This window comes from Zalophus californianus, chromosome 4 (genome assembly GCF_009762305.2).
Source record: "Zalophus californianus isolate mZalCal1 chromosome 4, mZalCal1.pri.v2, whole genome shotgun sequence".
Lineage (NCBI taxonomy): Eukaryota > Metazoa > Chordata > Mammalia > Carnivora > Otariidae > Zalophus > Zalophus californianus.
This window is the reverse complement of record NC_045598.1, coordinates 170548988-170600550: the sequence shown is the minus strand read 5'-3', so window position 1 is coordinate 170600550 and position 51563 is coordinate 170548988. Positions and strand designations below refer to the sequence as shown.

Here is a 51563-nt window from a genome sequence, read left to right as displayed (position 1 = left end):
ATCAATCTTCCTTAAACATCCAGGTAATTAGAGGTGATTTGTTCCTCTAAGTAGCTTGAATGAGAATCTGTTTTCTCTGTGCTATAAAGTCTCCTCTGACATTACGTTTCCTTGCTTTTGCTCAAAGCAGAGATCAGAAAAATCACCAGCATGCCAAACAGTCTTGAGGAAAAGTACACAGTATGGTAACTGGAATGAGCACTGATTCTAGAGTCTAAAAGGTTTGGGTTTGAATTCTGGCTCAACTGCAGGCTATAGATGCCTATAATTGTAGAGGCACTGCTTGCACAGAGATGCGAAGTGCGCAGTGCATAGATACTTATACATAGAACATCGAATCTGCAGCTAAATGGGTATTTTTCACATTCACCACACATTTCTCTAAACCCTTCCTTTTAAAGGCACTATCCTAATTTCTTATTGCTGCTGAAACAAATTACCATGAACAGGGGTTTAAACAATATGAGTTCATTTTCTTATGGTTTTAAAGGTCAGAAGCCCAGAATGAGTTTCACCAGACTAAACACAAGATGTTGGCAAGGCTATGTTCATTGTGGATGCTCTGGGGTAGCACCCGTTTCCTTATCTTTTCCAGCTCGAGGCCACCTGCACTCCTTAAGTCTGTTCTCCATCTTCAAAGCCAGCTAAATCAGGCCAAGTCCTTTTCACGCTACCATCTCTCTGGTCCTCCATCCTCTGCCTGTTTCTTCCACAGTTAAGGACCCATGTGATTATACTGGGTCCACCTGAATATTCCAAGCTAACTCCCCATTTTAAGATCAGCTAATTAACAACCTTAACATATCCACACCCTTACTTCCCCTTTGTCATATAAGGTAATATATTTAGAGGTCCCTGAGATTAGGAAATGGGCATCTTTGGCAAGGGGAGGGCATTATTCTCTCTCATGCCAAGTTCAGGTGAAGTATTACCTAGGAAGTTTATCCTCATGTCTCTCATTTGTATTGCTCTCTTTCCTCTAACTCAGTAGTTTTCAATTTTGTCACCTGGGACACTTTAAAAAATATTGATGTCTGGGTCCCATTCTTGAGACTGGGGGATTTAATTGGTCCAAGGTGTGACCTGAGTGAAGGACATTTTTACAAAGCTCTCCTACTGATTCTAATATACAGCCAAGGTTGAGAACCACTGCTCCAGCAAATGCTTGTGTTTTCATCTTATCTGTCAATGTCGAGAGGAGATATCACATGATAATTAAAAGAAAGACTGCTAAATGTCTGTATTCATACCTCTTGGCTCTAATTCTAACTACTGGTCAAACCTTGAGCTCTTTAAGCAATCTTTGGTGCCTCTGTTTCTTCATTTGTAAACTGGGAGGGATAAAAAGACGCCCTAGCTTTGTTGAGAAGGTTGAATGACATAATGTATATAAAAGTGTTTAGTATAGCACATGCCTTATCTTTGAAACTCACCTAGAAGATCTGCCTGGGCATAACCAACCACTCTTTCTGTGGTTCTCAAAAAATACTTGTTATTTGATGGATAGAAAACAAGCAAGTGTGGCCAAACCACATGATTGCAACTCTTTGAGCCATAAATCTTATTTTAGTTTATTTTTAGAATAGTTTTGTCGTATCTTCACTCTCCAAATATCTTCAACCAGTGTAAGCTGAATGCACATTAGAATCTTTTTGGAAGCTTTTTAAAGTATCAGGCCCAGGATCCAGCTCCCCCACCTCTTCCCTGATATATTAACTCAACTGGAGCCCAGACATCATATCTTTTAGCCCTTCAGGTAATTATAATACAGAGAAAGGGATTCCAATCTCGGACCTGGACTAGATGTCTACAACTGTTGCACTCTGAGTACATCTAACAAAGGTAATGACTTATACCTGGGAATGCCATGGTGGGTCTACTGAGTGGGAAAGAGTGTAGTAAAAGGGAAGTAGGAAAGGGAAGGGATTTAAAAAGAGAAAGAGGAAGGGAGGGAGGGAGGGAGGGATGGAGAAAGAGATCAGAAACCAGAGAAAGTAAGGAAAGATGGTCAAGTACACCTAAAAGTTATCTCTTGATGATTTGTTGGTACTCATGCTATGTATTAACTGTGCTCTTCCACCCCAAATGGGCCTTAAGGAGAGATGGGTATCCATGAAAAGAATCTCATTAGAGTGGAGATTCTATGTCCTTCCCGCAGTATGCACTCAGAATCTGTTTCAGCAAACCCGAATCCAACAGCTGTACAGATTTGTTCTGTGGCCACTGAGGTAGGTAGTACTAGAAGTTGTGTAAAACAAGACTATGCTGAAAGTTTGGGGATATTCCTTAAACAACTCCAAAGAAGAAATTCCTTGCTCATCCTGGGTAGTACACAGGTCACTAGGGGGACTGCAAGTAATGTGAGTCAGAGGAGACAATTACTCAAGAAAGTTGCCCAATCTCCTAACATCCAGTGGTGCTGAGAGGCTCTAAGTAACTGCAAGGTGACTCCCAGGCAGGTGGCCAGAGCACAAAGAAGTTTCCTATCTGCTGCAAAAGGATCTATAGCAAACCATATCACAGCTCAAATTTACACATCTGTTATAATGTAGAAAATTCTTTCCCACTTATGATCTTACCTGGTTTTTCTTTCAGGGGGGAAAAAAAAACACCTTTGTAAGATACATGGGTTAAATATTATCCCCATACTGGCGGTGAAGCTCAAGTCTTGGGCAGTGAGTGACTGATAGAGATAACCCTATCTCCTCTCTGGATGCACTCTTCCTTAAGAAAAGCATAATTAATCATGGCATAGATGATTATAAATAAACTATAAGTATTTAAAAACAACCAATTGTCTAGGTGCTGAAAATCAGCACGTGTGGGGCACCAATGAGCCTCCGTCTAAGAAGGAAAGGTGAGCACGGGGAGGTGTTTTGATATGAAATAACAGTAAATTGCACTGGGAAATGGAAATTTAATATAAACAGTATATTTTACCAGCAAAAGAAGATTATATATAACATACCACTCTCTATATATTTCTGGAGTGAACATGAAACCTCATTTACCGAATGTGACTGTTACAGGTCAGACATTTTATTAATACTAGTTACTGATTACTAAATATCTAAATAGTAGAATAAGACAAGATTCTTGACATGCATGAACAATCCAATCCTAACAACTGCCCTATAATATAGGTCATTATTACAAGATTATTCTCCACTCATATACAGGGAGACAGAGGCCCACCAAGTCAGGGCCCCACAGCTGGCGGATGGCAGGGCCATGATTCAGACCCAGGTCGCTCTGACTCCCAGCTCATGCTTTTTCCGCTGCTCTATGCCATCTCCTCTAAGCCCATAATTAAGCAAAATAATATACTCTTCACAAATGAAAAGATCTCATACACGAAAGTGACGAGACGACTTTTGGTTGATGGGCTTCCAAATATGTGGCGGATCCTTTTTCTGGAAACCGCATTTGGCATAAGGGGGCCTAAAGTCCAGACAGTTTTCATGACGTAACTCAAGGTCTCCGTGAATGTTAGCCTTGAGTCTGAAATAGCTCTGAGCCCTCCCATCCTGGCATCTTCCCTGCAACGCCCCCTAGTCCCCCCAGCCAAACTCAGACCGCCCACAGGACTTGCAGGTGGGTGAGCTGACAATGCTGGTGGGGTTGGAAACAAGGTACACTGTGATCCCCTTCTTCATCCCAGTAAGTATTTCCAATGCTCTCACTCTCTCGGAGCTTATTCTCGGCTCTGTAGGGCTTCATGTTTGTTTGTTTTGCTTTCAGGTTTAAAAAGGACTCTTAGCAGCAGTTCAAGACTTTCATAAAATTAATCACTTAGAGCCATCCAGAGGGCTGCTGGAAAGGAACGACCCTCTGTGAGGTGGTGCCTGAGACCAGATTTTGACTGTGATCTGATTTTGCATAAAACTCGTTTCCATGGTGTTTCTCTTTATCTCCATTCCCATCTACCTAGTCTTCATCAAAGAGCATCTTCCCCCAAGTCCCAAAAGCCAACTGGACACGCCACAGTTCTCATCACACCCAATAGCCTTACCTGTGAGTCCCAGGGATTCTGCTGCTCTGGCTCCTCAGCAGGTCGCCATCTCCCTCAGTCTTCCTTGGTCACATGCCTTGTCTTCCTTGAGACCCTTTTCCTACCAGGGTTTAGTTTCTGTCAAAATGGAAGCAATCAGAAGTAGTGAAAAGGGGCATTGGAATGACAGTCCAAAGAACTCAGTCTGGGTTTACTTCCCCCTCTTCTCACTCAGCTGATGAGGTGACCAGGAACCAGTCACTTACCTGTTGGAAACTCCTTTTCTCATATATAAAGCAGAGATCACAGTAATATGTGTCCTACTTGTCTCACAGACCCCTAGTAAGGGTCAGAAGAGAGAGGAGACAAAATGTAAGGTAAGCCTTAGTTCATTCACTGCCACTCCTGTGACTAGAGACTCTCTCACGGAGCTCCTTTTGACAGAGGGGAGTTGGAGCTGGAAGTGAACTATCGTATACGTTGTCATGTGATGGAATAAGGTGTAGAGTGTCAAGGGGGCCTGGAGGAGAGATCCTGGCTGACATCTGGGATAGGGAATGCAGCTAGGTTTCAAGAAGAATCCACAGAGGAAGTCAGATTTGAGGCGGGCCATGATGGCAGAATAGGCATTCTCTGAGAAAACAAAAGAACAAAGAGCATCTCAGGACAAAAGACCAGCACATATAAAGAGCTGCTTATGCTAACATAGATTTTGTCACCTAAGTGCCAGGGAAGGCACAATGGCTTTAAGCAGAAAGTGGAATAATAAGATGCATGTTTAAGAAAGATCATTTTAGGGTGCCTGGGTGGCTCAGATGGTTAAGCGTCTGCCTTCGGCTCAGGTCATGATCCCAGGGTCCTGGGATCAAGTCCCACATCGGGCTCCCTGCTCCTTGGGAGCCTGCTTCTTCTGCTTCTCTCTCTCTCTCTCTTTGTCTCTCATGAATAAATAAAATCTTAAAAAAAAAAAAGATCATTTTAGAGGCAGTGGGGCAAGGAAAACAAGAGAAAAATTATTTTTGTTGCTATTATTATTGTTATTATATGAGATTATCTCTCATGGGAGCCTGAATAGAGATTAAGTATGAGTTGAGTCAAGAGTTCAATTTTCCTCTGCATTAAGGAAAGAGAGTGAACCCTGGGGCAAGACTGGGAGGGGGAAAGAGGCATTGGCCTTTGTTCCAAGGTAAGGTGACACCCCAGAGTAGGATAAAGGCTCTCTTTCTAGGGAGTGGAGGTTCCTTAATGTCAGTAACCTCAAGAAGGAGTTGATGCTGGAAAACTAAATGGAGCCCAGGATGACAAAACTCATCCCTGAGCCTAGACTCAAAGGAGTCTAGATAAGTTCAAAAACATTCTCTTGCAGGACAAATGTCTTCTGACACAGAAAGATAGCCCTGGAGGCATGCCAGGAGGCCCCTGAGAGGGACCCCAGGAGAATGCACTTGGGTCTCTCATGCCTAAGTGTCTCCACGTCAAATAACAGTTGTATTTCCCCCTGATTTAATAGCCTTTTCTCATCCCAGAGCCATTGGCCATGTCATGAAAACTTAACTGGTCTCAGCTATGCTGAAAGAAGAATGAAGCTTGCCCAGGCCAGAACCACAGTGATAGAGAAAAGCAGTGAGGATAACGGTCAATGTTTACTCAGCCAGGAATAGAGTTAGGAGCTTAGGTGGATTACCTTATTATCTCAACAATCTTGAGATTAGAGAACTGCAGTTAACCACATTTTACAGGTAAGAAATCTAAGGTTTAGGGTGGTTAGAGAACGTGCACAATCACACAGCTGATATGTGGCATTCTGTCTCCAAAGATAAGTCTGTTTGCTGCTACCCTGGACTATCTCCCAGCTTTGGTCCAAGCGAGCAATGGCCATAGCCATGCATAGAGTGGAAACAAAGGAGACTGGCAGTGTCATGGGGAGCTGTCTGAGATGGAGCAGCCATGGTGGGTCCATGGCTGAAAGATGCAAGCACAGGCAACAGTGCACACTAACATTGGGAAGGAGGGAGATGTGGCCTGGGGCTTCTCTGAGAGTCAGAAGAAAGGTCAAGGAAACTTCAAAATGAAGACTAAGACCCTGTTCATAGTGATGAGTGGCAGCAAGCTGCCAGACTTCAGCCTACCCAATGTGGCCATCTTTATGCCTACCAGCTAGTGAGGCCTGAGGGACTTCCAGCTTGCCATCACCTGGCCATGAGTATTGTTTTCACAGAGGAGAAAAGAGGAAAATATCAAGAAATTACAAAGTGGCCCGTAATCAAATTTCAAACTTGAAAATTCCTGAGAAAAACTCTATTCTACATAGACCTAAACAAATGACACGCTAATAGCACGCTGTTTTTAGAGCCCTCTGACTTAATCTGCTAATCTATTATCAACTCTACTGTTACTAATGGATTTTCTTTGTAATTCAATACTAGTAGTGCAAGGAAGAAACTGGCCGTGGCACCAGAAGCATCTTTAAAGGCAAATAACATCAATATCTACCCACAGGGCCTCAAAGACATGTTGTCCTCCAAACCAGTCCCCAGGAAGCTGTCTGGAGTCTTAGCCTCTCAAGATGAAGCCTCTCTACTTCCATAATCCCTGTAGAACATTCCACAGTTCACAGATGACCCCGCCACTGGAACTCTTCCAGATAAGGGGGCCGCATCTCAAGATCCCTATCACTCAAAGTGTAGAAATCTAAATCAGCAGCAGCAGCAGCATCTGGAAGCTTGTTAGAAATGCAAAATCTCAGGCCCCACCAAAGACATAAGAAATCAGAATCCTCTTTTGTTTTAATGTTTTTATTGTTATGTTAATCACCATATATTACATCATTAGTTTTTGATGTACTGTTCCGTGATTCATTGTTTGTGCATAACACCCAGTGCTCCACGCAGAACGTGCCCTCTTTAATACCCATCACCAGGCTAACCCATCCCCCTACGCTCCTCCCCTCTAGAACCCTCAGTTTGTTTTTCAGAGTCTATCGTCTCTCATGGTAAGAAATCAGAATCCTCTTTTAACAAGATCCTCAGGTGATTTGTGTGCATGTTACGTTAAGAAGCATAGCTTAAGATTGCCTGAGGTCTCTAAGTATCAGGTACCACATGGGATATAATATCTGTATTATAACATTAACTTGAGTATGGGTTTGTGCTGCTCAAATAATTAGTGACTCCATTAACTATTGACATCTCAACATGTGTCCCTTGCTCTTGCTCTGCTAAGCACTGTTGGTGATACCAAAAAAAAAAAAAAAAGTCAAGATATGATCCCTGTTGACAGCAAGCTTACAATTCTGTTGGAGAAAGAAAATATACATATGCTCAGAATGACCTTTCAGCAAAGGAAAGACGACCCTGTCACTGCTCTGCATAAAATAACCAGGATTTGCCAATGCCAACGAGTGAAGTCTATATTGCCCCAGAGCATCAGAAGCCTTTCAAAAGCCTGGATGGAGCACACCTTCCTCCCCGACCTTATCCCTGGCCACTGCCTTTCCCCCAGTGCTTCGCCCCAGCCACACTGACCCTGAAGGTCCTAGAATGTGCAGACCTTGCTCCCATCTCCATGCCTTTCCCTTGCTGCATGACCCCGCCCCTTCTTGCCCTTCCCCCTCCTTATGATCACTCCACTGAATTCCGTAGGCTTACCAAGGAAAGCCTTCCTTTGACTTCAAATTTGAGGGAATTGTTGCCCTTCTCGTACATTCCCATTGCAAGTTCTGTTTTTGACTGTATTCTAGGTACAAGGTCTAGTTGAAAGAAATAAAATGGTCTATGAAAAAGCTATAAATCAGTGATGCAATCCAGCACATTACCGTCTCCAGCTCAAACACACCTAAGAGTCCGGTCCCAGGATAGACGTTCCCTAATCCTTCTCCCTCAGACTTCCCTGCAGATCACCTGACCTACTGGCTAAGCCCTGTGGGAGCTAGAGGCTCCGTCCTGCACCTGGGATCTCCTTCCACACCTCCTTCATTTGGGAGACTCCTGCTCATCCTTTATATCTCATCTCAAATGCAACATTCCTTAGGAAGCTTTCCCTGCTTCCCGGAAGTATGTTGGTCCTTCTCAGCTCGGTTCTCCAACATCACTTTGTATCTGAGAACTTATCTGGTTGATTGTTTATCTTTGCTTGCCTGTCTCTCCCACCTGACTCAGTCTTTCTAGGATAGAGACTTATCTTCTAAGGCATGAATAGGACTGCTTGTGTATTCTCAGTGCTCTGCAAATGTCTGGCACAAGATAGACCAGTGCTTCCAACGCCTACTAATTAATCATCAGAATCAACCACATGTCACTTAAAAATCCATATATGCCCGTGCTTCATCTCAAAAGATCCTGCTTCTATAAGGCTAAGATAGGGTTTCGGCATCTCTATTTTTCAAATGCTCCCCAGATAATTCCGATGTGCAACCAAGATTTAGAAACACTGTAGGAGGCCCTTACTAAAGTTTGTTAGTGATGGAATTATCCATCCTCTAGCCCTGGGCATGACCCACTGCTTTTCTAGATAAACCTGAGGTACCTTGATTGGACTGCCTTGGTCCTTTCTGGCTAGATACACACCCTATACCTATCTACATGTTGATATCACTGCACTAATAGTAAGCAGTATATGTACTTATGGGCTCTGTTGTTGTGTGTGGCCATCTCCATGTATAATGGGAGGTAGAGAAGAATATGACGGGTGTGTAATTGCAGTAAGAATAATGACAGAGACTTTCAGGCACACCTCGTCTTCCCTGTCCAATGTTCCCAAGATATCATGCCCATACCTTTACAACAACATCCCTTAACTTTCCTGGTGTGAGCATATCTGTGCTTAAACCAGACTGCCCCTGCTAGACTCCCTGAAGGAAGGACTATTCTCTTTGGTGCCATAATCTCAACTCCTATCCCAGTGCCTGCCACATAATAAGTACTCAATAAAGGTTTGATGACTCCCTGACTCCATGCAGACTGAATGTCTGAATGAATAAATGAGTGAATGAGAGGATTTGGACAGGTGGAAAGGAGGAAGAAGAATATTCCTACAGGAGTCGGGATTCAGAATCAAGGCATTCACGTGTTTAGAGAAGAAAATGAGATTGGTGCATGCATGAGAAAACTAGATAAGAGTTTTTGAAGATAGCTCCTCCTCTTTGGAGAAAGTTGGAGGCCTTTGTGGTTCCTTCCAATGAGATTCTAACAGTGGACTGCTGTACTGTGCAGGAGGGAGCTGTCCTGGGAGTCAAGTAGAGTTATTCCTAACTCTGCCATAGAATTTCTATGTTGCTATCAATAAAGGGAAGAAAGAAAATGAAAGGGAATATTTACTTAGTATCTTTTTTGTGCCTGGCGCTTTGCATATGCTGTGTCCCTGGACAGCAGTGACAGCTTCTTGTGCTATTACTGTCACCTTTCTGCTGATGGAAATGAAAGTAAAAGAGTTTAAATGACTCTAACAACTTGTTTTTTTTCCTGTGTACTTTGCTGCTTCCATTCACTTAAGCTATCTGGGTGTCTGTTTGTGTGACTTGAAAATGAATGGATTGTATTAGATTACATCTTAGGTCTTTTTGGCTCTAAAATCAATGGGTTTACCTTTGCTGTGGGGTTTCTCAAGCTTGAGGTAACTTCCTTTGAAGCCTGTCTATTACTTAGTACCACACTACTCACCATTCAATAATTGCTTACTAAATGCAAGAACTGAGTTTAATCACCTGGGTAGCTCTGGGAGATAAAGACAGTATAACATTTTGCTCTAGTTAAAAAAGGTTTGCTCACCATACCTGAAGAAACCTTGAATATTCTTGTTCCTTCACTTTTGCCCGTAATTTGTTCTCCACTTATCAAAATTCTACTCTGTCTTCAAAGTCTAACTTGATTCTCCTCTTCCATGAAGGCTTCTCTGGCTGCCGATGAACCAGGCAACATGGGAAGGAGGATGGGATTATTGCAGTTGATTTACCGATGGAGTCAGTCACATCTAAACCTTGGGCTGCTCCATAATTAGGGAATGGATGATGGGAGGCAACCTCAGGGTCCTATACATTTCCTCAAGGGGATTTAACGAAAGAAGAGTCCAAAATTGCTCTTCCTAGAATCTCTGGGCTTTAAAAGACCTCATTATCACCTTAGAAACAAAATGACTGTATCTAATTTAAAAATCTCTATCACCTCTAGCTTTTACAATTCTTTACACACTTTTCACAACCAACCTCTGCCATCACATACCATTAAATCTACATGCACCCACTACCCTCCACCTGGGGGTAGTACTGGAAAATCACTGAAGAGGATTGACTTTATGCATTACATCTCTGCCTGAGGACATCCTGAAGAGGTCAGGTCACCATCCGTGCAAGCAGAATCACCTGCCTTATGGAAACATGTCTTCTTTTGAATATACCTTTGCTCATCCTTAGTAGAACAAGATGGAATTAGCATTACATAGCCACGACGAACGAAACTGAAGTGCTTACTCCCAAGTATACACACATATGATGTCCGACGTGCAACACAGATGACTAAGGAATATGTTAAATATTCCGGCTCATCATGGTATATGAATCACAGTGAATGACTGCTCCTGGGAGCTTTAAAATCAGACAACAATTTTTTTGTCCTTTGAAGGTTATCATTTAACATTTGCTCACTTTTGTGACCCTGACAGAACAAGTCATTTGGTAAATATTTGTTGACTAAATCCAACAATCAATGGATTCATCTCTCTTTTATTTTTCTCTCCCCTAATATGACTCTGAAAATGTGTCATCAATATAATAAACACATTAATTTAACACTGGAAAACCTGAGTCACATAATGGAAGAAACCTGTGTCCCCAGGGCTTTGCTAATGTTTCTGTAGTTATACTTGCAATTCATCTGTTTTTACATGCCTCTCTCCTCCACTGGTCATGTGTTTTTTAAGGGAGGTGACTGTCTTACTCATCTCTGTATCATCAACATTTATTACAGTGCTCAGCTCATAAGTTTAGTAGCTGTTTATTAAATGAGTGAGTAAATATATTTCTAAAATGATTGCTGTGCCTACATTGACTTCCTGGCCCCTCCTCATCCCTGTTCCAGTATTTTTTTTAGAATTCTCAGCTACTTCTCTGTTGTATTTAGACAAGCAGCTTGTTGGAAAATTAAAAGTAAATCCCTCTTACAAAAAGTAGAAACTCTTGATAGAAATGATTTTTAAATGTCTTTTAAATCGTAAAATCGTAATGCCTGAAGGAACATCACAAATCTTTCAAACATAAATAATATATTGAGAAACCTACCTAGCAATAAGGTGAAATTGGTGTATCTGTTTTATAAAGAATATGTATGCTATATTAAAATGAATATGTAGATAAAACATATGAACAATGAATAGACAGGAGAAATTAAAATGCAAGGGACAAGCATATGGGAAATCTTTCATACAGATATTGGGGGGTGTGGGGGGTCTAAGAGCTCTCATGCTCTGTTCATAGGAATACAGACTGGTGCTGCCACTCTGAAGAGCTAGCTGGCATTACTGACTTTATATGCATATAACCCAAGATCCTGAGTGAATACCCCAAAGAAATTCTCACATAACATCGGAGGAGCTAAGAGAATTTGGCAGGGAGTCAGAGGCAATCTGAGCATCCATCAATTGGAGCATGAATAGATAATATGATGCACACATCCCAGGAAATTTAGTATGGCAGTACAAGCTACAAATCAGATTTTCACATAGCAACAGTACTTACTGAGACACATGATACAAGACCATTTATGTAAATGAATAATACATGTACACAAAGCAAAAGATATTTTGCAATAACATATACAACCCAAAACAAAGCAATCCACTTTAAATACATGATGATGGTAATCTATAATGGGAAGGGGTTAGGAATATGGACTAATAATGATAATAGTGAAAACTGGGAATAAATAATTTTAAAATAAGAGGGAGCCCATATGGCCCATAGATGAAAATGTTCCATGAACTAAGCAATATGATCAACTCAAGCCCAGTACTGGAGGTCCAAAAGAAAAAATTAAACAAAAAGAAAAAAAAGGTTAAAACTTGCTAGTAATAGAATTAATGTAAATTAAAACCATAGGGTAACTTTCTCACTTACCAAAATCATAAAAGGTGTATTTTACTTGAACCAATAGCCCCATTTTGTCATTTAATGATAATGATCAGCACTGCTATTTAACTTTAATTCTGTAGGTATAATCCTATATAGTTAAGCAAAAGAAAAAAATTAAAGGTGTAAAAATTAAAAATAAGTAATATTTATTATTTTACTGTATATTTGAAAAACCAAAGAGAATCAACTGAAAAAGATTTTTAAATTTTTTGTACTTTTTTTTGGTAATTTTTTATATTACAAAGAATAAGGCAAATTTGCTAAGAAGACAGGGCACACATTTCAAATCCTCAAATTAGTAGCCCTTCAGGTAGAATCAAAACTAGTTTGTAGGTATAAAGAAAAAAGTCTCCAACCACAATGGGACAAAAACAAAAACAAACTTACCATTAGTGTTTAAGATCTAGAGAAAGAAAATAGAGAGGCCATGTTTAGGCGAAAGCCTTGAGCAATGGAATGCAGAAAGGGCCACCTGACTGAATACACACAGCCCCCCCCCCCCCCCCCGCCCCGGAAGATCCACCTCAAAATATCCATAGGCCCCAAATAACCAATGGGCTACTTACAAGTAAGCATAGTTCCCAAAAAAGGGAAGATTCCCTATGTCACCCTACCTCCTCATCTTCCCCCTTTTAAAAGCAGCCCCCACCCCCCACCTCATGGCAAACAGCCTCTCCACTACTGTCCGGCGCACAGCTCCCTTGGGGTGTATTCAGTACACTTCTATCCCCTTTGTTCTACCTTGGGTGAATTCTTTCACCGTCCATGACACGGCTTCTACCCAATTGTCACCCCACATTTTGGGGTCCCCATCCAATCTAGAGACACCCCATTTAGCCACCACAGAAAACTGTAAGATTCTTCTGAGAGACAAAATGAAGACTTGATCAAATGACAAGGCATATCATGATCCTGGATGGAAAGAATTGATGTCAGTACTTTCTAAATCACTCTATAAGTGTAGTGTCATTTTAGTAAATATACCAACAGGTTTATTTGGGAAACAAAGAGCAAATTCCAAAGCCAATACAAAAGAATAAATAAGGATATCCAGGGCAATTCTAAAAAAGAGGAGTACTGAGAAGGGCCAACCTTTAATAGATGTTAACATATTGTATAAAGCCAAATAATTTGCAAACTATATCACAGGTAGATGAATAGAAAGACCCAGGAAACAGAAAACAACTCAAAAAAATGGTCCCTGTGTAGACATTAAGTATATGATAAAGGTGGCATTTCAAATTAGTGAGGAATAGAAGGATTATTTAATAAATGATACAAAATAACTAGATGGCCACTGAAAGAAAAGTCTAGTTGAATGAAACCATATAAGTGCAAGAAAACATTATCGTGATTTTTTATACATAATCTCTAAGGGGCAAAGGTCTTCCTAAACATGACATAAAAACCAGAAGTAATGAAACAAAAAAATGTGAAAATTTGACAATAAAAAATTGGGACACATCAAAATCCACAGTAACCAAAGTCAGAATTCTCAAGGGCAAAATGAGAAAAAGATTTGCAATTTATATCTTAGAAAACAAGGACCAATTCCCCAAATATATAAAAAACTCCCATAAACATTAAGAAAAAGATCAACAATCCAATAGAAAAATTAAAGGGGTATTTAGAGAAAAAATAATAGCCCTTAAATATATATAATTGTGTTCAAATGTTTTAGAAGATAAATGCAAATAAAAATTACAGTGAGATACCATCCCCCCCCAACATATTAGGAAATACTTTAAACACTTGTTAATACATGGGTTGTCAAGAATGTAGGGAAACAGCCATTTTCCTACACTGCTGGTAAGAATGTAAATTGGTAGCACCTCTAGGGAGAACAATTCATCGGTAGCTATCAAAATTACAATTGCAAATATTTTTGACACAGAAATCGCACATCTACATATTCCTTCTACAAAAATACCTGGACAAGTATAGTCACCGCTACCCCATTTCTAAGAGCAAAGATTGCAAACTATTGTTTCCAATCCTCCGCTGAAAATGTGTTCTCTTCCTTTATTGCCTTGGGCATAGTAACAATGAGGAGTTTCAAGTTAGTCTCTGAATTCCTGGGAACCCTGTGGATCTGTGTTTATTTCCTTTTGTTTCTATTAATTTTTCTTCAGGTGGTCAGGATTCCTTAACGTGCCTGTTGTTTGGTTGGTTGGTTTTGGTGGCTGGGCTTTCTATTTGTAAAATTGTTTCTAAAAATAATGTGAAGCCGATTGTGGTTACATTCCAAGAGCTATTAGCAATCTTGAATCATCTCATTCCAATTTCAGGAATTAAGAGATGGTGATCAGTCCCTGTGAGGGCTTGCCACTTAGGATTCATTCATTTTTGGGGTTTATCCCTTTGGAGTCCCAGCCTAAAGTTGAGGGGTCACCTTGGAGTGTCCATAACTCCTTGTGGTCCCATGAGGTTGTCACAAAGTCCTCCGCATTCTTCTTGCCCAGGTCTAAAACACCCTCAGAGGTGGGGCTCACAGTCTTTGGGTCTCCCCTCCCCTCAACTCCTCACCAAGTAATTCCTTCTCTCTGTTTAACCCTCCACTACTTCAGGTAGATATAAATAGATATAGATATAGATAGATAGATATAACATTTAGCTAGCTTTTCTGGTTGTCCTCATGGGAATTATTCCATATTATCTTGTGTGATGACCAGGAACAAAATTCAAAAAAAACCCTACATGTTCATCAATCAATAAATGATGGTGCATTTATACAACAGAATAAATTATTGTGTATTTATGGTTAAATAACAAAAATGTTAAGTAAATGGTGGTACATTTATATAATAGAATGCTATTTGGTACAGAGAGTCTATTTTTTAGGTGCTGATATACACCAATCTTCAAAATATATTGTTTAGTGAAAAAGCAAGGTACAGAACAGTGGACATTGTATGCTATCATTCAGGCATAAATATCTCTAGAAGTATTCAAAATAATTTAATACTTGGATTGTTTGGAGCTTAGCAAAGTGAATAGCCAAGGCATGGAAGAGAGAAGAAAATTCTTCAGTTTTTATCATTTTGTATATTTGAATTTTGAAACCAGTAATATATTATCTGTTCGATATAAAAGCAGATAAAATAAGCATTAAATAATAAAAAAATGGGTAAAGCTATGTGTGTGAACCTATTTGTCACTGCAGTATTTATAACAGCAAAAAATTAAAAGTGACCCAAATGTTCAACTGTAAGGAAACAGTTAATTATATCAGGTGTCACTGATGGCATATTCTGCAATAATATGAAGAATAAATATGGAAGCTATGTAGAAACATGGATACACTACTTTTCTATTGCTGTGTAATAAATTAACACAAACTTAGCAGCATAAAACATCATTTGTTTTCTCATAGCTGTGTAGATCAGAAGTCTCACGTGGTGAAGCTGGGTTCTCTGTTCAAGGCTTCACAAGGTTGAAATCAATGAAATTGTCAGGTGAGATGAGTTCTCATCTTAGAATTCTGCCTTCCTCAATGGAAAATGCATATTTTTAAAGAAAGAAAATAGCAATGACTCTTAAACATATGCAAAGATATTCAATCTTACAAGTAAGAGAAATTATAGTGAAGTACCCTTTTCATCAGACAGAAAAGGTTTTAAAAATTTGCTTACACACTGGATTGGCAAAGGTGTAAAGAGGCAGATGCTTTCTTACATCCTTCTAACTTGTATTAAAATACTGCATATAGCAATATACATAAACTATGATAACAACCAGGAAAAGGAGGTGTGTGTGTGTGAGAAAGAGAATAAAAGAGAGAGTACAAAAATATTAATAGTCACATAAAAGAATTTGGGTGACTTAATTTTTTGTTAATTTTGAGATTTCTAAGTAAGAAATCTCAAATTTTGTTTTTGAAATTTTCTTCTATCATCAAAATTGTATTTACGGAGGAAGAACAGTAACTTTTTGGTCTCTTTCTGTTTACCACTGCACACACAAAAACAAGTAGATTTATTGCACTGTTCCAGATCATTGTTATTTGTTGGTATTGCTGAGATTAGGACATAGGGCCCAACCCCAGGTCCTGTATATGCCATGGTGTCCCGTGTCTTGCTGGAAAACTCCAGGCGTAGGAGAGTATGACAATTATGGGATACCTATTAACTTCTGTGTGCTCACTACTTACTAGGTACATTTATGTCTAGTTAACCTTCACAATGATCCTATACGATAAATTTTATTTCATAGTATCACTGGGTTTTCAATCCCAGCTCTGATCCAGAAAAGCCGTGGGACTTGGCAAGGATTCCGCCCCTCCTTGCTCCATTTCCTCTTCTGTAAGATGGAATAAGAGTCATGAGAGTTGTGTATAAAATGAACCAGATACCTTTGATACCTGCCTATATCCTCCAGCACTTAACCACACCCATACATACTTAGTCAACTTCCAACTGCCAGCACCTTTGACTCATTGTTGGAGGTTTTTTCCTCCGACTACGAGACCCCTTCTGTTCATATATGGGAAAGTCTGGAAGTTCTGGAAGAATTAATGTATCCTCCCTTCTTCCAACAGCCCTTAATCAATGAATAACTGGGGAGTGTGCAGAAAGTCACTGAGCTACCTCAGCCCCTGGGCAAAATGACTGAGATGCTTGTTCTATTCAATTTCCCACTGTTCCCCAGCAGTATTAAGTTCCATTTATTCTCAGAGTAATTCCCTTGACAATATACTCTTTTTTTTTTTTTTTTTGTAGTAAGAACATCTAACACGAGATCTACCCTTTTAATGAATTTTTGAAAGTACAGTACAGTATTGTTGACTACAGACATGATGTTGTACAGCAGATCTCTAGAATTTATTCATCATGAATAACAGAAACCTTATAACCATTGAACAACTCCCCATTTCCCCCTTCCCTAAACCCTTAGCAGTCATCTTTCTACTCTTTGCTTCCATGGCCTTAGCTATTTTAGATATCTCATATAAGTAGAATTATAAAGTATTTGTCCTTCTATGACTGGCTCATTTCACTTAGCATAAAATCCTCTAGGTTCATCTGTGTTGTTCCATATTGCAAGATTTTCTTATTTTTAAGGCTGAATAATATTCCATTGAATATATACTACATATTCTTTATCCATTCATCTGTCAATGGACATTTGGGTTGTTTCCACATCTTGACTATTGTGACTAGTGCTTCAGGGAATATGATTTTAATCAAGGTGTTGGTCAGGGCTGTGGTCTCATCTGAAGACCTGACTAGGAGAGGATCGGCTTCCATACACACAGGCTTGTTGGAAAAATTCAGTTTTCCAGAAGTTACTGGGCTGAGGGCCTGTTTCCAGCTGGCTATTGGCTAGAAATGTTTCTTAGTTCCTTGCCACATGCACCTTCCTAATATGGCAGTATGCAAATTGAGAAGGCAATAGAGAGAATCTGCTAGGAAGATGGAAGTCATAATTTTATATAACCCAATTACATAAGTGATATCCCATCATCTTTTCCTTATTCTAATGGTTAGAAGCAAGTCAAAGGGTGAGCCCACATTCAATGGGAAGAGACTGAATGAGGGTGTAACTGCCAGGAAGCAGGGACAATTGGAAGACATATTGCAATATACCTGTTACACTAGTCAGTTTTAGATCATTCTGATAGGAAAGAAAGCCTAGATCTTTCAGAAAAAAGTCCTTTTTGGCTTCTTTGAGGCACTCTTGGAATCTTAATAGGAGATTTCCCTCATGAAATTAGCTTTTCCTTAGGTAAATATATTCTAAGAATGTAGGATGGCTCTAAAACTTTATGGGTAACAATAAGAAGACAAGAAGGAAATCAAAGTTATTCATGACTAGTTGAATTGCAGAAAACTGGGAGAGTATATTCAGTATTGGTGGACCAATCTGGATAATGGATATTGACAAAGTTAAATCAACATATATGCATAGAACATACTCTTTTGTATATAGTAGGAACTTAATACTTATTTGGAAAGAAATAAAATAGAATTAGATTTAAATGTATAGATTTCAATTATCTTTGCTGATATTGTCCATGCTTTAACTTTTACCAAGAGCCATTCTGCTTCTGCTTCCAAATGTGATGAAGAAGAACTTGTTCCTTAAAGTAGAAATAAAATTGACTATAAAAAGCAGAGTCCATGCTATTATTACTCACTCCTGACAGAGCTGTGCTTATAAAATACAAAGGGCTTCCTTCTCCCTAATCTGAGGGGATGTTCTAGTCCACCAAGTGAAAAATAAAGCTACCTTCAACAGCTGCCAAGGAGTTAAGAAGCTGGGTATGAAATTGTGTCTCCCTCATTACCTGCAATGCATGGCTGAGTTCATTCGAAGTAATGCCTGGAAATCCTCTACTAAAACAATCACAGGGTAGGTTGGGAGTTTATGCCTTTTGACCAGGTCCACAACCCACATCTGCCACAGAGAATTTTAATTGATATTATTCTAGAGAACAGTTCCTATGCTAGCATTAAATCAGAAAAAAAGGCAATTTACACTGCATTATTCATCATTCCAGCATAAATGAAAATAGAATGGATTTAGAGTAGAAAACTACTTTTCAGCAGGGAGAAGGCTTCTATATAACCAGACTATCAACTACCAGCTTTAAGGTTGGGGCCCCATATACAAAATATATATGACAAATGAATAAAAATGTTATTTCTAAATCACCTTTTCCATAGCACAAATAAGGCAACTGTTTTTTCTTTGTACTATGATTTGAAAGCACTGCTTTTATTTTTATAACATTAGAATATTAATTATCAAGCCATTGGGAAAAAAATATATATATATATAAAGAGAGAGAGAGAGAGAGAGAAAATCTTACTGAAAGTTTTAACTACTTCCCTTATACATTATATGTCTTTGTGATCTGCTTCCTACTTTGTCTTTGTTTTTATTGTGTCTTTCCAGGCAATGGAGAACTGTAATGGACTCTGAGTCAAGAATGTAATTATTCAGATATGTAGGATTTTTTTCTTCTTAGAATTTACCATAGAAGTTCCTTTTGCCCATTTTTCAAGAATGTAAGAGAAAAGGCAAGGGAATTTGACATTTATTGAGCATCTACTATGTGTCAACCATTTTTTAAATTTTTTTATTGTTATGTTAATCACCATACATTACATCATTAGTTCTTGATGTAGTGTTCCATGATTCATTGTTTGTACATAACACCCAGTGCTCCATGCAGAATGTGCCCTCTTTAATACCCATCACCAGGCTAACCCATCCCCCCACCCTCCTCCCCTCTAGAACCCTCAGTTTGTTTTTCAGAGTCCATCGTCTCTCATGGTTCATCTCCCCCTCCGACTTACTCCTCTTCATTCTTCCCCTCCTGCTATCTTCTTCTTTCTCTTTTTTCTTAACATATGTTGCATTATTTGTTTCAGAAGTACAGATTAGTGATTCAAAAGTCTTGCACAATTCACAGCGCTCACCATAGCACATACCCTACCCAATGTCTATCACCCAGCCACCCCATCCCACCCTCCCCCACCACTCCAGCAACACTCAGTTTGTTTCCTGAGATTAAGAATTCCTCATATCAGTGAGGTCATATGATACATGTATTTCTCTGATTGACTTATTTCACTCAGCATAACACCCTCCAGTTCCATCACGTTGTTGCAAATGGCAAGATCTCATTCCTTTTGATGGCTGCATAATATTCCATTGTGTATATATACCACCTCTTCTTTATCCATTCATCTGTCGATGGACATCTTGGCTCTTTTCACAGTTTGGCTATTGTGGACATTGCTGCTATAAACATTGGGGTGCACGTACCCCTTCGGATCCCTACATTTGTATCTTTGTGGTAAATACCCAGTAGTGCAATTGCTGGATCATATGGTAGCTCTATTTTCAAATGTTTGAGGAACCTCCACACTGTTTTCCAGAGTGGCTGCACCAGATTGCATTCCCACCAACAGTGTAGGAGGGTTCCCCTTTCTCCACATCCCCGCCAACATCTGTCGTTTCCTGACTTGTTCATTTTAGCCATTCTGACTGGTGTGAGGTGGTATCTCATTGAGGTTTTGACTTGGAGTTCCCTGATGCCGAGCGATGTTGAGCACTTTTTCATGTGTCTGTTGGCCATTTGGATGTCTTCTTTGGAAAAATGTCTCTTCATGTCTTCTGCCTATTTCTTGATTGGATTATTTGTTCTTTGGGTGTTGAGTATGATAAGTTCTTTATAGATTTTGGATACTAGCCCTTTATCTGATATGTCATTTGCAAATATTTTCTCCCATTCTGTCGGTTGTCTTTTGGTTTTGTGGACTGTTTCTTTTGCTGTGCAAACGCTTTTTATCTCGATGAAATCCCGATAGTTCATTTTTGCCCTTGCGTCCCTTGCATTTGGCGATGTTTCTAGGAAGAAGTTGCTGTGGCTGAGGTCGAAGAGGTTGCTACCTGTGTTCTCCTTTAGGATTTTGATGGACTCCTGTCTCACGTTTAGGTCTTTCAACCATTTGGAGTCTCTTTTTGTGTGTGGTGTAAGGAAATGGTCCAGTTTCATTCTTCTGCATGTGGCTGTCCAATTTTCCCAACACCATTTGTTGAAGAGACTGTCTTTTTTCCACTGGACATTCTTTCCTGCTTTGTCAAAGATTAGTTCACCATAGAGTTGAGGGTCCACTTCTGGGCTCTCGATTCTGTTCCTACTGATCTATGTGTCTGTTTTTGTGCCAGTACCATACTGTCTTGATGATGACAGCTTTGTAATAGAGCTGGAAGTCCGGAATTGTGCTGCCGCCAGCTTTGCTTTTCTTTTTCAATGTTCCTCTGGCTATTTGGGGTCTCTTCTGGTTCCATACAATTAGGATTATTTGTTCCATTTCTTTGAAAAAAGTGGATGGTATTTTGATGGGGATTGCATTGAATGTGTAGATTACTCTAGGTAGCATTGACATCTTCACAATGCTTGTTCTTCCAATCCATAAGCATGGAACGTTTTTCCATTTCTTTGTGTCTTCTTCAATTTCTTTCATGAGTATTTTATAGTTTTGAGTACAGATCCTTTGCCTCTTTGGTTAGATTTATTCCTAGGTATTTTATGGTTTTGGGTGCAATTGTAAATGGGATCGACTCCTTGATTTGTCTCTCTTCTGTCTTGTTGTTGGTGTATAGGAATGCCACTGATTTCTGTGCATTGATTTTATAGCCTGCTACTTGACTGAATTCCTGTATGAGTTCTAGCAGTTTTGGGGTGGAGTCTATTGGGTTTTCCACATACAGTATCATATCATCTGCAAAGAGTGAGAGTTTGACTTCCTCTTTGCCGATTTGGATGCCTTTGATTTCTTTTTGTTGTCTGATTGCTGTGGCTAGGACTTCTAATACTATGTTGAATAGCAGTGATGATAGTGGACATCCCTGCTGCGTTCCTGACCTTAGGGGTAAAGCTCTCAGCGTTTCTCCATTGAGAATGATATTCGCTGTAGGTTTTTCATAGATGGCTTTTATGATATTGAGGTATGTCCCCTCTATCCCTATACTCTGAAGAGTTTTGATGAAGAAAGGATGCTGTACTTTGTCAAATGCTTTTTCTGCATCTATTGAGAGGATCATATGATTCTTGTTCTTTCTTTTGTTAATGTATTGTATCACGTTGATTGATTTGCGGATGTTGAACCAGCCTTTCAGCCCAGGGATAAATCCCACTTGGTCGTGGTGAATAATCCTTTTAATGTACTGTTGGAGCCTATTGGCTAGTATTTTGGTGAGAATTTTTGCATCCATGTTCATCAAGGATATTGGTCTGTAATTCTCCTTTTTGATGGGGTCTTTTTCTGGTTTTGGGATCAAGGTAATGGTGCCCTCATAAAATAGGTTTGGAAGTTTTCCTTCCATTTCTATTTTTTGGAACAGTTTCAGGAGAATAGGTATTAATTCTTCTTTAAATGTCAGATAGAATTCCCCTGGGAAGCCATCTGGCCCTGGGCTTTTGTTGTTGGGAGATTTTTGATGACTGCTTCAATTTCCTTAGTGGTTATAGGTCTGTTCAGGTTTTCTATTTCTTCCTGGTTCAATTTTGGTAGTTGATACATCTCTAGGAATGCACCCATTTCTTCCAGGTTATCTAATTTGCTGGCATAGAGTTGCTCATAATATGTTCTTATAATTGTTTCTATTTCTTTGGCGTTGGTTGTGATCTCTCCTCTTTCATTCATGATTTTTTTTTTTTAAAGATTTTATTTATTTATTTGACAGAAAGAGACACAGCAAGAGAGGGAACACAAGCAGGGGGAGCGGGAGAGGGAGAAGCAGGCTTCCCGCGGAGCAGGGAGCCCGATGTGGGGCTCGATCCCAGGACCCTGGGATCATGACCTGAGCCGAAGGCAGACGCTTAATGACTGAGCCACCCAGGCGCCCCTCATTCATGATTTTGTTGATGTGGGTCATTTCTCTTTTCTTTTTGATAAGTCTGGCCAGGGGTTTATCAATCTTGTTAATTCTTTCAAAGAACCATCTCCTAGTTTCGTTGATCTGTTCTACTGTTCTTTTGGTTTCTATTTCATTGATTTCTGCTCTGATTTTTATTATTTCTCTTCTCCTGCTGGGTTTAGGCTTTATTTGCTGTTCTTTCTCCAGCTCCTTTAGGTGTAGGGTTAGGTTGTGTATTTGAGACCTTTCTTGTTTCTTGAGAAAGGCTTGTATTGCTATATACTTTCCTCTCACGACTGCCTTTGCTGCATCCCAAAGATTTTGAACAGTTGTGTTTTCATTTTCTTTGGTTTCCATGAATTTTTTTAATTCTTCTTTAATGTCCTGGTTGACCTATTCATTCTTTAGTAGGATGCTCTTTAGCCTCCATGTATTTGAGTTCTTTCCGACTTTCCTCTTGTGATTGAGTTCTAGTTTCAAAGCACTGTGGTCTGAAAATATGCAGGGAATAATCCCAATCTTTTGGTACCGGTTGAGACCTGATTTGTGACCTAGGATGTGATCTATTTTGGAGAATGTTCCATGGGCACTAGAGAAGAATGTGTATTCCATTGCTTTGGGATGGAATGTTCTGAATATGTCTGTGAAATCCATTTGGTCCAGTGTGTCATTTAATGTCTTTATTTCCTTGTTGATCTTTTGCTTAGATGACCTGTCCATTTCAGTCAGGGGGGGTGTTAAAGTTCCCCACTATTATTGTATTGTTGTCAGTGTGTTTCTTCGCTTTTGTTATTAATTGCCTTATATAATTGGCTGCTCCCATGTTAGGGGCATAGATATTTACAATTGTTAGATCTTCTTGTTGGATAGACCCTTTAAGTAGGATACATTACCCTTCCTCATCTCTTATTACAGTCTTTGTTTTAAAATCTAATTTGTCTGATATAAGGATTGCCACCCCTGCTTCCTTTTGGTGTCCATTAGCATGGTAAATGGTTTTCCACCCCCTCACTTTCAATCTGGGGGTGTCTTTGGGTCTAAAATGAGTCTCTTGTAGACAGCATATTGATGGGTCTTGTTTTTTAATCCAATCTGATAGCCTATGTCTTTTGATTGGGGCATTTAGCCCATTTACATTCAGGGTAACTATTGAAAGGTATGAATTTAGTGACATTGTATTGCCTGTAAGGTGACTGTTACTGTATATTGTCCCTGTTCCTTTCTGATCTGTGCTGCTTTTAGGCTCTCTCTTTGCTTAGAGGACCCCTTTCAATATTTCTTGGAGGGCTGGTTTCATGTTTGCAAATTCCTTGATTTTTGTTTGTCCTGGAAGCTTTTTAACTCTCCTTCAATTTTCAATGAGAGCCTAGCTGGATATGGTATTCTTGGCTGCATATTTTTCTCGTTTAGTGCTCTGAAGATATCATGTCAGTCCTTTCTGGCCTGCCAGGTCTCTGTGGATAGGTCTGTTGCCAATCTAATATTTCTAATATTTCTAATATGTAGGTTACATATTTCTTCTCCCGAGCTGCTTTCAGGATTTTCTCTTTGTCTCTGAGACTCGTAAGTTTTACTATTAGATGTCGGGGTGTTGACCTATGTTTACTGATTTTGAGAGGGGTCTGTGCCTCCTGGATTTTGATGCCTATTTCCTTCGTCACATTAGGGAAGTTCTGTGCTATTATTTGCTCCAATATACCTTCTGCCCCTCTCTCTCTTTCTTCTTCTTCTGGGATCCCAATTATTCTAATGTTGTTTCGTCTTATCGTATCACTTATCTCTCGAATTCTGCCCTCGTGATCCTGTAGTTGTTTCTCTCTCTTTTTCTCAGCCTCTTTATTTTCCATCATTTGGTCTTCTATATCGCTCATTCTCTCTTCTGCCTCATTTATCCTAGCAGTTAGTGCCCCCATTTTTGATTGCACCTCATTAATAGCCTTTTTGATTTCGACTTGGTTAGATTTTAGTTCTTTTATTTCTCCAGAAAGGGTTTCTCTAATAACGTCCATGCTTTTTTCAAGCCCAGCTAGTATCTTTAAAGTCATGATTCTGAACTCTAGGTCCGACATCGTACTAATGTCCGTATTGAGTAGGTCGCTGGCTGACGGTACTATCTCTTGTTCTTTTTGCTTAGGTGATATTTTTCATCTTGTCATTTTGTCCAGAGGAGAAGAGATTATGAGAGAACAAAATGCTAACAGGTTAACAACGTTCCCAGCAAATATACTCTATACAAATCAGAAAAGACCTGAAACCAGGGGAAAAAAAGGGAAAGAAAGAGAAAAGAAAGAGAAAAGAAAGAAAAAAAAAGAAAAAGATAAAAACAAAAACAAAAACAGAACAATACAAAAAAACAGAATATGATAAAATATGATCAGGCTGGTGCATAGATCAGTGCCACACACTAGATTTTGGGCATATTTTGGTCTGTTAGAAAAAAGTGCCTCCTAAAATTTTAAAGGAAGAAAGTCTTATATATGTACAAAATAAGGGTTGATACAATGAAGGGATGGAAGATGACTGTAAAGATGAAAATTATAAGAGATTTTATAAAAGGAATTGATAAGAAGTTGTTTGAAAAAAGAAAGAAGATTTAAAAAAAAAAGGGAGAGAATGTGACCAGGCAGGAGAGTAGAACAAAGCCATACACTAGTGATTTAGGGTATATTTTGATCTGTTAGAAGAAACTGTATCTCAAAATTTTAAAGAGAGAACAACTTATATATATATGCCAAAAATAAGGATAACTACTATGAAGGGATAAAATATGACTCTAAAAATGAAAAATAAAAAATGTTTTTTTAAAAAAAGGGATTGATAAGATGTTGGTTGAAAAAGGGAAAAAGAAAAATTAAAAAAACAGTTAAAAAAATTAACTTTGAAAAACTAATGAATCATGGTAAAAAAAAGCCATGAATTCTATGTGCAGTATTCCCCTAGCGCTGGAGTTCTCCCGTTCTCCTTGATAGTAAACTTGGTCTTGGCTTGCTGGCTGTTCGTGCTGATCTTCTGGGGGAGGGGCCTGTTGCCGTGGTTCCCAAATGTCTTCGCCGGAGGTGGAATTGCCCCACCCCTGTTGGTCCGGGCTAAGCAAGCTCCTTGGGTTTGCTCTCAGGAGCTTTTGTTCCCTGCAAGCTCTCGGTACAGCTTTGGAGGACCAGGGTGAAAATGGTGGCCTCCCAATCTCCACTCGGGGGAGCTGAGAACTTGGGGCCCCGCTCCTCAGTGTGCCCCCAGAGAAAAGCAGTCACTCCCGTCTCCCCGGACTCTGGTCGCACTCCGTGCTCACCCGGCCTGTGACCGAGCGTTTCTATCTCTGGCACCCGACCCCGTGTGGAGTCTCCAAACCCAGCAGATCCCTGCGGTGCGCTCCCGCGCCGCTCCTCTCGGGGGAGGAAGGGGAGTCTCCCCGGATCTGCCGCTTGTTGGGTCCCTGCTGGAGGAGCAGTGGCCCGACTGGGCCGCGGGTCACGGTTTATGGCAACCCCGAGCTGAGAGCCCGCGCCTCGGCTCCATCTCTGCAGCCGGCTTCCCCGCTCCAATACCTGGCAGCTCTGCCGCACTCAGGCACCCCTGGTCTTTCTGTGACCCCGAGGGTCCTGAGACCACACTGTCCCGCGAGGGTTCCACCCCCCGCTTAGCCACTGCAGCGGCGTCCCTCAGCGGAACCGAATTCCAAAAGTTCCGATTTTGTGCTCCGTGGCTCTATCACTTGCCAGAAGCGGCTGACGGAGGCCCCTCCCCCGCCGTCTATCCTCCCGAATATCGCCTCGGATTCACTTCTCCGCACGTCCTACCTTCCAGTAAGTGGTCGCTTCTCCGTTCAGAGAGTTGTTGTTACTCTCTTCTTCGGTCTCCTGTTGAGTTCGTAGGTGTTCAGAATGGTTTGATCCCTATTCAGCTGAATTCCTGGGACCAGACGAAATCTAGGTCTCCTACTCCTCCGCCATCTTGATCCGCCCTCTCGTGCCAACCATTTTTTGATGTACATACTTTCATTGATTGATCAGTCTTACAAATAAGTACTGTTATCCCAATATTATAAATGAGAAAACAGAGACTAGGAAACCATGGAAGGGAAGAAAACTAAAGTTTGTTGAGCAAGTGAATATTAACATGAGATGCACTTCATATTTATACATTCATTTACACTTTACATATGCATCCCCTGTTACAGTTTTAAAAAACTTGGGCTCAGAGTTGTTAAATAATTTATACAATATCATACACTTAGTAAGCAGGTAAGTTGAACTAGGATCTGAGTGGATCTGATTCATTGTATTTTTCCCAATTACATCAAAATACTTCAGCATAAAATTCTTTAAATGTAGCTGCTAGCAGAGGCACTGAAGAATTTAGATGGCTTCCAGCTCACGAGGGGAAGGTTACCACTTATAAAACTGTTGTGTTCCCCAGCAGGGAAAGGCATCTGGGAACATTTCCAGAATTAAATTCATCCATAATTAAATAAATAAAATTAATAAGAGTAAATATTAGAGGCATCTTTCTTGGCTCAACTGTATGGTCCAGTCAGGTCACAAAATGTACTCTATTATAATTTCTTTTCCTTCTTTTTTCTTCCTACTAAAACTGTTGAACATTCATTACTTCATTATACTTTGTTTTTTAACTCATCCATCTCTTGTTCTAGATTAGGAGTTCCTTGGGGGCAGATACCTTGATATATCCTAGCCATCTAATACCTGACACTTAGCAGATGCTCAATAAAAATCAAAGGAATGGATGACTGAATAAACAAATGAATTCATTAATAAACAAACATGAAACAACAGGGTAGCAAGCCAAACTTATTACCTAGCTCTAGCAAACTTGGAATAGTCTAGAATATGGTGCTCACACTGAAGGTGATGTGATGCCTCAAGTGTATAACCTCGAGTTATAGATTTAGCTTGGTGAGTACTTAGCCAGGACTCCGCTTACTTGAGTGGTACCCACCTCTGTCCCACTACCATTCAAGATGCTCCAATCTTGATCTCCAGTCACTGAGAGACTACGGTCCCTCTGACTCTATGATTCTCTAGGGCATACTCTCCCCTACTTCTCCTTCACTCCTCTGTTCCAAATATATGTTTTGTTTTGATGTTTGCAAAAATGTTAAATGTAGGCTTTCCTTCTGCTCAGAAAGGCATTATCTGCCTACAGATAATATGCAGAGGTTAAGAGCATGAGTTTCAAGTCAGACTAAATAGGTTCAGGCCTAACTATCATTTATTTATCAGCATGTGACCTTCAAAAAACAGCGTGTCTAAGTTTTAGCTTCTCTTACATAGATGGGGATAATCGAAGTACCTACCCCAGAGGATTACTGTAGAAATTATATGAGATGATGAAACAAATGCAGTGAGCATGGCTCCTAACACATTATTATTTTAATAATAGAATGAGAGTAAGAAAGTGCCTTTTTGTTTGGCTGTCTGGTTTATAATTACTTAAGAATTAAAACCAAGAGAAAAGAGAAATCCCCTTTATCCTCCTAAAAAGCATTGAGTAGTCTGGTTGCAAGGACAGGAATATCAGTGGTTTGGCCCACCTTTAGATCTTCTGCCCATCCTTGCAATGAGAGTGAGTGCTATGGTTGTTGACCTGGGTATTGGGCCTTCTCAGGGGTCTGGGATGGGTGAGGGGGTGGAAAGGGGAGTGCTGTCACACCTAAACCACATAGACTGAGCGAGAGAGGAGGCAATAGCTAAAGGAAAATCAGAGCAGAAAAGAGCTGCTCTGCATCCCTACAGGACTAAACCCAACCAAGGATAACCGATGTAAGATGACCTTACCAACCAAGAGAAATGAAAGCACCTTCAAATGCCTGCTTTCTGCTAATAAAAGGCATAACTTCCCAAATTCAAACTGGTCACTAACCCCTCTGGGAAGTATGCAAATAAAAGGACAGAATTGTGCAAATAAAAGGATGGATTTTCATCTGTGTGTGTCTGTCCTTGTTATAGTTTAATACAACCACATGTTGTCCCTTGTCTCAGGAAAGAATAAGTTAGAGTAACAAAATTCAGACATAAATTGCCAATATTTCCTAACATAGCTTTTTCCAGAAGCTTTTGTAAAAGTAGAAGTCATATTGATGCCAAGTTCCAAACAGCACTTAAATCAGGACATTTTGTCCTAGAGTCATTTACCCATGGGTGGTGGTGGTGGTGGTGGTGGTGGTGGTGGTGGTGGTGGTGTGTGTGTGTGTGTGTTTCAGTGGTGGTGATGTATGTGTGTATGTTTCAGTGTACCTGTATTTGTGTTTCGCTTATTCTCTTCCTTAACATTTCTCCTCATAAGAAATTTCTCCTCTCAATGGTCTTCTACCACTCAAGCCATCAAACATGGAGGAATGAACATAATACTTAATCAATGTAATTTTCTTCCTTGAATAGAACATCAGATATACAAGCAATTTTTTAATATGTTCACATGAAAAGAAAAATAGGCAAATGTAGAAGGTAATTATGGAGGTCACAGAAAGTTTCTTTTCTCCTTTTGTTTTTAAATGAAACGTACAGGGGTGCCTGGGTGGCTCAGTCAGTTGGGCGGCTGCCTTCGGCTCAGGTTGTGATCCCAGGGTCCTGGGATTGAGCCCTGCATCGGGCTCCCTGCTCGGCGGGGAGCCTGCTTCTCCCTCTGCCTGCCTCTCTGCCTACTAGTGCTTCTATCTCTCTGTCAAATAAATAAATAAAAAATCTTTAAAAAAAAATAAAAAATAAATGAAATGTACATTTTCAAATTAAAAGACAATTCTGGGAAAATATTGGGATGACCATTAAAAAAGGATATGAAATATGAAAAGTTCAAGTAATAAATAATGAACACAAATAAATGACCTTCCAGTTTGTCAACCTCCAAGCCAAGCATTATATTCCAGGATTTGGAGTTAATAAGAAGACTGCAGAAACTGAAAGTGAGCCACACAGACAAAGAAATCTCACTTCATTCTATTGTGTTCTTAAAACATGGATATTTGCATGGCTAGAGCATTAGATAAGTAGACTGAAACATCATTTTATTTAATATGACTAATTCTGGAGAAGTCCATCACAAGAAATGAAAACCTGGAACCCAATAGAGATGTTCCCAGTTCTGGGTTGGGCCTGTTTTCCCTGGAGGTTCTACAAGCCTACAGCCAACATTACGTCCAAGATGTATTAAATAAAACAATGGTATCACTAAATGAAAATATTACTGGATATTGTAGACTACCTTTGGAAAAGCTTCTTACGAAAACATACCTCAATCATTTAACTTGACAGGCCAACTCCATTATTAAAAGTATATCTGTATCTTTCAACAAATCTTGACTCATATTGGTAGCTTCCTTCTTAGTTCCAAAAGAGAATACTATCACCATGTGCTTACTATAATAGAAAGGCTCTTATCATTGTGTTACAAGTGTCCTTCTTCCTTAAAATCCAACCTTATTCCTTTCTTAAAGTCTCAATATAATATAATGTAATACAAATATAATCAATTATGTATATTATAATAATAAAATGTAACACGTTTATAATATTTATATTGTTATTTAGATTATATTTACTATTATTTATATATTTATTTATACCTTATAATATGTTTATAATTTTTGAAATATACAATGTAATATAACAATGTAACCTATAATTATTACTCACCAAATATATAGTTATAATATATTAAAATATATAATATATTATATATTATTATCTACATATACATGCTTAATTATACCTTTATAGGACTGAATGGCAATAGGGTTGAAAAAGAGTTCCCACTGAGATTTAATTCAAGGCCATGGATTAGACATTGCAGTTGTAATCATTCCCCATTCACCAGTATCCCATTTACAAAGCCTATTCCCTGTGAATCTACCTCAGTTAGTTTCTTCTCTGAAGAGACTTCCATGCCCATACTCTTTACCGCCAGAAAGATAGAACAATTTTTTAAAATGCCACCAGTATTTTGTGTAATGAGCTTAAGTGCCAGTGAATGTATAATCAGATCATCGCTGTCTTGTGCCTGCCATCTTGTACAAACTCTTCTAGTTATACTTGTCACACTGCACTGTAGTTTGTTTAATGCCAGTCTACACAGTGGGACTCTGACTTACCTGGGTGAAAAGCCATGTTATCCTCATTTTTGTTTCCAGTGGCAGATACAGTCTGAACCAGGCCACCACCAAGCCAGGGCACTTATCTCTTAGCTGCTAGGAGTCTTGGCTGCTGGTGGCCCATAGCGATCTTTCTCCAGAGAATTCTTTTTGACCACTAGGAGTCCAGAAATGCCCACAAGGAGAGCCCTCATCAAATGACTAGATGATTGAAGGGTACACAGACCCAGCCTCTCGACTCAAGGTGGGACAAGTCTGTGGTCTTCATGCCCTGTAGCTCCCCTGGAGATCAGGTGAGGCAAGACTCAGCTGAATTCACATCTCTGCTTAGCTTCTTCCCCTGCCCAGATCTGCTTCCTTCACTCCTGAAAACACTCCATCAGCTAATCACTCATACATGAACCTCCATGTCAGGCTGTGCTTTTAGGCAATCTGACCTAAAACACCTCTAAGTGCACTGATTGCTGGGACAAATGGTCTGTCTCTCCTATTAAGCTCTGAGATCCACAAGAACAGAAAAAATGACTTATTTATCTCTTCATATCCAGTATCTAATTCAGTGCCTGACAGTAAACACTCAAAAAAAAGTTTGTAAATTTGAATTAATATGTGAATATATTTACCTCATTCCTTATTCTCTTCTTGGACAGAACAGATAAATCCTAGGAAAAGCAAGACATGGGTTTAAGGATTATCATTGCCATTATCATTTCATACCAACCTTTCTCTAAGACCAAATGAATATGAATTGTTGGGAGAAATAGTAAACTCTGAAATAAGGGGGGTAAAGACAAGCCTCCCCCAATTCTATCTTACAGTAACGTAGATAATGAAACAGTGGCACCTCATCAATTGAATGGATTCATTAATTGTAGCTAATGGCCAAACATCAAATTGAATTTTGTTTTGTTTTCTTTTTTAGCTTCCCCTGAGAATAATTTTTCCCTTCCTCACTTTCATCTTACACCCATATTAAATCAACATTAGGTTGGTAAATATCAAGACAACTCTAGGAAATAAAGATTTTCTCAGTTGCATTTTCTTGGTTGCAACACAGTATATCACCAGAGATTAAAACAAATATGGGACTCTGGTCTCTACTGTATCCCTTGGAAATGATCCTATTTCTCCTCACTAAGGAAGACAGATTAGACTCCACCAAATGAATTAACAAGGTCATCCAGAGGATAAGAACTCCAACATTAATCAAAAGCATGTACCTATATATATCTAAATTAATCTGAAGGCACACGTTTCTCCATCAGCGTATCTGCTCAGGCCTATGTCTTACTAATAAAGTAGCAGGATTTCTGTGGGCAGAAAATAGAACGATACTTTCAATGTTCTAATTATAATTCCTGTTACCGATCACCTCAAAGTTTGGCCAAGAAAGCATAAAAATAATTGACTCTTCACAAAAACATTTTGTTTTGAGGTAGACATAGTTTTCTGGTAAGAAAAGGCTCATTAGGTTTCTATTACTCAAACTTGTGTCAAATAGACAAGATACGATTCTTAACACAATGACAAAAAATTACTCAAATAACATCTCTAAGCAGATTCACTGTTTGGGAACACTGGTATTTGGTCAGCTCTTCTGGAAACCTCCAGCCATTGACTGTATTGCAATTACAGAGCTATGGACAAAACAAATGAGATGAGATCGTGCAGGAGAGGCATGGGATGGGCCCAGGAATTCTAAACAAAACTGGCCTTTAATATCGAATCTGCTGCCATTTCACCCAAGTGTGGGGCTGGAGACATTATGTTATCTCATCTATTTCTTACTATAACCCTGATAAGGCTGGATTTTTATCTTTATTTTACAAGTGATAACAGTTGTCTTTACAGATACTAGATCGCTTTTTCGAAGTCACATGGCTACTAAGTAGTGCTGCTGGAATTCAAACCACAGACGATCTGTTCCAAAGCCCATCATCTTTTGACTTCATCACTCTTTATCAGGTTAGCTAGTATTCACTAAGGGTTTATTTTTCACTGAGCTCTTAAATATCGGCATTTCTGTGACTCAGGGGAAAAAAAAGACACTTCTCTTTTTCTTTATGACACCAGCACTTACAATCCTATCACCCTTTTGATATATTACTTACTAGCTAACAACTAATACATGATCTGTTCTAAGAAGCAATTCTATATCCGAAGAGTGGGCGCCGTCTTCTTTGAAGTTATCAAAATGAGTTAGTAAAATGCAGTGGATGCTTTGAGGGCATGCTAAAGTTTTGGAATCTGTCAGCAAATGAAGAAAAATGAAGGCAATACCGGGCACCCTCGATTTTGTGGACAAAGCCCATAGCAGACACAGGCATGTTCATGACTCCATGGCTTCCAAAGCCCTGGGGAAGTTCAGAAATGATGCCTGGTTTCCTGAGTCAGAAAGAGAGTGTGGCCAGGTTCCCTGCTAGAGGAAGGTGGGGAGAAAACTGGGCTGCCATCCTCTGTTCTCTTTGTGAAGTGGTATATGAAGTATCTACTGTGAGTGAAGGATGTGAGACAGAAAGTGGTAGAGGTTAAATGGGTTTGGATTCACCGTCTTGGGGAATGGAAGAAAGGACTGATAGGTGACAGGGTGACAAGAATGCAAGCTCCATGAGGTCAAGGAATTGACCTCCGTTGTGTCTCCTTAGTGTTTACACATAGTAGATGCTCACTAAATATTTGTGGAATAAGCAACCTTGGAAGAAATTCTTGAATTGGTTTTATAAATGGCAGTATCCAAGATATCATTTTGGAAATAAATTCTATTTGCAGTATTTCAATTAAATCAGCAACATCTCATGCCATATCATCTCTCTCTCTCAAGTTCCTCTTAATGCCAACCAAAGAGTCTTCATGCAGTTGAGGTCTGGACAAAATGAATATCAAGAGTGAATTGGAGGTATAAAGATTAGCCTGATGATTACCTATGTAAGATGGTTACAGGTTACCTTCCCAGGCTTTGCCTTGGTGATGGTGAAGGGGTTTGTGAGTGCTGCGAAATGAGTGTATGTAGATGAGTCTGAAGTCCTTTGGGAACACAGCTAGCCACTTGGCAGGTGCTGGCCTGACTCTTACTTTTCTTCTCTAAGGGCGAGTTTCTCAGATGCTGCATCTGACCTATTCCCTTTCCCCTCATTCCAGAGTTTCCTGGTGCTCTCTCTGTGTTTTCTCTTTTTTTTTTTTTTTTTTTTTTTGAGGTGTTTCTAGCAAGGCTCCAGAGGGTTGTCCCATCCTCCCCCAACAGCTACCCCTCAGTTTTAGGATACTGCTTTGCTGGAGATTCTTAACTACTGTAGGAACCTACAGGACTCACCTGGCCTAGAGATGTTGCATATGTGATGATTTTAGGGCTTGAGATCTACCTTCTCCTTGGCCCTCCATGTCATCGACTTTTCATGACCTCCACTCCCTTAAGGCACCAGCTCCTGTGTGTTCAGCTCTTGCTTCTACCAGCGAAAATAGGAAGAAGGGGAACCAGCAATGTGATGTATTAGCCAAGTTGAAGCCTTCAAGTTATATTTGCAAAACTGACAAAGCACTTTATAATCTCCATATAAAAGCCAAGTTGAAACACTTATTAAATCTGTATAAAATATACAAATGAGTAAATTATTGCTAATGGCATGACTTTCTGTACTCTTCTTCAAAGCTAAACCAGAAAATTATTTTCATTTTTTTTAAAGAGGTTTTTATTTACCTTTTCAGACTCTCCCATGAGCCCCTAGAAGTTGACAAGGGCAGGATTTTATTTTATTATTATTATTTTTAAAGATTTTATTTATTTGACAGAGAGAGACACAGCGAGAGAGGGAACACAAGCAGGGGGAGTGGGAGAGGGAGAAGCAGGCTTCCCGCCAGGCACGGAGCCCGATGCGGAGCTCGATCCCAGGACCCTGGGATCATGACCCAAGCCGAAGGCAGACGCCTAACAACTGAGCCACCCAGGAGTCCCAAATTATTTTCATTTTAAACAACAGATTCGTTTATTGCATTATCCAGGATACCTCACTAATCCATTTCAGCTTTTTAGTATAATATGGTTCTATCTACATTTGTAAACAAAAGACTGAGCTGCAAGAGAAATGACGAGAAAAGCTAGGCCTGCATTTCAGAGTAACATGCAAAAACCATTAAACCAGAATTCATTTTAAACAAGTTTCTGCTAGATAGTATGGGTTGAGCGTGATTACTAGTTCTAGGAACCCATTGGGAAACAAATAAAAGTTAAACATTGCCCTGGAAAATTGATACAAGTGAGTTGAATTCATTTATCTATTGAAAAACAAATAGAGCTCAAATTTGGCAAGAAGAGTAGGATATCTGGGGAGGAGATGGTATCCCAAGGATGTAGATGAGAACAAGTTATGTTAAGAAAAGTAAAAGGTACAGAGATGGAATTTTACACAATTACTCAGAATGTGGTAGATTTATATTATGTCAATTTAGCTCCACTGGAACTGAATTTCAAAAATTCCCTTGCCTGCATAGCTCCTGGTTGGCATGAAGTATCAGCCACACTCTTTGTGCATGCCGAAGGTGAAAGCAGGCAATGAGGCTCCTGGTAGCTTATACACACTGTTGCTTGTTGCTGGCTTCTCACCTTGGGGTAGCATCCTCTCCTCCAGTTCCTGTACCTCCTGCCAAATCCTCATTTGGCTTCTCTGGCTCCTGGGCTAGGAGCAGAATGAGTTCCTTGATGAAGGGCACTAGCTTCCCCTGCAGGATACCCCCATTCCCCATGTGGCATGTGTAAAGGCAGGGAGAAACCGTCATGGATTTTAAAAGCCTGTCCTCATGGGCTCCAATCAGCATTGCAGGTTCCTGCTTGTGCTCTCTTTCCCTCACATCCATCCTTCTTAACTGCCTGCCCTGTGGATGTCTGTCTCCACCACCAGATCCAGAAGGAAACATCTCACATAACAGTTTAACCATGTCCCGCAACTGTGCAAGGCCAAGCCACTATTATAGACCCCTATTTAGATATTAATGTGTATTTCAGAGATTTTGTGTTTCTCTGATCACACTCTGACTAAAACACAGGGAGATATTATTAGAGTGGGGAAACATTGGGAGGATAATTGGATAAATCATCTGTAATTTTTCAGAAGAAAGGAAATGACTTTGACTAGGCTATTGTTGCCATAAAGTTCTCCATGATGCTCAACAAAGGTAAACCAATGCTATTTAAGACCTTCGTATCTTCATATAACTTTATGCTATTAAAGTTGTTAGTCACACACTTTTATGTCATACACAATAGTTTATATTTATGCATATTTATGGCTAATGTTTCAAATATATTCAGTGTTTGACATTATCTAGGTGATACCACCATTCTTAGTCGCTGATGTTAAGTATTTAAGATTTTGCTTTGTATACCACTTCTGATGTGAATTTTTATCTGTAACCTGACTTTTTTCTCAAAAGAATTCTGAGAGGTCAGAAAAGAGTCAGTAGGGAGTTGGGATTTGGCATACAAGGAGACAACAAGCATTGCTAAAGCTCAGGCTGTTACATTTGCACCTTCTAATTTCAATTAATTTTCACAAAACCTCGATGGTTAGTTTCTTACTCCTATTTTTCAGTTAGGGACCGAGAAACAGAGAATAAAGGGTCCTATTCAACATCTCACCCCTAACAAAAACCTGTTTTTCCTTAAAAGTGAGTGAAACCATAATCATACCAATGGAAATACTGCAATAACCTTTAGAACCAGAAAATGTTGAGGTGCTATGCACTAAGAAAAGTAAGAAGATAAGAAGAAACCAGACCATATACCAAGGATTCAGTGTCTGACAGCTGGGCACAGCAACAAACAACAGTGATAAAAATTTTTATCTCTTGATAAGAAAAGTTATACTGATAGTAAACTCTTTACAGTAATATTTAATACATCTGAAAGCTCTTACATTTTTAACATGTAAAAATGAATCAAATGGAAAAAATTGCCCAAGCAAGAATCAAACACTAGACCACAAAACTTCCAAGTATCATCTAATGACTAGGGAGGAAGTATGTATTTTAATGAAAGAAATCCCCAACGAATACTACCTAGAATTTTCATTTCAGCAATTGTCCCTTCAATATTGAGACCCTTTGTCTATTCTAGAGGGGTAATGACAGGTCGAATTTTACCTGAAATCCCCTCAAGTTCCCAGTTCTCATGGTCACTTCCTTCTCAAATTTCTTTGTTACTGATCAATGGCACCTCGTTACGATCTCTGTGGAAGTTTGAAAAGGAGCCATTTCCCAATGGTTGTAAAAATACATGGAACATGAAGGGAAGTTACACTTTATACTGTAGTCAAGTCACAGAATTTTTAGCGGCATTTAATGATTTCCTATCTTTTACAAATGAGTTAACTGAAAATCAGAGAAATGAAGTTTTATTAGTTAAATTCAAAAGTGAGTTCAGGTTTTTGGGTGCATTAAACTGACACAATTCTGTGAGTGAGTAATTTTTTAAAAATAAAATTACAATTACAAAATTACATACAGGACTTTGGGTGTGGCTCATGAAAGTGTGGGTTTAACATTCTAACCAGAACTGAATGAGGTAAAATCCAACTTGAAAAGGCAAAAGCCAAGTAAGTGTTGAAAAACCCAGTCCCAGGAAGTGCAGGGAAGGAGAGGAGCTTCAGGGACAACTGGAACCAGAGTCATGAACCTCACCGGATTGTTTTCATCTCTGTTTCTCTCTGCAGGTTGGCTTTATTCCCTCTCATTGTAAACCAGCACTCTTCAGAAGCAGGAAAATATGGCTGCTGATAGTTCTTAAGTTATATATCATAGAGTTTAACCACTGCGATGCTGAGGTGTTCTCCAAACCAAATCTAAGGAAGGACCTTAATTGATCTAGTTGGGTCCAAGTTAACTGTTGTCAGTGGTGTTGAGTCTTATAAAAACATGGGGGCAACCATGAGCACACTGTCAGCATAGAAAAGGATCTGTGCCAAGAAGAATCTGGAAAGACAAAACAACCCTCCATAAATCATTTGCTCAATGCTGAACAGCTAATATGTGGTATATTCAGAATCATAAACTAAGGGTTCATTTCCAGCACAATTTTTTCTCTAAATGTTACAGCAGATACTAAAGAAATGAGTTTTCCTGGCTCAGAATTTGCGTTTTCTTGGCATAGAAAATTATCAGAATACACAAACAAAAACAAGACCCAACACAAAATAATCTTAGTTTTTTCAGTCAATTTAGAGTTCTTTTGAATGACTGTTATACACATCAATTCTCATCAGAGATTTATTAAGAAAACAGGACATTTGGGTTAAGCATGTATTATCTATTAACTCATGCTAGAAATTTCCTTTATACTGCTATTCTGATGTAATTTGTTTACCTATCTCTTTATCATAGATATAGAATAGATGAAAAAGTGCTAATTGGTTGTGCCCTGCAATAAAGGAAAGAGTATTATACAGTGCTTTGATATGTAAATAGCATAATTACAAGCTTTTTAAAGCCACTTTTTTTTTAGAATAAATAGCATATTGCTAAACATTTCAGACCAAAAAGTTTCTGCATAAGGAAGTCACTATTGATTAGTATTTCCTAGTTAAGTAATTCTCTATCGATTTATGTTTCTTTGCCCTCCACAAAGTGCTTCAGTCATTGGAAGAATTAAAAGGGGAAATGAAAATGGGAAATTTTGACAAAATATATTATAATAGAAAGAAAACTCCCCGCCTTTCCTTCTCTTTCTTTAATGCAGCTTTAGCAGCATCTTTTTATTTTAATTTTTACATTCATAAATTCCCATTCTTCTTGAATAGCTCCGAGAATTCCTCCCCACTTGGATTTATGACATATGTTGAGAAGGCAGTCCTGGAAAGGATTTATAATAGTGCCTAAACTATGCTACTATGCTTGAGATGAAAAAAGACAGGGCTTGAAAATCAAGTCATGGATTTCAGTGTTCAGCTCTCTTCCGCCAGGGAGACTTACTCTGGGCGAGGCCCCGCCTAGTGGCCTGGTGGAACATGGGCTACATCAGTTGCACTGTGTGCTGCTGGCCAAGAGCACAAAAGTCTCAATTCAGAAGCTGGAGAAAAGAGTCAGAAACTAAAACCAAGGGTAGCAGATGCCACGCCAAATTGAAGGCATATGAATTATCTTCTAGGTGAGTAAGGGAACAACATCTGTTCTTACTCATAAATCAAATCCTGCCCAGCAGGCTCAGGGCATGGGGTTCCTTACACGGAAGCACCGGACAGGACACAGGAGGAGAACGGATGACAGTGTGATTCCTCACACTGACGTGCAGTAGAGCAACGGTAAACAGGGTGTCCAGGAAACATCGGGAGGGGCCCACAGAACTATGAGCCATTCAGAAACCAGAACTGAGCTCATAACTACCTGGTAAACTCTACTGGCACAGGACAGAGGGCCAACTTGAAAGCAAAGCCACAAACGTGCAAGTTTGGGGGACTCTTTAAAATGCAATTAGAGCCACTGATCAAAGGACAGGTTTAATATATAAACAAACTGGAGAGAAGCCCTGATCACATTTGAACATTTTGCATTCTACCTACCTATACAACAATATTACCTTCAGGACGACCTCTGACCATTACCTTCAGGATGTCCTCTATTAATGAGAAGCCTTTTTCCCCCCTCTCACACTTAGAAGAATATGCTATTTGTCATTTATGCATATTGTATCTTTTTTTTAATTGCTCCATTTTCTTTTCTGATATCATACTACATGATAATGATTTAGAATTAATATGTCAGGTGTCCTTAGTGTGGTAGAAAGTTTTCCTTTTTCCCTCCAAGTTTACTTTCCATCTATTTCAGCCTTAATCTGTGCCCAGGGAGAATGACCTCCACCAACTGTGTTACCTGAGTTCCCCTGCTCTCTGGCTTCTAGCTGGGTTTGACCCATAAGAAGTATAGACATGAGATCAGATAATGTGAGAAGAGAAAGGTTGGGGTATTTTACCCTTACTCTCTTCCAACCAGATGGTGGCTTAGCAGGGATAGTGTTCTCCTTGAGTGAGCATCTCAGACAGCCCCTGTCAGGTGGCTATAGCTCTCTCTAGATTCCAGGCGTAGTCTCTTTGACTGTGTTTGTGTTGGCCTGATGGTGGGAGTAGCTGCCTGTCCCTGCTAGTTTTAGAGGGCTTTGTCATCCCTTTTTGAATCCCTTAACCCTGCCACACCTTGGTACAGAGCCTCTTTATTGCATTCTCTTAAGTTATTCCTTTTTTCCTTAAATTATTCTTATATGTGCAACATCTTTTCTTCTAGAACTCTGATTAATAAAGTTAGCAAAGAAATATCATTTACTACAACACCAAATCTGAAGAAACAGCAATCTATTATAAGCAAAGTCAATGCAAAGGGCAATGACAATAATCCAACAGACAAGGGGGAATGTTTCCAGAAAGCAGTACCTGGCTTTTCATACCAGGGTTCAACATCTGATTCTGCCTCTTGCTAGATCCATGAACTTGAACAAATCTTATAGTTTCTCAAAACCTGTTTCTTTCCTAATAAGATGAGACTAATAATAATATGTCTCTCATAAAATGGTTGCAAAGATTCAATGAGAGAATTTGGTTTAAACTCATAGCATGCCATTGTCATTAAAACTGACAGCTTGGCAGCTGTGATAGTAACGATGATTTTAAAATGATGCTTCCAGGGATGAAACCTCAACTGAGAGGTACAATCTAAACACTTTAAAGATGACTCTTGGTGACCTATGCTAAGGAAATTCCATGGCTACTTTACTCAGTTTACAAACTGCCATGGCATTATTGCTACCAAAGAATAAGAAACAATATCCTGGATTATTATTTTATCACTTAGTCTCAAACAACATAAGGTTCCCAGCCTTGAAATACCCCCTCCTCCAAGCTCCAAAGATACAGCACAGAGGGGAAGATGAGAGAGATGGTGGTAAGGATGATGGCAACTCTTCCTGAGATTAATTACCGAGATTCATTCTTACTGAGACTAACTATATGATAGCACTTGCTTTTCTAAGCATTTGACACATACTAAATCTTTCAATCCTCATAACAGTCAGATAGTGTTTATCATTATTTTCTCATTTTATAAATAGAGCAAATGATGCAAAGATTAAATAACCTGCCACTAGTAAGTGGCAGAAGGGATGTTCAAACCCTGGGGCCAAGGCTCCAACACCCACGTGCTAAAGCACCCAGGTACAGTGCCTGACCCTGCAATTTCTACCCCATTTTTTTGATACCATGGATATCTGGGTTCCATCTTTATGAATACAAACATTTAATTTAGAATTATAACACCACTCACAAATTTTTGTCAAGCAAGCACTTTACAGAGCAAATATCATTAGGCCAGTTTAATTTATGATTGAATTTTCTATTCAGCACAGTTAAAACATTTTTATGTTTACTTTACTGAAATTACATTTATCAGGCTCGTTTTTCTGTAAACTGTACACTGAATATCTGATTTATTGGTGAGTCATTTTGTCCATATAAAATGTGACTGATTATAGCTTTTACCCATAGTACTTTTCTTTTATGGCTATTATAATAGAGCTTCAACAACCCACATTTAATTTACATGAATTCAATCAGCTTGGCCAAAAATTAAAATAAATCTAAGAGTTTCAGTGACTTCCCAAATCCACCCTCAAGGGATTCTCAAACAGTAAAAGGTTTCATACATGGTGAAGATAGAATTGAACCGCGATTCCTCCAAAAAGAAGTGAAGGAATTAACTTGGGGTAGGAGGACGAGGGTGTTGATGAGAAACAGCTTATTAACATAATCTCAAAATATCTCCCTCCAAATTACAATTTACAAAAGTTATAATTTGCCACACAGTGGAGAAACAAAATAGCACCTTAACCACCTGATGGAAATTACCATCGTGAATACAGGACAGGCACGATGTGCCTACCGGTGTGTGATGGCCTAAGAAGGACACAGCAGCACTTAATTTAGCAATCCTGCCAAAAAGATACATAACCAGAATCACCTTAGGGGGAAACTTAGGTAAACCACCTTCAAAGACAATCTGTTGGGGCGCCTGGGTGGCTCAGTCAGTTAAGCAGTTGCCTTCAGCTCAGGTCATGATCCCAGGGTCTTGGGATCCAGCCCAGAGGAGAGCCTTGCATGGAGCTCCCTGCTCAGCGGGGAGCCTGCTTTTTCCTCTCCCTCTGCCCTTCCCCCCACTCATACACACACACACTCTCTCTCTAATAAACAAATAAAATCTTAAAAAAAAAAGACAGTCTGTAAAACCACTGGTCTATAATCTTCAAAATTATGAAGGTTGGGAAAGAAAATATAAGCGAAGGAGCTATTCCAAATTAAACAAGAATGATAACGGAATGCAACACATGATCATAGATTAGATTCTGGAGAAAAACCACCGTGAATGATATAACTGGGATAATTGAAAAAACTGGAAGTGGACTATTATATAAATAATAAGGGTAGCCATGTTAAATTTCCCGAATTTGCTAACTAGACTGTGGTTAGGGAAGAAAATATTCTTTTTCTTGGGAAATACACCCTGAAGTATTAAGTGACAAAAAGTCATGATGTACTCAACCTACTCTCAAACGGGTCTGCAAAAAGCTGTGCGTGTATGTGAGAGAATAAAAAGCAAATGTGGCAAAACAGTCAATATTAGTGACTCTCTAGAAAGGGCATACACGTATTCTTCGTAATTTCATGAAACTTGCCTTTAAATTGGAAATTATTCCAAAATAAAGCTTTTTTAAAAACAATTACTTTAAGCCCTTAGAGAGACACTGACCAAAACTGGAAGGACTGTGAAAATTGAATGTAGAGCATAATGATAATGCTAGAACTGGCAATTGGGAATTTTCACCAAATTGTGGAAGTATTGCAAAATACTTGAATTATTTACTTGTTGATTATAGTCCATCTATGGAATTACATTCTGTATATATTATCCAGTTATACATACATATTACTGTACAGGGCTATTTACCAAAAATGTTTGTGTTCTATATTTATGGGCAAGTCAGAGATTTTCTAGGGGCGTTTTTTACTATACATGACTTTCCACTTATTTTAGAACTTAAAACCAGTTTTTATTCTTTTTAAAAGACTTTATTTATTTGAGAGAGAGAGAATGAGAGAGAGAGAAAGCACATGGGAGGGGAGGGTCAGAGGGAGAAGCCGACTCCCCGCTGAGCAGGGAGCCAGATGCGGGGCTCGACCCCGGGACTCCAGGATCATGACCTGAGCCGAAGGCGGTCACTTAACCAACTGAGCCACCCAGGCGCCCCTTAAAACCAGTTTTTAAAAAGTGTTACTTCAATGCATTTCCAGAAAGTCCACTTTTTTCTACGTCAATTTTTGCAGGTCTCCATTTTTAAGGATGCAGTTTATTCCTGCATTTAGGGGTTCATGTTGATTTTTATTTCTGGTCAGTGTGCTGGATATCCTCCTTTTCCTCTCTCCATCTGTACTTCCCCCTTGGCCACCCTACTCTGAATCGAGGGGGCTGCACGCTGAGCTTGCATGCCCTCGGTTTCCAGTTGCGTGTGGACATGGAGAGATGTCAGCAGGAGATCAGAGGGTGAGAGCCAAGTGACACTGGGTCTGTATCCCCAGGCCTTCCCCTGAGCCGGCCAACAAAGGCTTTCTTCCCCTACTCTAGAGGCCACAGCTCCTGTTGCCCAGCTCTTGCTGCAGGTTTAAGTCACAGCTCTGTCAAACGCCGCCTCCCAAAACCATTACGGAAATTATCTGTTGATAAAGCAAAGCTGCATTTTTTGCTTATTACAGGAAGACAGATCAGTACCTTGACAGTCTTAGCAGGAACTTGTAGGAGGAAGAGCAAAGTCAGGATATATATATGCAGTTTTGAAGGTCTGGTTTAAGATAGATTTTTCAAAGTCCTTGTTTAGGACTGCGCAAAGCTCATGATATAATAGTTCAGGGTTGGTGGATACAGCAAGAGAGGGTTTCCAGGTGAGTTAAAGAATAAACAATTGCTTGATAAGCTTGGTTAAGCTGTTATCCTGAGTAGGGGATATTTACTCAAATGAAGATACATTAAGCAGTATAGTGTTGAGATGAATGGACTTCCGGGAAGTTCCTAAAACAAGCAGTGAAGTTATTTGAAACATCTTCCTGGGCATGAGTTGCCTGAAATAGCAAAGTCAGTGTAGACAGAACACCCCATGGGTGTTTCTGTTCTCAGCTCCCATCCTTTCGGGACTAGAGATGGCAACAGCTCCCCACTGTGAGTAGCTTACAGGGTCCTTCATCACCCTGTGGTTGGTCTTTCTTGCCTCCCTACACCCTTGTCAATAATCTATTAAACTTTTTTCAATTACCCCATTTGAATGCGCCATCTGTCTCCTATTGGGACCGTAATTGATAGAGATAATTATGAGTTAGATAAACATTTATTTGACAAACCATGAGAGACTCTTAACTATAGGAAACAAACTGAGGGTTGCTGGGGGGGAGGTGGGTGGGGGATGGGGTAATTGGGTGACGGGCATTAAGGAGGGCATGTGATGTGATGAGCACTGGGTGTAATACAAAACTGATGAATTATTGAACTCTACATCCGAAACTAATGATGTACTCTATGTTGGCTAATTGAATTTAAATAAAAAAGACAGACATTTATTCACTTGTATATATTATTAACTCTGCAACTCACATGGAATTGCTTCATTGCCCAGTATTCATCAATTGTGTTGCTAATCCAAATCACTATCATTGTGTATGGTTTGTTCAATGGAGGGGCAGTAAAGTGTAAACTGCAGAGTAAAAGACCCTGCTTTGTGCGTGGATCACTTGAGCCCACCTACAAAAGTGGTCTCATTGATCTTCTGCACTCAGCCTAACAGAGGACAGGAGATACTTAAACCAGCTTTGCTAAATACTGGGAATTTAGGGGTCCTAGCCCTGCCCTTCTGCCCTGGTTTTGAAAACTGTACTTCTTTCTGCTTCTTTCTGGGTCTCCATCTCCACCATGATAATTTACACAGTGATTCAAAACTACTTTATTCTTGGCAGTCCTAGCTGCCAGGAACTGGAGACTTGACCATAGTCCCAAGTGCAAGGATGGCTACCAGCTGACTGCCTTGCTTGTTGCTGCTGGCCTCTAAGGATTCTAGCATCAGTCTGTGAATTCCTCTGTTCTCTAGATACTTCCTGATGTGGGGGAGGGTGTGTGTTTGCTTTAAACCCCCAATGCCACTGCCTACCCACGCTACCTGCCCTACTGCTAACCTCTTTGGTATGGTATCTGTCCCCTAAGTATCTAATAGAGAAAAAAAGGGTCGTATGACAAGTCCTCCCATAATATACTCATAAAAGCTTGAAAGAAACTAAATCTTTAAAAGAAACAAAGCAAAGAATATAAATGCATGTCTAAACACATTTCCTGAATATATGGAAACTCTCTGGTCTTTCTCCTCCCTAGGAAGATCGCCGTCATCTTTAATACACACACCTTGCAAACGTCCGCAAGTGCTGCATTGAATTATTTAGTATGATTTAGCACGGCTATTTGTTCTGTGTTAGACCTGTTTGGAATGAAATGAAAGAAAGGACATAAGACAGACACAGAGGAGCACAATTATAGGCAAATCACACTAGATTTCATTCATCATTCTTTGCTTTCATGCCAGGAACTATTTCAGCTTAGTTATAATATGCACATTATATTTATTTCCAGGAGATACAAAAATTCATATGATACCTATCTCAATACTTACAGAAATTAAAATGAACTCTACACAAAAGCCTATGTCACATGCAATTGCACTGACACTTTAAAAAAAGAGGGATAGTGGTTTCCTAAAGGACATGTTATGAATATCCAATGTATAAGTAGGAAATAGGAAATCTCCCGTTGGGTTTCATATTGGGCTCTACTCTGAGACAGCCGAGAAACTCTTAAGACTGGAGTCATTTTAGGAACTTTGTGGGCCTCTTATGTAATGCATTTCAAGAGGACAACCTTCCTGCTGAGAATATGTTTAATTTGTATTGCATAAATTACACACTATACAATCTAATATAGTGATTAAAAGCTCTGACTTTCAAGTTAAATAAACCTGGCTTTGAATGCCAGCTCCTATTCTCACTAGCTCTGAGAGCTTCTGCAAATTAATTTATTTCATTAAACTTTGGTCATTTCAAATAAAAATGGGGATAATGTTAGCACATACTCACAAGGTAATTATAAGAATTAAATTAAATAATGCATGAAAAATGCAAAGCATGGTGTCTAGCACATAGTAAGCACTTGGCAATACTGTGTCATTCAATTTACTGTTTTAATATTGAACTTGTACTGGGGTATGGCCGATTTTCACATTTAACCATACTATCTCTGTTTGGATGAAAACCAATAAATAACACTTAGCTAACTTCTTCCTGTACCACCAGTTGATAACATCCAATGGCCCATTAGGGATTTTTCATGTGGAAGTTACACCTGCACATCAAAGTTGCTATGTCTGAAGTCAAACTTACCATCTTCCACCTAAAAAGAGTCCTTCTAATTTGCCAACTATTGTTAAACTGGAAAAATTCCTTTGTTCTTGAAGATAGCTAGTCATAAATTTGATTTGATTCAATTAAAGGCTAAGAAAAGTGGAAAACAGAACCATGTATATACATAGATAATCGGGTCATCACCATTAGTCATCGTATTTATATCATGACAGTAATCCCTAAAATGGGAAGAAAAAAATTAAAAGTTTTTCAAAAGGTCAATCCAATTTGGAAAAAAAAATTTTTTTTGATCAATACTTAAATTTAAAGCCCTTAATAAATCATTTCCAAGTCTTAGAGTTATAAAGACAACTAAAATTCTTTATTACTATAGTACCTTAAAGTTTACCAAGATTTATCACAGATATTACTCTTCAAGGTAATATCAAGTACGGCTTAATCTAATGAAAGTATCTAATAGAGAAAATGGGAAAAAGGGTTGTATGCCAAGTCCCCTCCTAATATACTCTGTATCTAATAGAGAAAATGGAAAAAAGGGTCATAGGGCTATCCTTCTTGTTTTACATATAATAACACAGAGACAGTCCTTTAGATTGGCCTACGAGGAAAGTGCAATGCCACTGATGAGGTGGCATGAGCGGAGACCCAAGTGAGGTAAGGAACCACCCATGAAGCTCTCTAAAAGAGAAGAGCATTGCAAGGAGAGGGAGCAGCAGGTGAAAAGGCCCTGAGACAGGAGCATGTCTGGTGTGGTGAGGAAATAGCAAGGTTGAGCATGGGGCTGGAGCAGAGGTAGCCAGAAGCCCTACAATGTAGGGCCTTGTAGGCAGTGGGAAAAGCCTTGGAATCTTTACTGTGAACATCACCAAAAAGCTCTCAGCTACTAAGTAGAAGTTCTGAGGCATGACTTTGAGTCTTCTGATTCAAAATCTGAGATGATGACCCACAGAAAGGGCTTTCTAGGCAAGCAGATAAGACCCCGGATCGCAGCTCCAAGTACCACCACAAAACCCCATCATTTTGTCCTCTACCACACCAAATCTAGATCTAGAATCCAGCAAATCTAGAATCTCTCTGGTTCCAACTCTCCTATGAAACTAGCTCACATTCTCAGGCATTCCTCTTTTCTCTCCTTTTGCTCAAACCTGCTCATAAGAACACAAGGGCCAAGATAGCAGTCACAGAGGGGTGATCCTTCTTGTGCTTTCTGCTTCAGCTACTTGTCAAAATTTCATTTCAATCCAAACTCTGTCATACTTTCTAGGTGTGACATAAGACAAGTCATTTTAACTTCTTTGCTTTCCTCTGTCTGCAAAATAAAGATTCTAATTTTATTGATATTTTCAGAAGCTGCTTTATCCCAGAAAAATGAGGTAATAAATATATAGCTGTTTTGGTCTCTCTTCTAGAAGGATGATATGTCAGCAAGTATTCATTAAGCAATTGTATGTTTCCAGCCTGTGCAAGGCCTCATGGAGCATAAAAAGAAGTAAAATGCCTGAGCCCTGACTACAGAGAACTCAAAATTCTCTTCAGGAAAAGAATAAGTCTCCATAAGCAACAACTAGAGTGTAAGGGTCTTAAAATTAAGAGAGGGATTTTGCCAGGTCTCTTAGGCTCTTCTACTCCTTAACGGGGCCATTGGAATCAGTTGACATCTGACTGGGCTTCAAGGCTTCTCCTAATTGATAAGAAGCTTTGGTCTTCATTTCCCCCTTCAAGGTATATAAACTCTTTGTTTACAAAAATAATCATATTGGGCCTTACAAATAGAAAAAGGATATCAAGGTCATTTAGTCTTTTCAAGGAGATTAGGAACATAATGCATTTATGTTCTGTTCAACAAGGCAGACCAAGTGGCTGTTTTCTGTTTGTTTCTGAGAAGACCACTGTACCCACCTCCACCCTTAACCTTTCCCACTGGCCCAACCCAAAGTGCCTGTAATTTCCACTTTTTGAGTCACTTCTCTAGAGCCAATAATATTCTGTGTATTGAAAGTCCTTGTTAGAATGCAAGCAAGTTACCAAGTAGAAGTAAACCATTAACTGATTAGAATGGATCATTTTCATACCAAGGAGAAAGGCCTTAGGAGACTATAAATATGAAAGGTTTGGAACAATAAGTAATGTTTGAGAGAACTAAAACAAAGGAACCCAGGATCAGAGACTCTGAGACTTTCAGGGACCAAGGTAAAAACACTGTACCTACTGGGTGCAGTGCTCAGAGGAGAAAAGGAACATGAAGGGCAGATAAGAGCACTTAAGACCAAATCAGGCAACTCCCTGATGTAGTGTGGGTTGCTCTGGTGTTCTAGAATGAGACTGAACAACAGAAGTGACCTTGGAGATACCCTGCTCCAATTCCTCCACTTTGTGTGTAGAGAAAAACACCGTCTGGGACATTGAGTTACTCAATACCACTCACTAAGTAAGTGACAGAATAACAATTAGAAATCTAGACTCCGGATTCCTCCACCTGTTTTACTAAGTTAAAAAAAAAAGGTTGGTGGCTCCCAAGATCAGGATCTTTGGTTAGGGTTTTTCCAGATCCTATTTTCAAGGCTTTCAGTTTCTGAATTAAAAGTTCTTTTATTTTGGCTATTCTGAATGTTTATTCAAGAAAAAGCTATTAGACAGGGCTCAAACTGGGATTAGCATGCAAAGAAACTTAAATCCTTGGTAGAGTATATGTCGAAATTCAGAAGTAGAAAAGTTCTCCTGGATCAGAGGTTGGTGCAATATGCAGACACATTTCCTCTTTTCTTCCCACACTCTCATCTTAAAAATAATACCAGACAGTACTAGACGTCAAAGACAGCCAGCTGAGACAAGAGGAAGTGACTGTTCAAACAGGGAGGGATTCAGCCAGGTAAGTCCCTAGCAAATAAGCCCTGGTGATAAACGACACAAAGCCATCACCCAATTTATCAATGTCTCTAAAAACATACAGGTCTAGTCCACAAACATCATGAAATGTTTTCCTGATAATGTTGGTGATTGATTCAATTTTGTACACAAATAGTGCTTGATAAAAACACCTAAAAAATAGAACATGTCCTACTTTTATTTTCTTCAGCTCAAGAGAAGACACCATGGTACAACGAAAAGAAAATGTTTGAATTGCATAGATATGCTTTTTTAATTCCTGGTTCCAGGATAAAAGAAAGAGAATCAAATAGAAGTGTGAAAGGGGGAAATAGGAATTTTATTTGTTTTGCATATCTATCCAGTAGCACAGAGCACCTTGGTTAAGATCCATGTTAAGGAACTAAGAAGACCTGGACTCAATACAGATCTAGACCTTATTGACTATGTGACCATGAGCAAACTACTAATCTTACTTCTCTTGAGATAGTAATAATAAAAACCAACTTAGAGAATTGTCATGAGGATTGAAATTGAAAAAAAAAATCACAGGTAAAGTACCTAGCATAATGCCCAGCATAAAGTAAGCACTTGACAAAAATATATTCCCTTTCTTTCAGGTACCCTCATAGGAAAAACAATTATCTATACAAAATAATTTAAGAGGTATTTGTTCATATAGCCTAGCCCTCTAAATATCTTGTCAATCATTTAAAATTTTGGTTATTTACACTTTAAAGATATCTTGGTCCTTGAAAATACCACCGAGAAGAACAGCACTTGGGATTTTAAGAGAAAAAATTGGAAGGCATTCAATCTAAGAGTAATAAAAGTGATGAGATAAAAATGTTGAATTCCTGAATAGGAACAGGGATTAATAAGCAAAGTTAAAGATAAACAACAGACTGGAAGAAAATATTTGCAATGCAAGAGTTAATAGTCTTATTTTTATTAAAAGCTCCTACTAATTAAGAATACAAATGTCAATGGAAAAATGGTCAAAATATTTGAATAGACAACTTACAAAAAACTCTACAAATTGTCACTAGGCATATAAAAACATGTTCAACTCTATTAATAAGAAAAGAAAGACAAAATAAGGCACAGAGGTATTATTTTGCTTATCAGATTAGCAAAATTAAATAAATCGATAATATCCAGATCAGCAGACTTAAAAGCCAAAGAGAAAATAATATTTTTGGAGGAAAATATGGTATTACCTATAAAACATTTAGATGCTTATACTCTTTGACCCAGCAATACCACTAGAGAAAGAATTGTGGACATAATCAATGATAAGTGTACAAAGGTATTTGCTGTGCTATTATTTGAAATATCCAAATCACTGGAAACAAATATCAATGCTTCAGATGTTTTCAGCTCCAAGTAAGAGTAAAAATTTCAAAGCAGCTGAAAAATAAGAAAGTTTTATTAACTCATGTGCCATAAGATATGAAAGGACATCTTGAGTGTTGGTTAATTTATTGGCTCAGGGATATCATGAAGAACAATGGTTATTACCATCTTTTTCCTCTGCTTGGCATGTAAACTTTGTTCTCACAATAACGGCACTTGCTAACATACGGTACCACCAATCCTTGCTTTATACCAACACGGAACAAAAGACGGACAGCTGTCTTTTTGCAACCTATGGAAATGTCTTTCCAAGAAATTTTCTGTTTAGACATCCTCTTATTTCCCTTTGGCCAGAATCATATCATAAAACCATTCCTTAGCAAATGCCTACCTAGCAAAGAGAATGGGATTCTCTTACTTGGTTTAAGAAAGAACATGGCTTCCTAGCAGTAAGTGGGTCACCAAAACTACATCTGAGACCTACTTTAAAGGAATAGGGCAGAGAATGACAGGGAGATACTCTATACTTTAATTGAAAAACTAGATATACAGTTAGTTACCTCCATTGATTAAGATTTAGAGGTAAATGAATCAGAACAGGAAAGGTTCTGTTGTGATAATAAATAGGCCCTGAATTTCAAAAGGTTAATGTAATAACACTATAGGTTTCCTTTCATTCAAGTCACCTGGCTCTCCTTGGCCGCTCACCTTCCAAGTGACATAGGGATCTAGATTTCTTCTAACTTGTGGTTCTACTTAATCTCAAACACATCACCTCTAAAATTATTGCAGGAATTAAAGAGAGTGTAATGACTGCACAGGGATTTCATAGCCAGCCTTGGGAGTTGGTTACATTATTTCCACTAACACCCCATTGGCCAGAACAATACAGTCCTTCCCCTAATTGCAAGAGAGGCTGGGAAGGTATTTTGTGTTCTCAGAAAAGGAAAACAAAATCTCAATTTGGTTATATATAGCTTTGTCTCCCTCAGAGGGGACTTTTTGAAAATGATTTTTCACCACTGTGGAAAACAGTATAGCAGTTCTTCAAAAAACTAAAAGTAGAACTACCCTACAATTCAGTAATCACACTACTGGGTATTTACCCCCAAATACAAAAACATTAATTCAAAGGGATACATGCACCCCTATGTTTATTGCAGCATTATTTATAAGAGCCAAACTATGGAAGCAGCCAAAGTGTCCACTGATAGATGAATGGATAAAGAAAATGTGCTATAAAGAAGATGTGGGGTGTGTGTGTGTGTGTGTGTGTGTGTGTGT

At 39.2% G+C, this 51563-nt stretch overlaps 1 long non-coding RNA gene across 1 annotated transcript; it reads right to left on the bottom strand.

Annotated features, from left to right (window-relative positions):
• Positions 1–4009: 4009 nt before the first annotated feature.
• LOC113910229 lies at positions 4010–33981 on the bottom strand. The gene is made up of 3 exons (XR_003515983.1): positions 33899–33981; positions 31212–31250; positions 4010–4129 (listed from the first exon to the last, which is right to left on the bottom strand). It is a non-coding gene; the product is annotated as an uncharacterized LOC113910229 (long non-coding RNA).
• Between the last annotated feature and the right edge of the window lie 17582 nt (positions 33982–51563).